Here is a 61,279-nt window from a genome sequence, read left to right as displayed (position 1 = left end):
CCAGGCGACACAAATGCTGTAAGCTGCGGGCGCTGCTTCTGCGGACAAAGGGCTGCACCAGCTTCAGGTGCACAGCAGTCGCCACGGGGACGGGCAGCACGGGGTCGCCAGGGGCATCTTGCTTAGGCATAGGCAGGGCGGGAGTGGGAGGAGGATCCGGGCTGTCACTCCGGGTGTCAGCAGCACAGGAGGCCACATAGTGCTGCACCAGGCTGACCACATCCGGGAAGGCCAGGATTCGAGGTCTCGACAAGCAGTTGGAGTCCAGCCGGAAGCTAGAATCGGCATACTCGATGCGCACATTGGTGGGGCCGCGGGTGGTTTTGACCGACAGAGTGAACAGGTAGCTGGGGTGTGTGCTATCTCGTACTAGGAATGTGCCCTCTGGCATCTTCTGTAGGTGCTGCCGGGCCTCGCTGGCTGTAATGGAACCCCAATACCATCCTAGGCAAGTAGAGAGGAGGACTGGTCAGAGTGGAAATTACCTAAGGGCACCAACCCAGGGTAGATCAGGATGGACTGTCCTTCACGTTTCCGTTTCCCTGGAGATGGGTATGTCTACCATCAGTCTTAGGGGCAGGACTATGCTTCCCAAACCAGAATCAAAGTCCATAGTGCTTAGCAACTCCACAGACTTCCCACAACAGGGTCTGTGTCTCCCCCAAGACTCACCAGACTCCCGAAGATAGGAGAAGGTCTTGGCTATGCACAGCAGGTCCTCCTCAGGGTCTAGCACCTTTGGTTCATTCTCTGCCTGGACAGGGGTCTCCTCGGCCACCTCCTCTGGGAATGCCCCAGTGGGCAAGGGCTGCATGGCTGGCCCAGGCAGCTCCAGGGACTGGGCCCACAGAGGCCGCTGCCCAATTTGCTCCAGAGCCAGCAAAGGACAAGATCTAGAGTGGGCAGATGGGCAACAGATCTTCACTTTTAGAAAAGTCCTTTGCTCGCTTCCCCCAAATAAACAGATTGCTAAGAATAATTTACTTTTATTTTATTTTACGGTGTTCTGCCTGCATGTATGTATGTGTGATGATGTCAGATCCCCTGGAACTCTAGTCATAGACAGTTGTGAGCTACCATGTGGTTGCTGGGAATTGAACCAGAATCTTTTGGAAGAGTAGCCAGTGCTCTTAACTGCTAAGCCATCTCTCTGGCCCCCAGATTTTTTTTTTTTTTAATAGCAGGGTCTCACTATATAGCCCTGGCTATATAGCCCTGGAACTTGTTATATAGACCAGGCTAGCCTTAAACTCACAGAGATCCACCTGCCTCTGTCTCCCAATGCTGGGACTAAAGGTGTGTGCCACCACACCCAGCTCCTACATACAAATCTCTCTCTCTCTCTCTCTCCCAGTGCTGAGAACTGAACACAGAGGTTCACACATGCTAAGTAAGCAGTGTTCTACCACTGAGCTATATACACCCATTCCCCCGTTTTCATGGAACCTCTTCTGAAACATTCTTTTCTACTCTCCTGCATTTACTAGATACAAATTAACCCTCATCTTGTATTACCAAAACCACAGACCATTCCCTATGAGCACTTTCAGCATTCCTACCACAAGAACCGGGAACCCACCAGTGCCAAAGCTATCTCACAGTTGTGCCCTCCTGGCTGAGGTAGCCTGTTAAATACCACTGTAGCTGGTGGAGTTCTCAGGAAGACCTTAAGATTACAGTAGAAAGCCTAAGGTTACAGGGTAGCTTCCTCTCAACAGGGGTATCTGTTACAGGGGAGAGGTGTGGAGCGAGGAGGAGGGGCACTTCAGTCCACACTGGCTAAAACTTGAAGACTTAAATAAGCTCCTATCCATACCGGCTAGAGTCCCATTCTGGGCTCTGCCCCTCCCAGCTGAGGGAAGCCAGTGTCCTCTAAAGGCAGTGATGAATCTCAACTCTCATAATATGGGCTCCTACCAAAGGGCAGGGTCCTCAGCCCACATTCCAGAGTCCACCTGTCAAGCCAGCCTTGCTAGGTTGTATGGTGTTTATGTAGTCCGCTCCTCTCTGGTTGTGGTTTCTCCTTCCAGATGAGGGCCTCCTTGCCCTGAGGGGTTTGCAGTATTAGAGGGCTGGGGTTAGGGGAACTGAGGTGGCTGAAATCTTCCTAGAGAAAGCCCACCCAGCAGGTGAGCCAGGGGCCCTGCTTCTTGGGGAAGAAAGAGTTGGCTCTCTCTAATCTTTTAATAAAATACGTCCCCAGGCCTCCGTTCTGTGTCTAGTTCCCTGTTGAATCTTAGGACCTCAAGATAATGAAACCCTAGGCTCTGCCCACACTCCCTGGGGAAGGCAACAGTGTATCAGGTATTGCTTGTAAACAAGGGGTAGTTAGGAGCTGGTAGCAGTTAGCAAGGAGAGAAGCCAACCCTGCGGTGTTAAGTGGTTTTTAGAAGGTCATGGTCCTGTGGCCACTCATGAGGAGGGGTGACAGGCTCTGGTCCACCAAGGGTTTTTCCACGCCTCCACTGACTGTGCCGTGAGAGCTCTGGAATCCCACTTAGGGTGCTAGAGGCAAAATTTTGAGGTGACCTGCCTGCTGGGGCCCATAGCCTGATTCAGGCACTTTTTGAGAGCATGCGGGCAGCTAGCCAATCACTGCACAGCCTCTGCGGGAGGTGTGACCAGACAGCTTAGTAAGGCCCCTTGTATAGGTTCCGTTGGCTATACCGTGGGCATCTCCAGGGCCAGTATGGTGTCTAGGTGTAGAATGACTACGTTAATCCCCACAGGTTACTGGGGAGGGACTCCTGGGGAGGGGTGCGTCTCCCACTGTGTCATCACCGTGGGGGTGAGGGCTAGTGTGTTCCAAGAACCTGTGTGTGCATGTCTTGGAGTCTAGCCATGAAGTCCCGCCTGAGGACACATGCCAGTGAGATGAACCAAGCCGGGCAGGGTGGGATACATTCCAGTCTGTTAAAAATCATTTCCCCAATACCCCAATCCTGGCCCTGAGGTTCCCTGGGCCTTCAGTGAAGGCAGTCAGAGAGGCTGCGGGAACCCAGAAGAGAGAAGGGGGCCGCCCAAGAAGGAAGGCAGTGTGTGTGGGTCTGGCTGAGGAGTCCCAAAATTCAGAGACTGAAGGAACGTGGTGGTAGCTACCAGGGAAGAGTCTTTCCAGAACCTCCGGGTCCTCCTTCTGGGACCCAGGGCTGCTTTACAGCGAGCGCACTTCAGCCCGGCCCCACGTCCCCCCTCTTCCTCACTTGGTACCCAACCACTCCTGGACCACCCAGCTCTCCCCGGGTTGACTATATTTGCTCTCTTCTCGGCGCTTCCTGAATTCCTGATCAATGATTGAAAGAGGCTGCTGAGACCTAGGGCGAACAGGTGTGCCGAGACCACTCAGCTGTGGCCAAGACTGTTTTTTTTTTTTTTTTTAATCGAAGATCCACTCTCACCATGGTCCCATAGTCCATGCCTCCGGGAAACGTTAGCGAAGGCAGGCTTTAGTCTTTTTATCCCGCCGAGACCTCAATCTGGGCTAAGAGAAGGTGTGGAGTGCTTCGGGACGGAGGAACGAACACCGGAACGGAGAAGGGTCTAGGAGCTGGCTCAAGGACACTGACGGGTACGGAGCTGGAAGGCTAGGTAGGCTCTTGGGCTCAAACAGAGGTCTAGACTTGTGAGCCCCGTCCTTGGGGACCGTTTACAGTTGGCGCCAGCGAGATCTGAGGAATGGGGGCTCCTCCCACCGCGCGCCAGCCCCGTTTCCCTATCCATACTGTGTGTGCGTGGGGGGGGGGGGTCTCCTAGGCACACCTTTCGTACTCCATCACCCTCCACCGGTCGAGCCATCCCAAATCCCGCAGCTAGCTCGAGGCCTGTGATTTCCCGGGCTTCCCGCACGAAGCCCGGGCAGAGAAAGAACTGAGCTTACCCCTGTACGCAAAGGACCATGTCCCAGAGGCAACGGCCGCTCGAAAGTTGGGGCTCGGCGGGGACGGAAGCAGAAGGGAGCCAGTGGGTGCCAAGGGCGCGGAGGTCAGGGTCCCGGGGCGCACGGGCGGCGATCAGGGACTGAGAGGCGGTGGCGCGAGCAGCTTGGAAGGACAAGGGGGACGGGCTGGGCAGGCGGGGCGGGGCCAGGCGCCTCCTAATCTTTTGTCCGCTGAGTCCCAGCCCTTCCCGGAAGCCGCATCTTCCTAGAACCGCAGGCTTTGCGGCGGCAGGGGCGCAGGCGTCTGGGGCTTTGGATTGAAAAAGGAAACACCTTTGACAGATTTCCAAGAACTTTCCAGGAAAACTGGGCGGGAGCGTCTCGAGCGGACCAATCGCATCGCTGGAGGTGAGCCGAGCAGCCGGGCGGACCAATTGAAGTGCACGGACCCTGGACTGACGTAGCCGAGTGGGGCGGGACCTAGAGACTGGTAGAGAGAAAAACTGGGTTAGGGGCAAGTTAAGGAGGAATACGGACGCGACTCCGGCAACTCGAGGCCAGATTCCGTCTGCTTCTTTGGGGATGGGTGCGCTTCTCTCCCTGCTACCTCGAGGGGCCCTCCTGGCTGGCTGCTCCTAGCGGAACGGAGGTTGTGCTAGGGCTCCCTGTTGTTGGCTCTCGCTTACAGCGGGACGCCGTGTGGTGGGTTGGTGAGACCTGAGGTCTGGAGAGAGACTTGGGGAGGGGCGTGGAGTGCCTAAGGGGGCCGAGGAAATAAGCAGGTCCATTGTGGTCACCACGGCCTAAAGGATTCAGGCTACATCTAATCTTTTGTATAAAATGAGCCCATCCCGTCTGTGCCTGATCTGAGTGGACCTCCAGTGGGGGAAATGAGCCTCTTAAGGAGACAGATAGATAGCCAGGTCTGTGAGTTGGTGAGGTCCAACCAAATGCTGTAAGAAACCCGAGTTCAAGCCGAGGGAGACTGTTTGGAGATGGGATCATTGAGGTTAGGGACAGAACAGCGGCGCTGCTCTCCTGTACAACAGAGAACTTGCAGTATTTCATTCTCAGTAACTCACCAGAGACAGAATGCAGGCTGGCTTGGAACCCAGTGTGTAGACCAGGCTGGCCCCAAACTTCTGAGTGCAGGAGTACAATGTGGAATTACAGGCTAAGCCACCATGTCCGGTTTACTGAGGAGCGTACTGAAGGACTATGGAGTCTGTGAGAACTCCCTCCAGACCATCGGTTCAGGCTATGCAGATATAAGATCTGGAAGAGCCGCTTCTTCCACTCGCCCGGTGTGCGGGTCTCTGCCCTCTGCACGTGATGCTCCACCCAGGTTCCTCAGAAAGGGTAGCTATAAGATCATTGGCAAGGCTGACAGGCTTCTGGCAGTATACAGCATCCTGAGTAAGTGGCTGGGGTTTTCCCCAGCACAGGCAAGGCTTTGGCTGCCCCACCCAAGATAGAGAGCTACAGATTAAACCCTGTGAAAAGGAAGATAAGAAATGACTCCAAGGAACCCAGATCTCTGTAGCTGCCTTGGAGGGGAAGTTAGGCTCCGAGTAACCCAATCAGGGCTCCCAGACTACAGAAAGGTAGTGGAAGTTTTGGTGTCTTTAAAAACTCAGCTGTGTTATGTAAACATGTTTTTGTTTTAATCCCAGGTGTGGGATAAGGGGCTGATTCCGATGGTCCACAGCAGCAAACAATTTGCCTCGTGTGTGGCTTCTGGGTGGAGACTCTTTGCCAGCTACAGATAGTTTAATTCTGAGGACTCTGGTGGGGGAATAATGCCAGGGCCCAGAGAGAGACTATGAGGAAGAAGGTTGCTGATGCCCCTCCCCTCTCTCCCCCCCCATCCCTGGTTGCTGTTAATGCAGTTTCAGAAGAAGAAGTTGGAGACATCCTGAAATGAAGCTTAGACTTGCCCCAAGGAATCCAACAATCCTAAGCATCAGGAAGTAGCCAAAGAGAACTACGACCCCTTTCCCCACTGACCTCTCTCTTATCTAGGGCCAAAGGGCTGGTGGAGGGGAGAAAGCCCTATAAGAAACAAAAATCAAAGTAATGCGTACAGGACAAGGAGCCAGTTTCTTGGAATGTGGATAGAATGGAGTTGGGGTACCCAGAGAGCGTGGGCTCCCTGTACGGCTGCTAACTCTTTAGTAGGTACTGTCTGTAACCACACTGGTATGAAAATATGGGGGATTTTAACAGGTGTCATGCAACAGAGCTGTGGTTTTCACTTATTTATGTATGTATGTATGTATGTATTTATGAGACAGGGTTTCTATTTATAGCCCTGACTGTTCTGGAACTCACTCTGTATAGACCAGACTGCCTTGAATTCACAGAGAGACCCACCTGCCTTTGCCTCCTTCGTGCTGGGATTGAAGACATCTGCCACTGCTGTGCAGCCTGATTTTCTTTTTTAAAATTGTGGGTGTCTTCATGTGTTTGTAGGTGCCGTGGCGCTCACATGGAGTCAGAGGCTAACCTGAGGGTGTCACTTCTCTCCACGTACTATGTGGGTTCCAGGGCCCAAATGCTCACTGTGACTCCTGAACACTTACCATGTGCTAGACACAGCAAATTCTAGTTTCATTTTGCAGTCACAGGATCAGACTTTAAGACACAGGATTAGATATTACAGCTAGCAAGTAGTGGATTGCAGCCAAGGCTCTATATCCTTCCACATATTTCCTCTCTAGGTCATGGTAACCTGAAAACTCCTAGGCATCCTTCTCTGTCCTCACTCTAGTCTCTATCAGAGCATCCGGGTATCCCCTTAAGAGCATCTCCTGCAGAGGTCAGGGAATAGGACGTTCTGTGAAAACTATTTTCCCTCCAGTAGTCTTTTGTGAAGTTGACTATGTTATGCCTCTCACCTGCACCCCGGGAACTGGGGTGTGGTCCTGTTCTGCCCAAACTGCCTGCCTACTTGCCGCATTCAAGCTCTGTGCAAGCCGGTGGCTATTTCCTCATTACCGCGCCAGTCTTCCCTGACTGCTGGGCCCACACTGCCACCCAGTGGTCATCCTTTTTCAAGACCTCACTTGTCTGATAGTCTTAAGTGAGTCTTTTTCTAGTGTATTCCAGTTGCTGCAGGACACTTCTGCTCTTCCTTTCCCGGAACAAACACAAGATGTGTCACAAGACTGCACAGCAATATTCCCCCAACATCTGCTTTCTATCCTTTCACAACGAGCAGGTTCCCTTTCATCAAAAGGCAGTCGTGGGGAGCAGGGACAGCCCTTCACCAGGCACTTCACTGGATGGTCTGTTTGGTTGCTGTAAGCTGCTTCACAGGCTCCCATCTCTGTTCCCTTGAACACACAGCTACGATGAAGGGCTAAGTGGTAGAGCTTGCTGCCACGAACCCAACTTGTTCTGGATCTTTCCAACAGTGTGTTTATACAAACACACACATATTTTTCCCACACCAATCATAAACAGCTGGAAAACCTTTGCTTATGATTGGCATGGGGAAATATGTGTGTTTGTAGAACCACAGGCATTATAACTTAACATCTTCTTAGTGAGTGTGTGTGTATGTACAGCCGGGCATGCGTGCCATAGTGTGAGTGTGGAGGTCAGAGGGCAACTTGGCAGAGTCTGTTCTCTCTTTCCATCATTGCATAGATCCTGGGGGTTGAGCCTAGGTCCCTGGGCTTATGTAAGAAATGTGCATCTATCCACTGAGCCATCTCATGAGCCCAAGAAGGGCCTTTTTTTTTTTTTAATGGGACCACTTACTTTTTATACGTCAGTGTGGTTTGAACAATTGCAGCAAGCAAGTTTGACTTCTATAAATACAAATTTTAACAAAATGCAGTGTTTGGTGGCTCACATCTGTAAATATAACACTTGAGAGGTTGAGGCAGGAACGGTCAAGAGTTGAAGGTCATCCTTGTCTACTTAGTGAGTCTGAGGTCAGCCTGGGCTACACACACACACACACACACACACACACACACACACACACACACACCCTGTCTCAAAAATGAAATTAAATGCTTTCTGTACAGCGTTGTTCTTGATTCCCATTCTAACTTAAAGGGAAGCTCACACAATGTCTAAAGCTGTTGATATCCCCCAGGGGGAGGAGGGGAGGAGGATGTCCTTGAATTCCTGGCCGCAGGAACTCACTGAAGAGGCACCAACCCTGACACCCAGATGGACCAGTACATCTACAAAAGGAAAAGTGGTATCTACACCAAAAATCTGAACAGGAGCCAGGAGAAGCTGTTGCCCGTAGCTCCTATCGTTGCCACCCAGAACCCTGTCGATGTCAGCGCCATCTCCTTCAGAAACACTGGCCAGTGACCCCTGCTGAAGTTTGCTGCCGCCACTGGAGCCAGATCCAAGTGCCGGCTGCTTCATGCCTGGGATCGTCACTAATCAGATCCAAGCAGCCTCTAGGGAGCCATGACTTCTAGCAGAGTGTGATCCCAGGTGTACATGCAGGCAGAATACTGTATACATAATAAATAAAGCTTTAAATAAATTCTAGAGTAATTAAAATCTAACCCTATCTGGGTGCAGGGGCACACGTCTGTAATCCCAGCATTCGGGGAGGCAGAGGTAGGCAGATCTCTGTGAGTTCGAGGTCAGCGTGGTCAACAGAGTGAGTCCGGGACAGCCAAGGCTACACAGAGAAACCTGTTCTCGAAAAACAAAACAAAACAAAACAAAAACAAAATATAACCCTGTTTTAAAAGTTATTTTATATCAATTCTCGGCCTTTTGGCTAAGATCAAGTGTAAAAGTTATTTTATTTTTAATTATGTGTTTGTGGTGTTTGGGTGTGGGTGTCTGTACGTGAGTGTGGAAACCCAAGGAGGCCAGAGGTGTAGGATCCCTTGGAGCTGACTTTACGGGTGGTTGTGATGCACCTGATTTGAGTATTGAGAATGAAACTTAGGTCCTCTGGAAGAACAGTATGTGCTCTTAACAGCTCTGCCCCTTAACTGTATCCATCCATCCATCCATCCATCCATCCATCCATCCATCTCTATTTATTTAAGAGAGAAGACATTTTTACAGGACATACACTGATATGCCCACCCGGAACCTCTAGCCTCAGTTGTCTAACTTCCTGTTCTTTGGGAAACCCTGTTCACAGAGAATGCGACCTTGGTGAGCCTTGGGTTCACCAGCTTCAAACTGATTGCCTACAGAAAGCATTGCCCGCCCCAGCCTCCTGGGAGCAAACATTTGCAGACTGCGTGGCTTCCTTAAAGCCCTTAGCTCTGGGGAGTCTGATGATCAGGTTGGACTGCGATCCCACCAGATCCAAGGTATAGATAGCTGGGCATAATTGTGTGCGCGTGCGCGTGCCCGTGTGCATCTGTGTATATGTATGTCTTGCGCATTTGCGTTTGTGAGTATCTCGTCTGTGAGCGCGTGTATAAGAATATACTAGCGCATGTGAGTGAGCAGGCCAGGTGTACACAGCTTGGAAGCAGATGTCTTTGGACCGAGGTCCTGGTGGATGCAGTTCTGAGTCCAGCCTGTAGATGGCAGCAGAGACCGGTTCAGAGGGCGCCACCCGCTCTGTAAAACCTGACACTTAGGGGAAAGCGGGTTTAAAATGTCTCTGACGGGCTAAGACAGGCTATGAAGTGGAGGTCTACACAAGAAATTTCAAAGCTAATAGAGAATCTGTCCCTGGGATGGGATACAGGGACTCTAATGTTAAGTTTATTTATTTATTGTTTTTTTTCGAGACAGGGTTTCTCTTTGTAGCAGCCCTGGCAGGCCTGGAACTCGCTTTGTAGCTTAGGCAAATCTCGAACTCACTGAGCGTGCGCCACTACGCCAGGCAAATTTTATTTTTTTAAAAACATAGCCTCCCGAAGAAGTAGCCTAGGTTAGCCCCACAATCCTCCCGCCTGAGCCTTCCTTGCGCCGGAATTACAGGGATTCACCACCACGACACCGGGGACGCGAAACAGAGGCCCCAAACCCCCCATAGGTGAAAAGCGGATGCAGCTGATCAAATGGGAAATCAAGATTCAAGAACATCCCAGGTGTATTCAACCTGCGGCCGAGGGGCCCGTTTGCACTGTGACCCAAAGCACCTGGAGAGACAGGTACATTGCAAAATCAAAGGGTTGGCCAGGAAGTGCACAGAAAGGAGAGCTAGCCTGGGCTAAAGAGATGAGGCGCGGCGGGCTAAACAGCAACTCGCCGTTTCCCAGGACGGTGAATCCTGCGGCGCTCAGCCACCTGGACAGTTGGGCGTCTACAGAGCCCCCCTGGCGGCGTGCAAAAGAGAACACCGCGCTCAAGAGCGCCCGAGGGAAACACAGGGTCTTGCGCCGTCACTTTTCTAGGTCGCGGAGAAAACTCGAGACCGGGACAGACGGCAGTTGGTGGGGTTTCAATCCGGCGCGGCGGGAAGTCGAGGCGACTCGGGGAGGCCACGCCCCATTCTGCCCCGGCTCAGGGGCGGAGCCTGCCAGGGGCTCTGCCCTGGCCAGCCTAGTCCGGACTTGCCTGGCCCTTTAAGGCTGACCTAGCGGGGCCCCAAGTCCGGATGACGTGCCGGGAACGGGGGTGGGGGGTCACGTGGGGCGCGGGCGGCGAGACTCTGAGCCCAGGGCGCCCCTCGGCTGCTGGCTCCCGGCCGTACTACCCCTTGCCCCTCTCGTCTACGACATGGTTTCGGTCTAGTGCGTTGCCAGGTACGCCTTCCCTGGACCCCTGGGTAGCCGGCTCCCAGGACCCGGTGGCCACTCAGCGCCTGACTCCTTCCCTACTCGACACGTGCCCGGGCGGAGGGCTCACCTCCCCGCTGCCGCACACGTAGGTAACTCCCAGGCAGTTTCCAGCTTGTCTCGGGCCAGCAGCCCAGTCAGTCTCGTTCTGGAGAAACCAAGGCTGGGGTGTGTCCCAAAAGTCCCGGTGGGGAGTGACTCTCTCCCTTTCTCTCAGGTGCCTCTGGACGCGCCAGGCTGGGGCTCCCTCCGAGCGCCCCGTGGGGGCCATGGATGGCGAGACAGCAGGGGAGAAGGGGAGTCTTGTACCCCCACAGGGTGCACTCGGTGGGCCCGCCCTGGGCGGCGCTCCGGCCCCGAGTGTGCGACGGGAGCCCAAGAAGTACGCGGTGACTGATGACTACCAGTTGTCCAAGCAGGTGCTGGGCCTCGGCGTGAACGGCAAGGTGCTGCAGTGCTACCACAGGCGCACTGGGCAGAAGTGTGCCTTGAAGGTTAGTGACCCATCTCTCTGAGGGCTGGGGGCACCTGGAGGGGCCGACAGCAGATACCTGTGGGTGCATCTAGGTCTGGGGTCTCTATTGAGCGTCCGCACTCAGCATCATGTTTTATTTTCATAGTCTTCCTCAGAGCCTAGACTCATGGTCCTCCTAACCTCACACATGGGGAAACAGAAGTTGAACCTACCTACGACCCGGGTGTGGCCCAGAGAGCAAGGGGAGGAGTCCGTGTGGGTAGCGCTGTTGTACCCGGAAGGCAGGAGGGAGTGGCTGTCTGTTCTGCTTTTCTGGCTTGGGCTGTGTTGGGGGCCCAAGTGGTGCTCTCACTGCTTTGCTGTTCCCTATAAGTAACTCCTGTATGGAGATGGGTCTAAGCTTCCTTCTGCTTGAGGGCTGAACCCCCAAGGCTCAGAGTGGGGTTGCTTCCTCTTCACGGTCCCTGCCTGCTTAGGCTTCGCTATGGGCCTCTTAGGGTGGTTCTTTGACTACTGGCCCCTTGTAGAAAGGGACAAGCTTTGCTCCTAGGCTGACCCACCCTGGACAAAGAATGGGCAACCATTTAGTCACGTCATACCCAGGGTTCCCTAGAGGCCTGGCACATGGGTGTAGGTGGCATGGAGGGAGTGGCTTGGAGTAGCTGATCTCACTACCTGAATCTGGTTCAGGCACACAGTTCCTGCCCAAGAAGCCCTACCCCTACCGGTGTCCTAACCCTACCCCTATCTATCCTACTACCCCAGAATCGCTTGGATCTTTGTCGCTGGGAGCCTGACTCAGTTGGCGGTAGTGCCACTGGCCCCTGGATGGTACGGCATGGTGGAGTGAGAGGCTCCGGGAAGTTAGGAAAATCATGTTTATGGGAGCCAGAGTGCGGAGTCCGATAGCTGTGGTTGTCATCTCTACCTTGTGTGTGCCAGCTTTGTGACCTTGGTCGATAGCTTGGACTCTTGTAGTTAAGTCTCTGACTTTGTTCAGGGAGAAAGAACGGGAGTTGATGTGAACTCAAAATGAGGTAAAGCTCACGGAGTTCTTGATAGAGGCCTGGAGTAGGTTAGAGAGGTTCCGGACTTCCGTAAGGCTTATGATCCACAGGAATGTGAGTGAGGACCTGAGCACCATTCTCTGTCTTCCTCTGGTGTATGAGGGCTGAGAGCAGAGGAAGTCCGCTCACAAGAAGGACCATGGAGGGGTTCATGAACATGGGTCAAGGGCAGGGTAAGGACTGACCTTGGGGCTGGGACCTAGGTATAGCTTCTTTATCCACTAATCCAGCAGTAAAAATGAGCTTTGGGGTCCCAGGCAGGGGTTTTCTGAGTGCTTCAGCGAGAAGGTAGCTTTTCTAATGGCAGATTTGTATGAGGAGATGAAAATTGAGCCCTTATCTTCTCCTTTGCCTGCAGTTGTCCTGCCTGAACTAAAAGGTAGCCTGGGAGAGGGAGAGTGGCTGATTGGGACCGGAAAACCTTTTCTCAGGTCTGAGGCTTTGACCCTGACCCTCTGAGGTTCAGATAGTGTGAGCAAGGCAGGGTGGGTGAGAACCCCAGTTTTTCTGTGGCCCAGGGCTGGGCCTACACCTCCCCCACGGATGATATCTGACTGGGGAACTTGTGACTGCCACAGCAGCCGCTCTGGCTCCTCCTATTTTAGGGCCCCAGTGGTCTGTCTCCCTGTCCTGGTCTGGCAACAGTGGCTGTTCTGAAGTAGTTTCACCTCTGTACCCCTTAAGATTATGGGTGAGCATGGCTTGAGGCCTCTAGGATCTACCCCTAAATTGACCTTCAAGGGGGAGATTAATGTGGCCCTCACTCTAATTCTTTCTGATCCCGGCTCCTAGCCTTTGTTGCCCAAGAGGTCAGACAGTACCTAGCAGGAAGCCCAAATGCAGCAGCACCTGTGAAAACAGGAAGATTGTGGTCATTGTCCCCGTAGCTACTGCCATTTAGTGGGTCCATAGAGGAACAGGCCTGTCCCACTTTCCCCCTTTCTCCCGGCCTCTAACCACTGACTCATTCTGGTGTGGTCTTGTGCACAGCAAGGCCTCTCTCTCTAGGCCCGTTTCTGTGACCAGCGGATATTTCCATGGCTCCCCAAGCTCTTGTGCTGTACTGTTGGAAATGGAAGGTGGGGGTGCCTTAGGGAAAGTATGGGGTGCAGCAGTCCTCCTGCTGACATCTTGTGCTCCTTGTCAGGCCTAACCAATTAAAAACAGACATGACCAGAACGCTTAGTACCTGGACAGAAAAACATGGAAGGCCCCGGTAGGGGGGGGGGAGGCTGGGGGGAGTAGACTTGGGAAGAGACGTAGGGTCCATTTTTCTGCTCTTGCTGCTGGATAACAGGGCTGGGTCCCTTACCTTCCTATCACCACAGCCTAATGGAATCCCCTCTGGGCCCCCAGTGACCCCTCTTCTCTAGACTGGAATGGTCAGATGGGCTATCTCCAACAGAGTCTTCCAGATGGGGTCTCTACATCCCCTTCTCAGTGTCATGGTCAGGGAGTGCCTGGGCTGCCTCATCCTGAACAACTCTTCCCGTTGGTGCTGATGGCTGACATAGGCTAGGCTGCTCTGGGGGTGTGTCTGTAGGACCACAGCAACGTCCCGAAGCACAATGCCACAGAGGATCTGTCTCCTTTGATAGACTGGAAATGACACCCTCGAGACTGGGACAGCTTCAGCTTTATACACTTTGAGCCTCTGAGAACGGTGTACGAGGAGGCTTTCGCAGTTTACCCTCTGGTCTTTGCTTCCACGGGTGGCTGACTTTCTCCTGTAGTGGAGTCATTCCCACGTTTGGAGGCTCAGTCCCACTGCGGCTCCTTCCTGGAAGCTGTCCCAAGTCTCTGATTTTTGGAGCAAGGTGATCTCCCTTGCCCCTAAAGCTATATTGTCTTTGAATCAAAGCTCCCCTTTCCCACCTGGGCCCAGGGCTTATCATACAGTAGTGGCTCATAAATCCTTGTTGCCATAACCAAGCTCAGCCCTTCGGAGTTTTGGAAGGAGCTGGACTTTTCCCAGTTTCGCCTACTGTCCCGGTAGAGGCTGCTGGGAAGCCTGAAGAGGAGGAAGTAACCGGCTACATGTCTGCCATTGGGCCACACCTGTGGGCTGACGGGGCTTTCTCCTGAATGAGAGCCAGAGGGAGAAAGAGAGGCAGAGAAAGAGAAGGAGGGGGAGGCCCCAGGTCGCCCCACCCTATTGCCTCATGGGCAGGGATGGCCTGTTGGGGCGGGTGCTGTAGAGCTGGATTTGAGGCTAGGTGGGGCTACCAGGCAGGGCAGGCTCTTTCTCATTGGGCACCCACCACCCCCTCACTCACCATCTCCATACCAGTTAGATCAGTCTCTGTTCCATGTTACTTAACCAACAGGTCAGAAGCACTCAGATGGGCCAGGGCTCTGCACAACAGAGTCCCTGGAAATGAAAGGGTTTCACTGGCCAAAGATTCTCACCAGGAAACTCCTCACTTAGAAGGAAAAAAAAAAAAAAATCTGAGGAGTCTGGTGGAAGTTCCTGAGCTGTCAGGGCAGGTCAAACAGTTTGCTTACGCAGGTTTCAGAAGAGCATCAAACTTACAAAGTGCAAAAGAGGGTGTAGCTTGGGCTTGAGTGTCCTGAGATTGTTATATCAGGGGCTTCTCAATTTTTTCCTGCTTTACTGGAGAAAGTTTTACAGACTCTGGGTCTTTAGATATATAAAATAGGTATATGATTCATACATTTACTGACAGTAAATCATCAAGGTGTTTATTTTAAATTGACTCTTTGTTGTAGCCACAATATTTCATTTATTATTAATATTTCATTTATTAAAGATGAAAGCAAAATCCCATGCTAATTAGATGAATGTGCTTGTTTATTTTTGACAGAAGGCAATCTTGGCTGAATATTGGACACCATAGGACTTACAGTGTTTTTCAGAGTTGATCAATATTGCGATTTATAATCATTAAGGCATTTTTGCATAAATATTACAAGATGGAGTTGGACACGGTAGCACATGCTTTTAATCCTAGCTCTTGGGAGGCCGAGGCCAATGGATCTCTGCGAGTTCCAGGCCAGCCAGGGCTACACTGTGAGATCCTGACTCTAACAAGGAAGAGTCCAACGTATAGATGATGGAGCAGTCCAAGAGCATTTGTTATTTTAGCAGAAGAGCAGGGGTTCCAGTCCCAGCACCCACATGGTGGCTCACAGCTGTTTGTAACTCCAGTTCTAGGGTATCCAGTGCCTTCCTCTGTGGGCATCAGACACACACGGGGCACACACACATACATGCAGGTAAAACACATAAGAAAAGAAAAGAAAAAGGCAGAAGTACGTGTAGGGCCTTTCCAGAAATTGTTGGAAATTCTGTCCTAATCTGAAGCCAAAATCTATTTTAATGATTTATTTTTTAATAAATGTAACTCAACTGCGCAACCAGCAATTTTAAAAGTCAGATAATTTAACAATGTAATTTAAAGCTATGGTAGTATAATACATGCCGTGGAATGAAGCTAGGAAATTATTAAAGGTCTTGTTTTCTATGATTAAACCATTGTGCTTCTTGTAAGAGCAGACAACTGTGTAAACATGGCTTAAAAGAAAAAAAAAAAGCCATGCCATTCATAATGTACAATTGTATTAACTGTCAAGTGAGGGAGGTGGTTTCAGGCCGGCAGCTTCCTTGTTGCATCGGATGATGGCGTGCACATTGCAAAGTGTGTTTGTTGTGCGTTTAGAACAAAGGCTGCAGGGAATGATCGGAACAGGCCAGCATTGCAGCAAGCACCTTGGATGCATTGCATGTTTGGTTTTCAATTTTTTTTTTTTTTATATTCAGAAACCCTTTACTATTTCCAAATATCTGACAACTCCCACATTCAGTGAGGCAACCCCATCAGGGGTCTCAACCCATGTTTCAGACACAATACTTTATAGCATGCTTGGTGGGCTGCCAACCTACCTTCGAGATTTCCTCTGCTGGTCTTCCAGAATTCCCCACCCCCTACCCCCGTCCCAGTCTCCTGCTCTATCCAGGAGCTAATGCCGGCATTCCTTGGTATTGTAAATTAAAAGTTTTTTTTTAAAACATTTATTCATTTGTGTGTAGATGCACACACTTGGGCGTGTGCATACAGTGGCCTGCATGTGGAGGTCAGAAGTCAGTATTTGGGAGCCAGTTCTCTCCTTCTACCACGTGGGGTCAGGACTGAAGCCAGCTCGTCAGCTTGGTGGCCATAGTCTTTGCCCTAAGCCATCTTTAACAGCCCTGGTTGTGTAGATTTTTTTTATTAGGTTTATTTCATTTTAAAACACTGTGTGTATACACTTGTGTCTGTGTGTGGGTATGCGCATACGAGTGCCGGTACATGCAGAGACCAGCAGAGGGTGTCAGAGCTTTCGGGGCTGACGTTACAGAGCTGCCTGGGTGCTGGGAGGTAAACTCAGGTCCTCTGGGAGAGCAGTAAGTGCTCTTAACCACGGAGCCGTCGTCTCTCCAGCCCCTGGTTCTGTAGCTTCTAACCTGCCCATGAACAGCTAGCTGACAGTTTTCTAGAGAAGTCCATCTGGCAGGCCCTGTCTCTAATGTACAACATGCACTGTTGTAATGAATTCTCATTACTCTCTGTTTATGGATGAGGACACTTAGGTTCAGAGAGACCATAGACTTGCCCAAGGTAGATGGCAGGGCTGGGGTAAAGCCTAGGAAATGTGATACTAGTCTTGGCATCCATGTCACCCTTACCTTATGCAAGTCCTTGAAGGCAAGGGAAAGCCTCCGAGACCTGACTTCTATGAGGGCGCTGGCACTGCCCTCTATAATTTTATTGGGAACCTTTGCATAGTCCCACCAGCTTAGCCCTCTGCAAAACTGTCATGTTGACATGTATCTGTCCTGTTCACTCACTGGGTGGGAGTGTGTATCTGTGACTTCTCAGGTGTGATTTGATGATATCAGTGTATAAAAGTTATGGTGGATGTGGGGCTCCTCAGGCTACAGTTTGTCTCAGGCCTCGTGAAATCGATTCCGAGCCCAGTGTAGCACAGACATGAAGTTTGGCTGCTGAGTGTGCAAGAACCATCTGGGCTGGGGTACAGCGGGGGAGGGGCCTTTCTGGAGTTGCCCTGTGTAATCCGGGCCTCTGGGCTGAGTAGGAAGTACAGTGACAGAGAATGGTCTGGTGTGTGTGACAGGGCATCTGGTTTAGCTCCTTAGCACTTGCTGTGGGCTACCACTTCCTCACTCTCAGATCAGGTCCTGGCAGGATGTGGCTGATTTCAGTGGGGCCCATGTCCCAGGCTTGGGAAACAGTGGCAGGACTGAAGAGCTTTGGGGAGGAGGGTAATCGGGAAAGCACCATTGCTGGGAAAGCAGTGGGGATGTCTGGGTCAAATGGGCTGTTGTTCAGGGTCTGGTCTCCATGACAACAGATGTCTCTTTATCTTTCCTGAATTTGGGATTGTAGTTGTCCTCTTTGCGTTATCATGGGAATTGGAAAACCCTGGCTCTGTTGTCTTTCAACAGAGCCACTGTGGTGCCAACCTTGTGGCTGGCAGCAGATGTCCAATTGTGACGGATATTAGGCAATGAGCTGAGCTCTGTGGTTGAACCTGGGTTTGTGTGTATGTCAGGGAACAGGGTTCAAGTCTCGGTGGCCGTGACCATCTTTGCAGGTGTGAGGAGACTGCAAAGGCTAGCACACACTCTCAGAGGGTGGGGTTCTCCCTTGGGTGGCTCAGGTACAACTTTTTGGTGGTACCTTATTGGCCCTTATAAGATTTCTGCCGAGTTCCCTCTGCGTCTGGAGGAATGAGCCCTCATGGAGTGGAAAGGATGGTATGAAGGAAGCTGGGTTGCAGAGCTCCTCCCCACTCTCTTGCCCTTTTGGAACTAAGTGGATTAGATTGTGGGTTTCAATTGTGATAGAAGCCCTGCTGTGTGGGAACCTCAGAGGCTTTTCCTTGAGCAGGAATACAGGGCACCCGCTTTGGGAACCAGAACTCCCCTCCCCCCGAAGCCTTTTCAGCGCAGGACAGGGAGAAGTTCCGAGAATATCGATTTCGCTTTCAGTGCAGGTTTGGGTTAACTCTGCCACTCTCTTTGTCTTTGCCGCTCACTTCACTACGGTTTCTTTGCCTCTTTGTCCCTCCCGTTTCTCCTTTCCCCGCCCATTTCTCCTGCTTGTGGCTCACCCCTCCTCTCTCAGGCCTTGCCACTGCTTGTTTCAAGTGTTTCCGGCTGGGATGGGCTCTCTGCTATGGTCCCCAGGCTGAGGACAGGGCTGGACAGGTGCTGGGGCTTCATTACTGGTCAGCCCTCCTCCCCCATACTCAGGGGAGGGTGGGGTGGGACAAGAGCGCCTGGCTGTACCCGTGCCACTCCCAATGTCGCCTACTTCTGTCAGCTTTGACCAGGTGCTGGCAGGACATTGGAATCAGGCGCACTTGGGCTGAGCTGTAACTTGAGGCTTCCCTGTGGAGAGTGGGAAGTCAGCTTTAGCTGTGGTCACTCCTTACTGGATCTCTTTATGGCCCAATGGTCCAAGAGTGTTGCTTGGACAACAGTGTGACTAGGCACGTCATGACTCCTAAGGTTAGCTGGCCGAAGCCGGCAAAGCTCAGAGCCTCAAAGCTAGCAGAGGAGCCTGGGGGAGATCGGGAGGGCTTACTTTGCAACCTGATTCTGTTTCTGTAGGGTGGGGCAGAATGCCGGCTGCCCCTGCACTATCTGAGACGGTTCCCTAAGACTTTTTAGACTGTATTTAACTCTGTTACTCCAGTAATCTCAGAGGCTATTTCCAGACTCTGAGTGGCCAGGGCCTGATCAGCCACACCCACTGCTCCATTCCCAAGGGGTTCAACCTCTACAGGGGACAAGAAATCTTACAGGTTTCTCCAACACGAACAGCACTCTTCTTGGGATGTGGCAGCGGGCCTGGGAGGTATCCTCTGTGATCCCTGGTAGGGCAGCTATCCAGGGGCTGGAGGAGAGAGAGGAGAACCCCAGTTGCTGCTGAATGCAATCAGCAGAGTCTGAGAATGGTCATTCCCCCGACACCCCATCCCACCCCTGCATGGCTGCACCCACAGAGGTTCAGAAAGCCAGAGTAACTCACCCATGTTCACAGAGCAGGGTTGTGTCCAGGCTGGGCTAGATCTCAGGCTTGGCAGGTGGCCAACCCCTGGTCCTCTGCCATCCTTCCCTGTGTGCCAGAGTCGGTCCGTCTGTAAAATGAAGGGCAGCGTGCTTTGCTTGGCAAAGGGTCTCCCTTCTGACTGGGATACTTCGGGTGGTCAGTGCCAGGGAAATGGGCTGGAGGAAGTCCTACTCTCTCTGTTGGGGTTGCTCTTGCAAGCAGTTGGGCTGCAGGATGGAGACTGGCCAGAGGATGCCCCAGGGTGCCTGTCCCTCAGCCGCTCAGTGAATGGTGTTGCCAGGGAAAGTGTCAGCCGCGTGATGCCACCAGCAGGGTCTGTAGTCAACTAGCGACAGGAAGCTCTGGGGTTATGACTCAGGTTTGGGGACTCCTCTCCATTCTCCTCCATGGCTCAATTAAGCGTTTGAGTCAGGCTGACTCCAATGCCAGGGAGCATCCTCAGAAGGCCCAAGAGAGCAGAAATGAGTCATTGTAGCCCATCCCCTTCACAAGGGTGTCCCTTGGCAGTGCCAGGCCACCATCCTGGTCACCAAGAGGGCAAGGTCTCTCCCCTTCTCCTGATCATGGCCATGGCTCCGTGGCATGGCTCTCAGAGACAGGACAATTCTTCTAGAAGCTGGCTAGGTATTGGGGAGTTAGGAGGAACAAGACTAGAAAGGGCCTGGGGGTGGAGGAGGGGGTTAGATGAACCTGGAAGCTGGGACACATCAGCAGTGCTTCTGGAGGAATCTGGATGGAGAGATGGCTGCTTAAACCCATATAGACCTGTATGGGGAGCTGCAGAGACACGGATGGAGCTAAGGAAGAGGGAATGATGCTGTTCAGCTGATACAGGCTTCAGAACTGCAGGGCTGGAGGATGGGGTCTGAGGCTTCCCTAGGGTCTCTTGCCATGCCTGTGATGGGATCTAGGCCACCTTCCCTGTGCTCACTTCAGTTTTTAAACAATTATCTATCTATCTATCTATCTATCTATCTATCTATCTATCTATCTATCTACCTACTTACTTATTTTTTTATGTGTATAGATGTTTTGTCTGCTCATGTGTCTGTGTATCACATGCATACCTGGTGCCCTCAGAGTCCTGGGAATAGAGTTACAGATAGTTATGAGACACCGGATGTGGGTGTTGGGACTTGAACCCAGGTCCTCTGGAAAAGCAGCCAGTGCTTGCAACCACTGAGCCATCTCTCCAGCCTCCCCACCCCCACTTCCTATACGTCCACCATTTCCGTGACAACCAGAGTCAGAGAGACTATTTTCCATTCTTTTGGGAGTTACAGATGCACCGGCTCCCTTTTCTCTAGAAATTGAGTGCCTCAGCAGGGTCGTCTGTGATAGCCTCGCTTGTCCTGGTCACCGAACCCTATGCCAGCTGTGTGGACATTGCTACAGCACAACTGACCAGTTGAGGCACACATTTATGGCCAGGCTCAGATCTGCTCATGAAGACAGATCGATGAAGGCATGTTACTTCTGAGATGGAAGCAAAGCACTGTAAAGTCTCTGTACTTATGAGGAAAAACACTCTAAACTATTGTGGAAGAAATAGTACTTGGGTAATGTTAATGTTTAACAAGTATGGAGATGGTTTTTTTGGTATCGTTTAAAAAAAGAGTCCATAGTTGGCTATTCTGGACTCACTACATAGGCCAGGTTCCAGACTGGCCTCGAACTCACAGAGATCCACCTGCCTCTGCCTCCCAAGTGCTAGGATTCCAGGTGTATGCCACCACACCTGGCCCTAAAAATATACTTTTCATTGGGTAGAATGGCATCACTTTCCCTCCTCTCTCTCTGTGCATGCATGCACGTGCGCACACACACATGAATACTACTTGAGTCCTTTTTTTTTTCTTTTCTTTTTGTATTTTGGTTTTTCAAGTCAAAGCTTCTCTGTGTAGCCTTGGCTGCCCTGGAGCTCTCACTCTGTAGACCAGGCTGGCCTTGAACTCAGAGACCCACCTGCTTCTTCTTCCCCAAGTGCTGGGATTAAAGGTATGCACCGCCACTGCCCTGTACTGAGTCCATTTTTATTGTTTGTGTATGTATGGTTTCAGGGCTGACACTGCACTGGAGCAAACATTAGTTGTTTGTAGCTCTTTGTCTAAGGGCGGGACCCTGTGAAATTTCTACCTGCCAATTAGATTTTAAGTTTATTTTTTTACTTTTAATTGAATTTTATGTGTATGAGTGTTTTGTCTGCATGTACGCCTGTGCATGACTTGTGTGCCTGGTGTCCACTGAGGCCTGGAAGAGGGCATCATCACCTGGAACTGGATACAGATAGTTGTGAACCACCATATGGGTGCTGGGAATCAGACGCTGGTCCTCTGGAAGAGCAGCCAGTGCTCTTGACTTTTTAGTGGCCTCTCCAGCCCCATTGCAGTTGATTTGACAGGGGAGAGAGATAGATAGACAGACAGAGGAGCCATTTTTCTTCCGAGCAGCTAGACGTAGGCAGCAGACAGACCTTTGAGTGTGCACTTGCAGGTGTTGCTTGCCCCTCTGAAGAGCTGAGGTTATTTTCTGACCTGTTAGATCGCCCCCTGAGTCCACATCTACCTTTCTTTAAGTTCTGGGAAATGGGGAGGAGAGCCTAAGTTTGTCTTAGGGCAAGGCCTGGATGAAGCCAGGAATCTTCAAGCAAACTTGAAAAGCCGTGTCCACCCCTGGAACAGTAGTCCCCAGTGCACTTGCCATCATGCTAATCTGAACTGTGCATGTGCTCTCAGTCTATGCTGGAGATGGCCTGGAGAATGAGTACTGTCATTTTCCCCATTTTAAGACTGGGCCAGCCATTCAGAGGTATGAAATGGCCTACCACTGGGGACAAATTAGCCTTCAGTGTTCGGGTATGTCCCATCTGAAACTCTATGGCCACAGCTGCTCTCTTGCCATGTGTGACCTGACGCACCCCAACTAGCATGCATGTGCCCGCTCTCCTTGCCGGTGAGTTTTACTTTATGCCCACCAGATTTGGCCCCTTTGCCTTTATTTCTAGGTTGTCTGAAACTGGCAGGAAGCAGACAAACTGAGGCCATCAGAATTTAATAAATTGGAGGAGTCTGTTCTGAGACTTGCTGACATCAAAATGTGCCTTGGCTCTGCTGTCAGCTGCGCATCTTGGGGAGGTTGGGGTTTGGCGCAGCAGCTGATTTCTTCCTCCCAGAATCTCATGCATTGTGATCAGAGATGTTCTAGCCTGCCAGGAATCCTGGCCTGGGTCTGGAAGGGGCACAGTTATTTGGGAGCTCCTCCGTGCACCTGGGTTCCCTGGCAGGGGCTAGTCTTCCCCATCTTGCCTGCAGCAGGCAAGGGTACAGCTCCTGAAAGAAGGGAAAAGAGAGGGAGCCAAGGCCAGTTCCCCAGAGCTAACTTTCCCGTCACACAGGGTGGTGACTCATTCGGAGACCCCCCAAATCCTTGAGAACAGAGAGTCAGTGACAGCATTCCCTGCCAAGTTTTGGGCCTGGCACCAAGGTGGGGCCAGTAAATGTTTGTGGGATCTGGGAATAGGCAGGCCTTGCTAGGGAAGAGAGCAGAATCTGGGATGCCAGGGGACTTCTCAGACTTGGGGATGGCCTCATGTGAGTCACATGACCTAAGGAAGCCACAAAATTTCTGAGCCACAGGCTGCTCAGCTGAAAAGGGTAGGTAACAGTGCAGCTGTTGAAAGGTGAGAACTATGGCTATAACATGTCTAGGACAAGGCATGGGAACTGCCAACATCTGTCACTGTTGACACATCTACCAGGCCTGTTCTGGACCCAGAAGTATGGGGTTTAGGTTTAGGAAGGACTGGCTAGCGGCCCCCCCCCCCAGTTTGTTTTTCTCTAGTTAATGTTGTGGGAGTATTGCCCACTCAGCTTCACACCTATGGAAAGAAGGGTAAAACCTCTCTTTTTCTCCATGTACGTGTGTACTTAGAAGCCAACAGCTCTAGGTTCAAGTGTTGACTCATTATCTGGTTGTATGACTTTGGTAAGTCATGTAGCCTCACAGAGACAGTTTCCCCATATCTCCTCTGGATATGCTGGTGAGTAAAGTGTGAGATGTGTTGGCAGCACAAGCACGGGCTATGCACCAGGGAAGAACAGTTGCTTTGAAAGGGGGTGCTCACATTGACCCCAAACTGTCCTTCCCTAGATGTCTAGCTTGGGCCTGGACATTTGGGGGTCATTGGTATCATATGAACTGACCTCTCTGGAACTTTGCATCTGCAGAGGAGAAGGTAAATGACCAGGGTGCCACAGAGGACAGGCTGTGGTCAGGACTTAATGAAGTGCAGCCTGGTCTGGCTTGAGGCCAACTAATCCATAGCTGCAAAATTGGTTCCATTAGCTCTCTTAATGAGCTACAAAAGCTGGGAAAATGAGTGTGCAAGAATAATGGCACATGTCTGAGGCTCTAATTTGAAACTGTGGCTAAGAAGTTAGATTTGACATCACTAGCAGCTCTTTAAATAGCACTGGTACTCTTGGGGGTATGGCCACATGGAGTGTGTGTGGGGAGAATAGGGGAGTCGTGACGCCTTCGGTTTTATAAGGTCCATGCTTAAAGAAGCTCCCTCGTCAAGCCAGGGAAATGGCTCAGCAGGGGAAAATGCTTGCCACCAAGCCTGGTGATCTCAATTTGATCCCTAGCACCCACACGAGGGAAGGAGAGAACCCACTCCAGCAAGGCATCCTCTGACCTCCTCCACGTGCCTGCTATGGCACACACGATCTCACAAGCATCCACACGCACACAAGATAAAAGCAAACAAGTGTTAAAAATATTAAAAAGGGAGCCAGGCATGGTGGTGCCACACCTTTAATCCCAGCCCTTAGGGAGGTGGAGGCAGGCGGATCGCTGTGAATTTGAGGCCAGCCTGATCTACAATGTGAGTCCAGGACAGCCAGGGCTACTCGGAGAAACGCTGTCTCAAAAAACAAAACAAAAACACACGCACAAAAAAGGGAAGAAACTCTTGTCTCTGCACCCTGAACTGACCGGGATGGTGTTTGCACCCAGGCCTGAGGCTGCAGTTCATGTTCTCAGCAGGCAACAGAGTCAGAAGAACACCCTGGCAGGTGGAGGTCAGGTGGAGGTGGAGGCCAAGGGCAAATGTGCTAATAACCCTCCCAGAGTTCAAGGCAGGGTGGTCTCATACTAAGTTAGAACCAGGTGTGATGGCACATACCTGGAGTATCTGCACATGGGAGGCTGAAGCAGGGGGATCCCGAGTTGGAGGCCACCCTGGGTTTCATGGTAAGATCCTCTAAAACAAGCAAAAAGACTGAAAAAATGAACTCCACTATTTCAATGGTGTCTTTTATAAAAATAGAGAGGTAGCCCCTAGTCACTGTAGAATCAGGAGCCAGAGGGACTTTGAAGATGGCTGAGTTGGAAACTCTTGTCAAGGAGGAAGCATGGTTTGTCTTTTTGTTTTTTAAGATAACACATACAGTATTAGATTTTTTTTAAAGGCATTTTCAAACTTTTTTTTTTTTTCTTGAGACAGGGTTTCTCTGTGTAGCCTTGTCTGTCCTGGACTCACTGTGTACAGCAGGCTGGCCTCAAACTCACAGCGATCCGCCTGCCTCTGCCTCCCCGAGTGCTGGGATTACAGGTGAACACCACCGGGCCTGGTTCATAATTTGTTTTTGTTTCTCCTTCTTTTTTTACACTCTCCTCCTCCCCCTTCCACCTCCATTAGCCCTCTGTTGGCTTCCACATCACGTGTTCACGTGTGTTACCCTCAGAGACCTCTTCTCCCCACAAATACCTGTCCCTTACCCTCCCTGATGGCCCCCTTTCTAATTTTAGTGCTTTTGCTTATCCATAGTCTCCTCTGTGAGAATATGGGCTTCCTACAGAGAAAACAGTATGAGTCAAAAGCTGTATTTTCCTGTATCGCTTTGTTCAGTTCTTTCGTCCTAGTGCTTGAAGTGGGGCATGAACGACCCTGGTTTATCAACAGCTGTGAAGGCAGTGTATCAGCTTGGTGTCTGCTCTGGCCAGAAGCCAGGATGAAACCTCTTACGTGGGTGAGAAGTGTTGGAGGGAACATACTAGTCTTTGGCATTTGTCTCCTCTCTGTCCTCTGGTGTAGAACAGAGCTGGAATCCAAGAAAGTAAAGGGTCTGGCTGGCTTGCTACCCCAGCCAGCAGTCAGGCAGGTACAATGTGCTAAATTGTCTTTATGGGGGAATCCATATTAAAGATGTCCATTTGTATCTTCCTGTATCTTTTGCAGAATTACTGTGGAAGGTGTTGCTGGAATGTTTTGACTGTTGCCTATATGCAAGCTGATTTCAAGCATCAAACTAAATGTAGAAAAATTCAAAGCAATTCCACTAAAATCAGGGACAGGGTTGGGTTGATACTAAATCCCTTTTGGAAATTGGTCGCTTGTAAAAGCAGGAACAAGTACCTGGCTTGCTTCTTTGCCAAGATTTCCAGGAAGCTCAGAATTAAAAATCTGTCTTTGTTTATAGTTACAAACTGAAATGGGTTTCTGGTAATTTTGTCTTTTCATTCTAGAGACAATCAAAAGCTTTTGCTTCACTTAGTTTCCATTGTGCTTTGGGATTACATATAATGCTGAAATCTTGTGGTCAGTGGGCAAGGTACAAGATTGGAGTTTGGAGTGGTTCATGGGTAACTGGGAAAATGAGGTCCAGGGCTGGTGTTTGTGGAGTTGTGTGTTAGCAAGACACCTAGAGATTCATCTTCTTGACTGTTACTATCTCACTGATGGGAAAGGCTGAAAGCCAGCCCTCAGCTGGGTGATGGTGGTACATACCTTTAATCTAGCACTCGTCAGAGGCAGGCAGATCTCTGAGTTCAAGCCCAGCCTGATCTACAGAGTGAGTTCCAGGACAGCCAAGGCTACACAGAGAAACCCTGCCTCAAAACACAAAAAACAGGGCTGGAGAGATGGCTCACCCGATAAGAGCGCTGTTTGTTCTTCCAGAGGTCCCGAGTTCAATTCACAGCAACCACATGTGGCTCACAGCCATCTATGTTGGTATCTGATGCCCTCTTCTGCCATGCAGGTGTACATATAGATAGAGCACTCATACATTAAATAAATAAATAAATAAATAAATAAATAAATATATAATAAAAATCTTAATAAATAAATAAATAAAATCTAAATAAATAAATAAATAAGATCTTAAGAAAAAAAAAAAAAGGGTTCCAGCCAAGACCACATAGTGAGACTGTCTCAAAACAAACAAACAAAAGTCAGCCCTCTTCTACATAGGGAAACTCTGTCTTAGAAACAAAACAAAAACAAACAAAAGTCAGCCCTCTTCTACAAGGGGAAACTCTGTCTCAGAAACAAAACAAAACAAAAACAAACAAAGAGAAGTCAGCTTTCTTCCTCTGAAACAAGTGGATGTTCCACCCTGAGCGGAAGCGCTGCCGTGCGTGGGCAGCAGGTGAACCAGCTGGGGCATTTGGAGGTTGTGTTAGCAGGGGTGGTAGAGTAGGCTACCTGTCCAGACTGACAGTCTTGCTGCTTTCCGCGTGAGAAGCGGATGGAGATAGTGTGATCACTTTGATTTGAGAGAGTAAACTGAATCCAGGGACCCCAGGATGTGAGGGTGTGTGTGTGCGTGTGCCAATTAGCGGCCTTTCTTGGGCAACCGGAGACTGGAAACGAACCTTAAGAGCTGTTTCCAAGGCTGTGTTTTTGTTGCTGACCTCTCAGCTTTGCGTGATAACTCTGGGAAGACAGAACAGGTTTCTAGGTTGTGGCCAATGGCAGGATAACAAATGTCCTGCAATGGAGATGGGACCTCAGTGGGAAAAGGATGTCTGAATGGAAGTTTCCAGGCTCTGTCTTGGGCAAGGCTGTCATAGGTTGAGTAGTGGCAGCAAGACCATCATTCTAGCTTGAGGACCTCCTTGTGGCCAATTCTCTGCTAGTCACGTTGGAGAAATTGAAGCTATTGGAAGAAGTGATGGACAGATGGTTGAATCCATTCTGAGAGTCACCAAAACAGAGACTGAATGCATGCATACTCAAATGCCTAATTCCCACCCCACCCCAGACTTTCCATATACCTTGCATATACCCACACTTGTGCTTTGGCAGGCGCGCAGACACCTACATTTCTACGTCCACATTTACTTGGAACTTAGTTTCCTCCATCTTGTGCAAGCTCTGTGGCTTTCCAGCCTGTGGCCACCCCTTCCTCTCACCTCTCAAAACTCAGTTCTACTCCCCCAGCCTCCACAGCGAGCCTGGAGGCCCCAGGGCAATGACTTCATCTCCTCGAGCCTCGTCTCCTTAATCTGCAAATTGAGGCTAATGGTTCCCACCCTGCTTGCCTCACAGGGTGGCACCAAGCATTTCCATGAGATAAAGGACAGCAGAGTGTTTTCTAAATTGCAAATTGTTTTCCAAACAAATGCTGCTGTTGTGTTTTTAGCCCTGGAACTCTAGAATCAGTCCACCCTCACTAAGCCCTTATTTCAGTGGGAATGGGCAGAATTCTGAGGTGGTATGGGGCAGGGGGTACAGTGGGGGTGGGACTAGCTTTTCTGAGGCTGGGTTCCACCTGAGGATGCCAGAAGGGCACCAGCAAGTCACTGGCTTTCTAGGGTCTGGCCATCTGGCTGCCAGTTCTGAGAGCAGGAGAGAGAATTTGGAAAAGGTGAGTGAGGGGAGAAGGCAAAGTGGAGACCACTGCATCGAAAGCTTAGGCCAGAGAAATAGAAATGTCATCTGTTCCAGGGCAAGCCAGCTCAAATTCAATGCTCTGCTGAGCTTCAGCGGGGCCCAGGAGCCCTGAGTCCTCAGGAGCCCTGAGTCCTCAGAAGGAAGCCTCATAGTGTATGTGTGCATGTACACAGAGGTCCCTCTGTGTGGAGCTATTTGTATCTCTTGGGTACTAGATGCTGTTGTGGAGTTGCCCGGGTGTCACTGCTGATCCCTCAGCTTTGATGGGTCCCCGGGGAGCCCAGGAGACACAGTATTCTATTGTGCAGGCAATTCAACTGGCCTGCCTCTTGGGTCCTGGCAATGTCCTATGTCAGTACCTGTGTCCTAAGACATCATCTGGGCCAGGTACTTAGTGGCAGGTCTGCTACTCCCTCTCCCTCTCGCTTGCTTCTCTGTTACTCTCTCCCCTCTCTCTGTTGGGGTACCCCCGCCTCCTACCATGTCTCTCTCTCTCCATCCAATAAATGTCTTTCATACTAGATCTGTCGTATGCGTGGCATATTTTAAAATATATCTCAACATTGGGATATGTTATATATTCAGAAGGGATGTTGCCTCCTCTGAATAGACCTGGTCTCAGGTGTGTGGCTACGGGGCCCCTCCATGGGCGGTGGTGTAGCAGTGGATACAATAGGGACTTTGAAAGTAGGCTCTGTCCAAAGGATCCCTTTGTAACTAAGACTTACAGTTTTACATTGGGGAAACAGAGGCCCAGAGAGACAAGGATGTACTAAGAATAGAGTCTGGGCCTCCTGTGCCTGAGCCTGAGCTCATTCTCATGCTTAGAGACACCTTTTTAGAAATTCTGAGAGAAGGGCTGGAGAGATGATGGCTCAGCGGTTAAGAACACTGACTGTTCTTCCAGAGGTCCTGAGTTCAATCCCCAGCAACCACATGGTAGCTCACAACCATCTGAAATGGAATCTGATTTCTTCTTCTGGTGTGCATGAAAACAGAGTGTTCATATACACAAAATACATAGATAAATCTTTTTTAAAAATTCTGAGACAGGCAGGCCTTTCTGTATGTAGCCCTTGCTGTCCTGGAACTTGCTCTGTAGACCAGACTGGCCTCAAACTCAGAGATCCACCTGCTTTTGTCTCCTGAGTTCTGGGATTAAAGGTGTATGCTGCCACCACCTGGCTTGGGGACGACTTTAAGAAGGATCATGTAGAATCATGAACTTGCATGAATGTAGTCGACTTGCCTTGGGGACTAGAGTAAGTTGTCATGGGTCCCCAGAAGAAGAAGTAAATTCTGGGTAACTGGGGAAAACAGAGGAGGGATGTACAGAAAGGTTGGTCAGGATGTCATGCCCGTCCTTTGTGAACCCTGCCTCTTGTTCCTATCTTGTTCTCACAATGCATTATAAGAGTTTCCTCCTTTCATTCCTCCTTCATGGATGTAGTCAGGCTAATTTACAAGTAATATCAGAGACACACCTGGGCTCTGGCAAGCCCTGTTCCCTAGGACTGGGAACCCAGGTTGACCAAGCAGACAGATCCTGCTCTGTGGGCTCTGTTGGATGATTGAGGCAGTAGGTTGCTGGCCTTGGGAGAGATTGGGAGAGCAGTCATGTGATCAGGAATTAGTTCCTTCCTCTCTTTGTGCTTCAGTCTCTTATCTGAAAGATGATGCTGCTGATGTCCTCCTCTCCTACTGTTTGTATCATGTTCTGAATAAAGCCAGGCACATTGAAAGTATGGAGTCTGTGTGTATTTGTTTAGGACTGATCAAAGGAACAAGCTAATTGTAGGCTGTGAGCACTTCGGCGAGGGAGGTAAAAAGGGTTATGATGTGGGAGCTTTGTGGGGAGCTGGGAATGTTTTCCATCGCAATGAGGGTGTGGTTCCCAGGGTGTGTAGGGTTGTCTAAACTCATTGAACCTGACCTGTGAGACCTGTACGTTTTACTGACCGTAAATTATACCCAACAAATAAACAAACAGAAACTATATAGACAGAAAGAAAAACAAAGGGTGAAAGGAGACTGCTGGAGTCCTTTTTTAGGAAAGATGGTGAGGAGGGCTTCTGGAAGGAGGTGACTTTAAGGGGAGGGGAAGAGATGAGGTGGAGGAGGGGAGAGGAGGAGGCTCTAGCTATGGGGAAAGAAGATGAGGAAACTTAGGTGTTAGAAGAGGTTTGGAAGCTGACAATGTAGAGTGCTTCACCCCCAGCACTTCACAAACCAGGTGTGGTGGCTCATGCCTGTAATCCCAACACTCAAGAGGTAGAGGCAGCAGGATCAGGAGAGCAAGGTCATTCTTGGCTACATAGTGGGTTCAAAACCAGCCTGGATGGATTCAGCGGTACACACCTGAATCCCAGCACTCAGAGAGGCAAACGTAGGCGGATCTCTGTGAGTTCGAGGCCAGCCTGGTCTAAAGAGTTCCTGGACAGCCAGGGCTACGCAGAGAAACTCTGTCTCGAAAAACTAAAACAAACAAAACAAAAACAAACTCAGCCTGAGCTCTATGAGACCTTGTCTCAAAAAAACAGAAAAAGGAAGAAAAAAAAAATTCAAACAGATTTTTGGGGCTATGGAGATGGCTCAGTAAGTAGGTAAATACTTCCTGAGTTGGGAATCCCCAGCCCTCAGGTAGAAGTGTGCGTGGCCGAGCATGTCTGTAACCCCAGTGCTTCGTGGGAGGAGGTGGCAGATCCTAGGGACTCACTGGCCAGCCAGGATAGCTGAAGCAGGGAACACCAGGTTCAGTGAGGGACCCTGTCTAAAAAAAAAAAAAAAAAAAAAATTAGGGCGATAGGGCTGAAAAAATGGCTCAGTACTGAAGAACACCCACATGGAAGCTCACCACTGTCTCTAACTCCAGCTCCCGGGCATCTGACACCTTCTTCTGGTCCCCTTGGGTGCCAGGCCCACATTCAACGCACATACATGTATGCAAGCAAACACTCATACACATATAATAAAAATAAAAAAAGTGGAGAGGAATAGAAAAAGGCACCCGTTGCTGACCTCTGGCCTTCACATGTTCATGGACAGGCAAGTGTACACATACATGTGCTTGTACACACACACACACACACACACACACACAGAGATTTGAAGCTATGCTGAGGGACAAATCAAGGTAGTAAAAGTGACAGACTAGGAGATTTCTTGACAGTTGGGCCTGAGTGGGCCAAGTTCGGGGCCCTGACCCCTGTGGTCTCACCTGCAGAGAGAAGAGAGGAAGCATTTGTTGATTTACTGGCAGCAGCCACTGTCCCATGCCTGGGCCTGTTCTCAGGGCCTTGGTACTAAAGGACTATTTCGTCTACGAGGAAGGTGGGGTAGGGGCATTGCACAGCTCTGTCTCAGAGCTGCTCTTTCTGCTCCTCTGTGGAGGCCCAGCTCCAAGCTTCTGTGACTGCTCTGTGGCCATCCTCTTCTCTCCCTCATCTCCTCTCTTCTTCCAGACCCTGCCATCCTCCCCTCCTTTGTTTGCCCAGGAGCCCAGTGTTTCCTTTGAGGACCAGCCCAGGGAATCCTAGTCTACCTGTGTTGCTTTTGCTCTGCACCTGCTGTAACCTGGCTGGTAAAGTGGAGGGACGGGTGTTTGGGAATAGCAAGTGCAGCCTCCTGGCCTGGACAAACTATTTAGGGCCCCGGGATAGCATGTCAGAGGCCTTGGCCCACAGCAGTTCCAGACAAACCTACCCCGGCCAGAGTAACAGAGAAGGGAACCCAGAACTGACAGAGGGGCACAGGAACCCCTTTGCTCCCTGTATTTCTTGTACTGCCTGTATTCCTAGACTGAAGAATAGGGTTGGAGGAACAGCCATTCCAGAAGGTATCATTTTCCTCTCCCTTACCTGGGGACATTGCCCTATCTTTATCTGAAGAGCTTTGTCTTAATTGGGCCTTGTATAAAAGTAGCCTAGCTCTCCTCATCTTGTACAGGGGAAACTAGAGGCTATTGTGTCCTAGGTTCCTACAAAGATGATTGGATCGCTGGTCCACAGCCCTCCTCAAATAAGAAATAAAATGTCTCTGGTCCTTGAATGATCAAGGCTGCTGGGGATGGCTTATCACTATTGTCCCCGTTCCAGGCCCTCTCCCCCGTGTGCTGACTTCTTTCCCAACTCCTCTAGTCTCTCTCCCCAGGCTTTGTTCATTTCGGATGAGCACCCTTATGGAAGGCAGCCATAGCCCAAGGCTGTTAACCTGAGTGAGATTCCTGACACTTGTCTGCCTCATGCCCACTTCACTGAGATGAGTCTTGTGGGAATGACTGTGTTATTACTACATTTCACAGGGTTGTGGGCTGTGGCTTGGAGCTGTGCACACTTATTTAAGGGCACAGGAAGTTACTGGAGGAGTTCAATCCCAAACCTACATCCAACTCTACCCAGCTCTCATTTTCCTCAAGTAGGGTCCTTCCTGTCCTGTTTATGCCTCTGTGCTATAACCTAGGGTCTGTAGGCGTGGGATGAGGGTGAGGTCACCTTGAGGTGGGTTGCTCCATTTCTCTGGCGCCATCCCTTTCTGTCCACAGAGATCTCAGGGAGGCTACAAAGTTACACCGAAAGCTGGAGGTCATAACCAAGCAACTTATTTATTCAATTTGTGTGTGTGTGTGTGTGTGTGTGTGTGTGTGTGTGTGTGTGTCTAAAGGGCAATTTGCAGAACTTGGTTCTCTCCTCCTACCTTGTGGGTCCAAGGGATCAGATTTAGGTCAGCAGGCTTGGCAACAGGCACCTTAACCCACTGAGCCATCTCACCAGTTCCAAGAAACTCATTTTAGAACCACTTTTCTTGGTAGTGACAGTTTTATTTCTGCACCCACTCCTGGAGAATATGATGTCTTAATTACATTTGCTCCTGCGAGAATGCAGCTTTGTCTTCCTTCACCGGGGGCCAGGTCCAAGAGGGCTAGACTAACGGACACAGGCCTCAACGCCTCTTTAGCTAGCCTGTGTACGGTGCTAGTGTCTTCTCTGTATGCTGGCTTTCCCTCTTGCCTTTCTCTAGCACTCCCACTTTCCCACAGAGACACAGAACGAGGCACACAGGGCCTGGAATATGCAGATACCAATCAGCCCACATAACTGGGGAACCCTGTCATCAACTGTAAAAATGAGGCATAAAAGATGTATGGTCCCTGGCCTAGGCGCCCCATGACTCATGTCATTCACCACAAATCTTGCTCAATCTCCACTTCATTTTTTTTTCCCCTGAGAAGAGAAGTAGGGACTTTTCTGACCTCTGAACTCCAGCCTGTCACCCAGCTCCCACGGCCATCTAGACTTACTGGCCAAGCTCCTTGTGCCCAGGGCTGACCCCTCAAGTCCAGAGCCTCACTGGACCGTAAGGCAGGAAAAACTGGATTTGAATTTTCACTCTGCTCCTCGTAGATAAATGTCCGGTGCTTGGGCAGGCCACAGGTCTCTCTGAGCGAAGGGAGGGGAGTGAGCACGAGCCTGACGCCCCGGGTGCCTACCTCCTACAGCTCCTGTACGACAGCCCCAAGGCCCGGCAGGAGGTGGAGCACCACTGGCAGGCCTCAGGCGGCCCCCACATCGTGCGCATCCTGGACGTGTATGAGAACATGCATCACGGCAAGCGCTGCCTCCTTATCGTCATGGAATGGTAGGCGGGCACCCTGCTTTTGAACCCCTCTGGTGCCCCCTCAGGATCACTGCTGTCCAAGGGCTTTCTCCTTCAGATCGCAGCTCTGGGGACCTCTCCAGCTCTAGAGGGGTAGACAGTCACAGGCCGTGGATCTGTAGAGCTGGTTACCAGGGCATTTCCACAAGGGCAGGAAAAATACCATCACAGCTCTGGGCTCTGTTTCCTTCCTGGACAAGACTTCCACTCCACAAGGAGTTGTCAGAAAAGGCTGCCAAGCCCTGGATGTGTGGGCAGGGAGCTTTGGGGAGGGGCAGATACACACAGCTCCTTGGTTTTCTCCCTTCTGAGGGACCTATAGTCCTATTGGATGCTAGTGATGAGGGCCGGGCCAGGAGCCATCGGCTTCTTCCACCTTGGGCTTCTGCCACTAGCGCTGGGGCTCAATCTCAGCCTTCCTCAGACCTTGTGCCTCCTGTCTGGGTTCTTTCTGTCTGCCTTTCAAGTTAGCTGGGCTGGTTAGCTGTTTAGATTCAGGGGTTCAGTGCTGGCTCTGCCACCCACTAGCTGTGGGACCATGGGCACCTGCTAATCTTTCTGAATCTCTGTAACTCACATGTTAGGTGTGGAGGAAGATCGTAAGGAGGCATTCACCCCAAGCCTGACTCTGTTCCAAGCTCTCCCTGTATATCACACAGTCAAGCTTCATGACCCTTGGGGGCTGGTGTTATTATTCTCCTTTAACAAAAGAGGTAGGCGAGGGAAGGAAACAGACCAGGGTTAGGCAGCAGTGTACGTGAACTCAGGGCATAGTATGTACCAAATACTCAGAAAGCAAAGGGCCATGAAGGTGACAACTGAAATGTCATTATGCATCTGGGGAAGTACCCTCGGATAGGGTTGTGGGGAATCCAAGGCCTCACAGCCAGGCAGAGCCAGCACCACAGGCAGCATAGGAGTTTCCGGGCAAGGATCTGGCCTCACCACAGTCTTTAGTTCTGGAAGTTCAAATCAACCCACCAGAGTTGACAGCCCACCATCTGCCAGGTTCTCCATGGCTCACAGGCTTAGACCCCTGATCCAGGGCAGAGCGAGCTGGTGATTCCCGGTCTCTTCCTTTCTGCTTGTCTTGCAGCATGGAAGGTGGTGAGTTGTTCAGCAGGATTCAGGAGCGCGGTGACCAGGCTTTTACTGAAAGAGGTTTGTGTGGACCCTGGGACCAGTGGGGAGTGAGGGTGGGAAGGCTACACTGGAGTTGCTGTGACATACCAGGCCAGGCCTGCCCCTCAAGATTCACTCAAGAACTAAAAAGAGTGAGATGGAAAGTCTCAACCCCTCAAAGGGTTCTTCCTTTGGATCTATGACCTTCTATATGAACTCTCTATGGTCTCAAGGTGGAGAACTCAGAGAGTCTTGGTTCTGACCCATGGTGGAATTGATTTGAGGCAATGCAGACCTGAGGAAAGAGGCCTTAGAACATCCCTGGAAGAAATTGGAATGTCTGGACAGGAATCTAGGATGGAAGACCTGGGTGTGCCAGAACGTGCTCAAGAGAGATTACAGGCTGAGCCCCACTCAGGTCACATGACTGTTAACTGACCTTGTGTCCTCCCCTCCTCTACCGTGCCTGCAGAGGCTGCAGAGATAATGCGGGACATTGGCACTGCCATCCAGTTCTTGCACAGTCAGAACATCGCCCACCGGGATGTGAAGGTGAGCGGCCAGAATGCAGCCTCGGGGACAGGAAAGGAGTTACTCTCCCAATCGCAGCCCCTGATGGCTCCCAGCACTCACTGAGTCGAGGCTAAATTCCTTGCCTCAGCTTCCCAGCTCAAACTGTCTCTCCTCCCATGGTACAACACACTCATTCTGCTCTTGCCAGATGGACCTCCTTGTTTTCTTCAAACACTGGGTAATCCCAATAGTAATGAGAATAACTGCCTATTTCCAGCCAGTGGGCCCCCGACAAGCATCTCTTTTAATCCTCACCTGGCTCTGTGGGATAGGGAGCATTGCCTATTTCATAGACAAGCAAGCTGAGGCTCTTCAAGCAAAAAAAAAAACTGTCTTGCTTTAGGCTGTGAAGTTGTTGCATTGGGATTTATCCATTTGTTCGCTTGCTCAGCAAGTCAGGTCTCCTGTGAAGTTCGATATAAGATTTAAACAAATTAGGCCACCAAACAACAGCATTTAAATTGAAAGAAGCCATTTGCTGGCTATTTGAGGAAGGAACCCAGGTGGTCCCAGGCTGATTCTGCTTGCCTTCCCAGCGGATGGGCTTGAGACAGGAAGCATAATGCTCCCAGTTTTCTTTCCTGGGAAAACTGCAGTCTCCCAGGCAGCCCTACATCCATCTAACGCACACACTTCCATTTGCACACACATAAGCATTGGTGTGAGAGCCACGGTTAGCACAGAATCTTTTTGTTCCTCTTTGTGCGTCTGGCTTATTTCTTCCTAAGCCCAGACCTAGGAGAGCGGAGAGGCCAGCTGACATGGCAGAGGCATGCCAGCCCGTGCAGTCACCCTTTGATTCAGGATACACAGGCAGCCGATGCAGAGCCACCTTCTAAATCTTTGCTGTATCTTAGCCCCTGAGCAACCTTCTTCCTAAGGGAAGAAAAGCCTTCTTCGAGCAGAGTATGCTAAACTGCTTCTTTGTTTATTCCAGCCCAAGGTCAGGTCGTCTCAAACAGAACCTATGAAACAACTCCCACTGCATCCAAACCGGAGCACTATTCTTCCACCCAAGTTTTGCTTGGGCATTGTCCCTCCTGCTCTTTGGCATGGACCTAGATTCTACCTGTTCACTAAAAGCCAGGGCTTTCAGGGCCGCCTTCTCCCTGGGGCCCTGTGGGCTGTCCCCATCTGCCAATCCCATCTGTGCTCGCAGCTAGGAAGATTTCTTCTGGGTAGCTCCTGGGGTCTGAGTTGGGGGCATGTGCTCTCCACCTACCCCCCTGAGCGAGCAATCTCAAGCGGGCTTGGCCTGCTGGCTTTGTGGGCTTCCTTCTGGCCTGGGTGTGGGACATGTGCTTGGTGATAATGGCTCATGAGCTGTCTGCCTTCTACTCCAGCATCCTTCTGGCATTTCATGGTATTCACACCAACTCAGAAACAGAAGTTTCTGCCTAGGGGCTTTCTGTGGCACCTGGTCATTCATGGACTCAGCGGAGCACCTGCCTTACTTTTCTCTGTGAATGAAGGTGTCACTTCCAATCCTTGCTGGTGGTGACCAAGGTCCAGGTCTTTTCATAAAGCAGAGCCAGCTCACCACGTGTTGGGATGGAGGCACGGGAATCTGAATAAAGGTTACCTTGGGGCTCTGTCCCCTCCTGGTACCTTCCTCTATACCAGTGCTTTCTTTGTCTCCTGGATGCAGCCTGAAAACCTACTCTATACCTCCAAGGAGAAGGATGCTGTGCTTAAGCTTACCGATTTTGGCTTTGCCAAGGAAACCACCCAAAATGCCCTGCAGACACCCTGTTACACTCCCTATTATGTGGGTGAGTCTCATGCACGTGATTTGTCTCCCCCTTGCCGTACACTGCTGCAGCACGGGTTAGCCAGTGGGTTGTGGGAACCAAAGAGTTAAAGCCTATGGGGAGGGAGCGCTCCTGTCTGCATGGAGGCGGGTGACGTGGGGGGCCGGAGGCTGCAAAAATATTCTTCCAAACTTCAGCTTCTGCTTTTGAAAATAGATCCAGGAAAATTCTGGCTGTGGCCTGTGAGCTGAATGACGTCACAGCAGGTCTAAATATATACGTGATAAAAGGCTGCCATCAGCTCAGGATGGAGCCCAACCGTGGTTGTTTTTCTCTAGTTTTCATCTTCATATTCAGAAAGTGGGCAGGCCTTTTCTCCTCCATTAGAGGGATACAGGGTGCTAGTCACCTGCTTTGTGGGAAAGGGTCCCTTGAGTCAGGAGTTAAGTGGGGCTTGGGGGTATCCACGTACTTATGATTCCCGGGAAAGCTCCAGGCAGCCTCCAAGATTGCCAGAGGCCCCTTAACAGGTGCCCCTTCCCCGAGAGCAGGGCAGTTAAGGGGTAGGAAGCTCCAGAAACAGCCTCCTGTTTATCAGAGCGTATCCTTCAGGACTTTAATGCTAAGTCTGGCCTGTTGACCTCATTGCACCGATTGGAAGACTGAGGCTGATGGGAGGGTGTCCAGCTGACAGTGGAATGCAAAACCCTGTGATGTAGCCGGTGCATTCAGGGAACTGAGGGATTTGACACAACTGAGCTGGCAGACCGAGACCCTCTTGTCAATGGCAGGAGTCTCCCCAAACTTGGGGCTCGCCTTCTCCCCTCCTCTCTCTTACCAAGTTGAGACTGGCAGAGGGGCCCAAAGGAGCTAGGGGGCTGTCTGGAAGCAGTTTATTTTTTATTTTTCTCTGGGAGCTGTCTCTGCTCCCCCTACTTCACACACATGCTGCCTTCCCAGAAGGTGCCAGACGCCAGTCGGCTCTGCCCTATCTCCCAGCCTGGGTACCTGTTCCTCACCTTACCCAGGCTTAAAACTCCTTCCTGGGCCCCAAGACCCTCAGGACTGAGAGATCTCCTGTGTCCTCTGCTCTGGTAGCTCCTGAGGTCCTGGGTCCCGAGAAGTATGACAAGTCATGCGACATGTGGTCCCTGGGCGTCATCATGTATATCCTGTGAGTACCGCTCCTTCTCTGACCCACCCAGCCCTGTCTCAACCGTCTGCTTCTACTTTTCTGTGTGTACCTTCAGTACCATTTCAGCTTCTCACCCCTTGTGCCCTTATGGAGGGATTTCTGCATGTCATCCCTAGGCCAGGTTGTCTTTTGTTTCTTGTGTTGTGAGACACAATCTTTGAAACTGCCCGAGGGCTTCCTCATGTTAAGGCTGATGGCATTGCTGGGATATGTTCAGGAGTCCACAGGGCTGGTGCTATTGCTGTGGTGTCTGGCTGCCTGTCTCCCTAGTGACAAGGTGAGAATAGGTCTTCCTGACCCTAGTGTGCCCCGACCCGTGTACCAAATGACCTCTTCTTTTCCCCAGCTTGTGTGGATTCCCACCCTTCTACTCCAACACTGGCCAGGCCATATCTCCAGGGATGAAGAGAAGGATTCGCTTGGGCCAATATGGTTTCCCCAAACCTGAGTGGTCAGAGGTCTCTGAAGATGGTGAGCTTCTCTATTCAACCCGGCCCCTTCAACCTTCATTTTTGAGGGGATATCCCTTGGGTTGTCAAACTGACCTGCGTTCAAATACCAGCTGTGTGAGCCTAGACAAGGTTTCTGAACTTCTCAAGTCTCAGTTTCTGTATGTGTCAAGTGAGCTCAAAATTTGTCTCCTTAGCCAGGTGCACACCTTTAAGCTCAGCATTTGGGAGGCAGAGGCAGACAAATCTCTATAAATTTGAGGCCAGCCTGGTCTACAGAGAGAGTTCCAGGACAGTGAGGACTGTATGAGAGACCTTGTCTCAAAAAAAAAAAAAAAAAAAAAAGAAAAAGAAAAAGCCTGCCACATGGTGGTGTGTGCATTTAATCCCAGCATTCAGGAGGCAGAGGCAGGAAGATCTCTGTGAGTTCAAGGCCATTCTGGTCTACAGAGCTAGTTCTAGGACAGCCAAAGCTACAAAAACAAAACAAACAAATCCTATGTTGAAAAACAACAACAACAAAACAAATGAAAAAAAATTGCCTCCCCAGGACTCTCTCTTCCTTGTAGTTTTGTTCATATTTTCCCTTCTAGATAGCAAAAACAATTCGGCTTTGCATTAGTTATCTGTTGTTGCTTAACAAATTATCCTGAGCACCTAGTGACCTCAAACAAGAAGCTGCTGTTAGCCCACCATTTCTGACCATGAAGAATGGAGGAGAACCTTTGGCCCTTGTGTGATTCACATGGTGGATTGAGGAACTGCAAATCACTGCTCTCTCTTTTCTGGGTCCCCTAGCCAAGCAGCTAATCCGCCTGCTCCTGAAGACAGACCCCACAGAGAGGCTGACCATCATGCAGTTTATGAACCATCCTTGGATCAATGTGAGCATGGTCTTGACCCGGAGTGGAGCTGGCAGGTCTGGGTGCAGAGCTAGACTGGGACCTTGTATACTGATGTATGGTAACACCCCACCTATAGCCTGGCTTTGCCATTGTCCCATTTCCCCACCAGAGAATGGGAGAAGGGTATGTGGTGGAGGTAGCCTATGTTTACCATACAGTCTCCAGGCTCTAATCCATGACCTTGGGGTGCCTTCTAGCAATCAATGGTGGTCCCACAGACCCCACTCCACACAGCCCGAGTGCTACAGGAAGACAAAGACCACTGGGATGATGTCAAGGTGGGTAGATTCTGTCTCAGTCTCTATATACTCCAGGGTGGCCTTTCCTTACAATCTGGAGTTTGGCTCTTCCATTGTGCCTAGATGTTGTCAGTGACTGCCCTGGTGATCTAACCAGGGAATGCCACTGAGCACTGGGCTGCTTCACCTTCCCATTTAGGATGGTGCTCATGGGTTGCTCTTTAGGGAGGGGACTTTAGGCCAGGGATTTGATGAAAGGACATGGGGCCTAAGCATTGGCCATAAACTCTCTTAAGACCAACGGCACTCATGATAGGAACCAGCATTGTTTTAGACATAGTACAGGTCAGGTGTGTCCTTATGAGATAGTATCAAAGAGCACTGAGGTTTCCAGGGCACAGTCTCAAAGCTTCAGGCCTTTGGGGACCCAGGGAAATGTCATTGTCTGCAGGCCTTGTGGTTCTGTCCGAGTAGCCTAGGTGTGGTCTCATGGAGTCATCTGTTTCTTTTGCCTTTGTGAATAAATTCAGTATCCAACACACACACACACACACACACACACACACACACACACACACACATACAATTGTAGGGAGGATTTTGTGCCCAGGAACAAGCACATAGTGTTCTCTGAAGCAGTGCACACACACACATAGTGTGTGTGATATCATTGAGGGTCTTCCCAGGCACCAAAGTGATGGTTTTAAATGTTGGTCTAACACAACCTCCTCTTTCTCCCACACTAATGGTACACAGGAGGAGATGACCAGTGCCCTGGCCACCATGCGGGTAGACTATGACCAGGTGAAGATCAAGGACCTGAAGACCTCTAACAACCGGCTCCTCAACAAACGGAGGAAAAAGCAGGCGGGCAGCTCATCAGCCTCACAAGGATGCAATAACCAGTAACTCAGGAGGCCTTGGAGGAGCCAGAGTGACAGACTGCAATGTCCTGAGGCTCTGGCCAGGGGGGGCCGGAGTCATTCTTATAACAAAACAATAATTCTGTTGTCTTAATACATCACATTCAACTTGAGAATGAAGAGCTTGGCCCAAGAGTCCCAGCCTAAATCTCAGGCTCTAGAAAGCTGCTGGGCCTCAGGGATGGGGAGCCCTCTGCTACAGCTGAAGCATCTTTGTGGCTTGCTTGGCTGAGGTCACAGCTCTGTTCTGTCTTAAGACATAGCCTTACTTCTAGGCCACTGGGAGTTGTGGCGGACCTAAGGCTTTTTTTTTTTTTTTTTTTTTTTCCCTACAAAGCCATATCCTGCTGTGTGGGCAGATGGGTCTGGCCTTGAGAAAGGTATCAGGCCATTGGTTGCTATGGCGACCAGAGGCCATGTTGCTGTCTGTGAATACAAAGGAGGAAGGAGGGACAATCAAGGGTCTACCTTCTTGGGAAGGTTTGTCTCTCACACACTGGCTGCCCCTCCCCAGGCTCGCTTCTCTTTGGTCTGCCAGAGGCTGCAGAGCCCAGCTTGCTTACTTCCCTGGGTGGCCTAGCCATGCCTTACTGTAGCACCCAGCCCATATGACACTCAGAGAGATCCACTCTGTCTGGGGCCAAGCATCCTGTCACTACCCCCTTACCCAAAAGGGAACTTTTCATCTCAATTGAAGGTGTGGGTATGTGTGTTGGGGGCGGGTATCCTTAACCTTTTTCCATTTTGGAAAACTTCACTGTGACAAAAGCCCCCCCATCTTTTACTGCTCACCAGGTCTCAGGTAGGATAGCCCCTGACTGCTGATAGCACGGGCTACCTTTGGATATACTTTGTAAAGGGGAGAGCTTGGCTCCCTGTTATCCAGGACCTCTTTCTGTACTCTGATCAGGCCTGAGTGGTGAAGGGCTGCTGGGCCATGCTTCCAAGGTCTGGTCCTGGCTTTAGCCTGAGCTGGAGCAGAGAGGATCCTTCTTGGCTGACTCCAGATTTAGCCAGCTCTTCCCTGCCCTGCCCTGCCCTGCCCTGCCCAGCCCAGGTTAGCGTCCAGGTGCTGGGTGCTTGATGGGTGAGGTGACAAGTGCCTGGCACCCAGCCTAGTTCCTAGATCCTGGCCTTTCTCTCTGGCTGAGAAACCTTAGGTCTTATCAGTTAGAACAATGCTGCTGGATCTTACATCCAGATATCAATAAACACATTTTTAACATTTTTTCAATGATTCCAGGGTGTCTTTTTGTCTAACTAGGTGGACCAAAGTGGTCAAAGGGCAGCTCCATACCCCTACTGGTGACTTTATCCTGGCTTGGAGAGGGTGCTTCAGGCCTGGTAAACACAGCAGGCTGACTCCAACACTTCTGCCTCATTCATCGTAGAAAGGTCAGAAGGACCGAAGGATGGCAGCTGCCACAGGCCTCCAGCTCTGTGCCGCCCCTGTGCACTGTATGTGTGACACCCACCCCCGGCCCTGTGTGTGCCAGCGTCTGCCCACAGTGGCCACCCCCAGCTGTGTGCCAGCCTGCTGAAGGGCGGGCAAAGTGCCTGCTGCAGCACGGAGCTATTTTCAGAAGCTGCCAGGTTTCATTTGGCAGTGAGAATATCGGGGAGGGGAGGGGTGGTATGCTGGAAGACTGTCTTTTCACTACTCTAGCAAGTGAGCACCCTCACCCCTTGGGAGCCCTTGAGGGCAGCCTCAGGGGGCCTTCGCTGTGGCATTTCTCCTCCCAGCTTCAATCTTGAAACCTCACAGTTTTTCTAAGAGCTCATCTGGCTTGGGCAGGGCTCACTCTCTTCAGCCCCTCTTCCCTCAGGGGTTGGAGTCGGGGAGGGGGGAAGAGAGAGGAGGGGGAAGAGAGGGGAAGGGTGCAGAGGTGTTAGAAGGCAAGCACTCCAGAGAGATTCTGCTGCTTCCCAGCTTGGTGACCTTGGGCAAGTCCCTCAGCTTTCCTGACTTCTAGCTCCTTAATTGGATACTGCAGATGAGGATGCCCATCTCATAGTGTCGGCTAGGGGGTTGGGGTAGATGCCATCTGTGCATTGCTTTTAAGAGCGTGCCTTTGGTGCGTGGTGCGAGCCCAGCCCCCTTTAGCTACCTTTGTACCCAAATCCAATCAGAAGAAGAAAACCTACACTGGCCTGAGGAGGAGGGAAGCTCAGTCCAGGCACACTTTTACATCTGGGACTCTGTAGCCACAAAATTAGAGCTCCCGTGCTTGTGGGGTCTCACTTCCAAGGATTTGCTCTTCAGGATAGCAATGTGTGGGCTTTTGGGGCTTTAAAGGAGGTCCCCATGATGCCTGAGGTTCAGGTCAGCATTCCTAGTGTGCGCTCTAAGGCTGGAGAAATGCTGGCCGTGTTGGAAGGTATAGACGGCACACAGGCATAGGTGGGTTCTTTTCTATGTCTGAGATTTATGTTAGGTACAGAGTAGGGGGCAGTAAAAGCTTCAGGTAGGGTTCTCACCTCAAGGAGTGTACATTTGTGGGAGAGGGGAAGAGGATACTGGGTGGTTAATAGGGACTGAACATCGGCTGTGTACCAGGCACTCCCATTAAGTACTACGCAAATGTATAGCATTGAATCATGGCCTTCATGTGGTCAAGGCAGTTTAAAAATTCATGGGCACTTTAAACCAAAGAGAGAGTTTATGCAACCTAGGGGACAGGAAGGGTACCTGATAGGTACGGGGTTTAAGTGTAGAATGGCTGGGACCAGACACTCAGGGACAGACTACCCTAGGGCTCTTCCAGTTTGTGTTTCTCCTTGGGGCTAGCCTTGACTCTCTGCTGTACCCACTTTCTCCAAAGGTAAGACCACAACTGCAGTAGTTTTAGAAGTCTGTTATCAGATCTAGTGTCCTCCTGGCAGCCCCAAGGGAGACTTATTTAGTCGGTCATACTCGGCCCATTGCTGTTGCAAGGGTTTGCAAGGGAGGGAGCTTGCCCTCTTAGGGAAGAGGTGCTATAGGGCAGAGACATTAAAGAAGAGGGTGGGAGAACCCTCTTATCCTTTTGTCTCTTGTGTCTCCTTGGCCACTTTCACAATCGCAAGAGAAAATCTGATACAGTGATAAGCCCAGCTCAGGGCTTGGCCCCCTGATCTCTGGCATTAGATGTAGTTACCACAAGCCAGGACTGGAAGGTGGTATGCTGGGGCCTCCGTGTGGCAACCTGTGAAATGGGCAATGGAAAATGACAATCAGATGGTACGTGTTAGATGAGCTAAGAAACCAGCTGGCTATATATTCACACGAGTTACCGTGGTAGCTTCTTTAGGAGCTTTTAGAAGATGGGGTGTGTGTGTATTCATGACAGATATACATATATGTATGTGTGCAAGAGAGGTGCTTGTGAATGTATGTGTAACAGAGCTCTGTGTATGTGCTCTGTACACACACACACACACACACACACACACACACACATGCAGGGCCTGGGTGGGGGAGCCATGACTCTGTCCTTAAAACCTGAGGCTGGCTGGCTTCCAGCAGCCTGGCTCATTGCTATTCTATACCAGCCCCTCTCCACCCTCGCCCTCAATTCAGCCCCTCCACCACAGCATCAGAACCGAGCCTCAAAATACAGCTTGCTACAGCCTTGGCAGGGTCTCAATATTTCCTGGCCTCTTGACACTCTCCCCCCTGAAAGGCGTGAGGGTGCAGTGGAAACTGTGTTGCCTGGTTGCCTTAGGTTGAGCCTCTGTAGCTCTCGTGGATTCTCAAAGCTGCCTTCCAACTCAGAAGGGTAAAATCCTTCCTTTTGTCCCACTGAGCAGCCAGCCTGCTTACCCTTTGGAATCACAATCAGCAGACAGAAAAAGCCCACCTCATACCCTATGTGCAGGATAGAGCCTACACCTAACCAGACCTGAACTTTGGTTTGCCCCAGGCTTTGGTCAACGCTGTACTCATTTTTGAGGTTCTCTGTCAGCAAAATAAGATGTTGATTAAGCATGACCAGAATATTCCAGCAGCTTGGCAGACATGTCGCCAACAGTTGCTAGACTGGGAGGCATGTTCTGTGGTCTCAGGCGGCTTTGCTGGGTCTTAGGCTCTATTAAATGGGAGAAACCCCTGACAAGGGTGGGGGAGGACGATGGGTAGATGAACCCCCCAAAGTCTTGGTCACCAATATTGGTTGTTAGGTGGGCCCAGCCATGTGGCATCCCACTAAATCTTCCTCTCTATTTCCTCTACCCCACTCTCCCAATATAGCTGCTAAGTCAAGGGAGCCAGTTTCTTGGGGCTCTGGGAGCTAGTGAACAGCAAGACATGTTTGTTGGGGGTGTGAGGCCACCTACTGGTCACCCAGTTAAGCATTTTGTTGATACCTACTATGTGCCATAACTTGGAAGAGGGTGCGACCACATGGTGATAAAGTTTCTGCTTGCTGACTGCCTGCTGTGTGCTGGGCCTTACCTGGGTCACTTAATTTAGTTCTCCTTTAATCAGGAACATTTAATAGACAGAGAAACTGAGCCCACACTCTTAGCCTCTGTATAATCTCCTCATCTCCATGGCAGAGAAAGGAAATGCTATTCCTGGTCTTGGCTGTAGACCATCACACAAGGCCTCTGAGATGTAGTAACACTGTAAACTCAAAGGGTACACCAGATTTGGATAGAGAAATTAGGGAAAGGGCATCGCAGCTAGCAGATGCAGGGTGAGGCAAGGTTTTCTGTGGGAAGAACGGAGAATGCGTACACTGAGCAGCCGAGAGGCAGCGGTGGCAACGAGTCTCGTTTCTTCATCTGCCTGTAGGAAATTAGGAGTGGGGTCCTCGGTATGATGGTGGACACCTACAGCCTGCTTCTTCCTCTATGTGCCCCCAGGGCACACTCACGCGTGCCACATTTCCCACCCTTACCCTTCATTCTTGCCTCTCCTAGAGACACACCCACCTTTAATGCCAGTCTGTCAAACCATCCATCCACCTCCTCTTGCTGCTGTGGCATTTCCAGTTCCCTCCAGAGCTGGCTGTCAGAGTTGGAACTGGGTCTCGTCTGTGTTGGACTCCCTGAACTCCCAGCATTTGGTGGAGGAGTCCTAGCTCCTTGCCTCACACCTCTGCTGCCAAGAGAGAGCTATTTTATATACTGGGATTTCTCTTGAGATTTAAATTGAGCATGAATTTATGTGCTCTAAAAAAAGTTTATGGACCACTGCACGAGACATTATCGAAATACACCCTCAACGCTGCAAGGCGAGTGCGACAGTCCTCAGTTTACATATGGAAAAACCAAGACTTGGAGTAGTTTAGTGGCTTGCTAAGGTTCAAAGCTGGAGAGGACAGGAGGCGGGGCTCTGGTGTGGCAAAATGACCTCCAGGTTATCCTTTCTCCTACTGTGCCTCCCCTCAGAGAGTCCAGATTCTGCAAAAGTTGCTTCTGCTTCAGGTACTGTGTCAAGTGTCCACAGCGAACCAAGGGCAGTTGACTCCCACATGGGGCAGAGATTTTCTGTGTAGGAATGAGGCGTGCTTCTCAGCTTCTCCACAAAGCAGCCTTTCATCCCAGTGTGTATATGTATCCCAGTCCAGCCTGCCTTTCAGGTGGTAGGACTTATAAGCTATTTGCTCCAACATAGTTACCTATTTTAGGAGCTAGATGAAGGGTCTTGGGCCATTGAAGAAGGCCAGTGTCTTGAGGGGCTGGGCCCATTGCAAGCAGAGCTTTCAGCTCAAGTTTTGTGTGCCAGATATATCTCACACAGCCTCCCTTATGTTTCTGTTCTTCCAATAGCTTCTGAAGCAGAAGTTAACGCCCATATTGCAAGCAGAGTCCTTGGAGCTTGAGCAGCTATGTCATGGCTAGGGATAAGGATCTCCATAGTCTCTTCCTAAAGAAGTCTGCCTCTAACCAAAGAGGGTTGGTGCTCTGCTCTCTTTCCAGATCTGTTCGAGCTGAGATGTCACTGACCTGCCCTTCTCCTCTCCTGATCTTCATTACTCCTGGTTACCAGAAAAAAAGGCTTCTGTGGCTGTGGCTCCTGACCCTGAGCATGGACTAAGGTTTAAAGTCAGGGTGTTTATCCGCAAGTGAGAACACTAGTCTTACAACCTAGGCTCCTTTTTTACTCTGCTTCAAGACTTTGACAATCCCTTTAGTCACCCTGAGCCCATTTCTTATTAGGATATATGGGTAACAATGCCTGTCCCTTAGATCATGAGACTAGAAAAGGTAAAACATGACATTCTGTAGAACTCCCAGCTTGTCACAGGTCCTGAAAAAAATTCAACTCGCACAGGCATCTGTGTGGGGCATGATGGCATTCAGAAGTGTTGAGTCATGGGTAAGAGCCTCTGAAAGGAGGCAGCCTTCCTGGGAGGGGCTGCGTCAGAGCTCCTGTCTGATGGAGCTGCCCACATCTTTTGGGTCTTTTTGTGAAGGTCCCTTGCCAGGCATGGTAGGCTGTGTTACGAGGCTGCCAAGGCTGCTAGAGAGACAAGAAAGGCAGGGAAGGCTATGCTAGACAGGTCCAGCGACCCTCTCCTTACAGGGTGGTAAAGGGAGAGAGAGGCTGTGGGGCATAGGCCTACACGCTATGGTGGTTGGGTAATGGAATGGACTCTATCACCTTCTGATTGTAAATAAAGATCTGAATATCCAATAGCTGGGCAGGAGAGGATAAGGTGGGACTTAGCCCAGAAAGAGGGTCTCAAGAGGAAGACAGATGGAGAAAGAGCAGCCAGGGTGAGACTAAGATGGCAGGTAACAGGTCACATGGCTGGGAAGTAGGCCAGACCAGTGTTAGAATAGCTGAGTCTCTGCCCAGCTATAGTGCCTGAAGCTTTTAATAAATATAAAGGTCTCTGTGTCATTATTCAGAGCTAGGGCAGGCATAGAAAAGACATTGCATTTCACAGGTGCCACCTTCGATTTCCTCACCATTCAAGAAGCCGTTCAAGGATTCTCTGCATCTAGACATGGGTTTAAAAATATAGGCTGTATCTTGCATTGGTAAGGGGGAAGAGAACAACCTCTTTTCCCAAAGTATGCCCCATAGCTTTCATATTTGTTTTCATGGAGTGTCACTAGATCAGGCACTTCCCGAAATTCAAGGTTCTGAAGAATTTCCAAGTTCAGTGCTCCTTGAAGACTGGCCCTTTCCAGGAAATGCTGGAGCTCTGGGACCAGCTGTTACATGTGCTCTTTTTGTTTATTTGTTTATAATGTTTGTTTGTTTAATCTTTTTCAAGATAAGGTTTCTCTGTGTAGCCCTGGCGGTCCTGAAACTCACTCTGTAGACCAGGCTGGCCTCGAACTCAGAGTTACCTGCCTCTGCCTCCTGAGTGCTGGGATTAAAGGAGTGTGCCACCACCACCTGGCAGTTATACACAGTCTTAGGCAAGCCTCTTTTCTTTGGATTCTCTATTTTATTGTCTGCAAATGGCCACAATGATGCTCCCAGGGAGCATCATATTGGGAGAATTCGATATGAAAACACATAAGAAAAAAAAACACAGTCTCAATTTGAATTTAAAGTCTTATAGTGGAGGTATACCAGTATGGGGGAAGTTAGGAGATAGCTCTAAAGGGTGGAGAGGGAAAAAGCTTTTAGATGAAAGTGGCAAGTGATATGACAGAAGACATAGGGTGTTTAAAAGTCTAAGGGTCCTGAGTTCTGCAGAGGGCTCTACTGTAAAGACACTGAAGTGGTCCATGGATTTATGAGAACATGCAGTAGTGAGGCCAGTAGCCACCACTGGAAGACAGAATCCTCTTTTTCAAAGGCCACACCTGAACTTGTAGGCCACCTGGTCGACAGATGAGTTACAGGACAGCCACTCCGACACAGAGAAACTCTGTCTTGATAAAAAAAAACAAAACAAGACAAAATTACATAGGGCTCATGAACTTGAATCACCTTCCGGTCTTTTTTATCAGGAGTGGGATCAAACTTCCATACCTATGCACAAGATGGACTGACTGCCAGGGTAACAAAGCCTTTTAGCAAAAGACAAGCGCCAAGAGTTCCCAGCCCAAACCCTTCAGCTGCCTGTCCCCTCATGCTCTGGAAGCTCTTGCTCATCTCAAGTGTAGACCAAATACATGCTTTGTATTTCCAGGCCTGATTTTTTTTTTTTTTTTTTTTTTTTTGTCCCTCAAGACTACAGGATGTTCATGTCCTGGTTCTCATGGGGGCATTTCACTGTTTGTGTCTGTTTTCTGTTTTATTCAAACAAGGAGCTTCTGAAGTCCATGTTTGAAATAAAGTTTACATAGAATGGCCAGGCATGGTGGTGTACGCCTTTAATCCCAGCACCCAGGAGGCAGAAGCAGAAAGATCTCTGTGAATTTGAGGCCAGCCTGGTCTACAAAGAGAGTTTCAGGACAGCTACTGCAACACGGAGAAACCCTGTCTTGAAAAACAAACAAATAAACAAAAACAAAAAGAATTATATAAAATGGAATCGGAATGAAAACTTAGATAATTTAAACAGTTTACCAACCAGGATATAGAACATCTCTGTCACCTCAGTTTCTTTTCTCACTTCTTTTCCCAAACCCGGCAAACAGGTCTGATTTCTATCATCACAGACAAGATTTGCCTATTCTAGAAGCTCATAAAAGGGAATTTTACAGCATGTACAGGCATAGTCCTTTGTGTTTGACTTCTTTTGGAGATTTATCCAAGTTGCATTAGCAGCCCTTTCCCTTTTATTGCTCCTAGTATTTTTAGTTTTTGGATGCTATTGTAAGTGATATTTAAGAATGTTTTAATTCCCCAGTAGTTTATTGCTGGTTTGTGGAAGTGTTATTGTTTTTCTTACATTGATCGTGTATTCTATGATATTGCTAAATGTATTTATTTGTTCTTCTATTCACTACACATAATTATGCTATCTGTGAATAAAGACAGCTTTATTTCTTCCTTTCCAATCTTATTTTCTCTTCCATTCCTTCTCTCTCTTGTGCAATAGGAATTCATAACTCAGGCTGGCCTTGAACTCACAATCTTCTTGCCTCCACCTCCTGTGTGCTGGTCTTACAGATCAGTACTACCATTCCTGGAACTTCCTTTCCAGTCTGCATGGTTCTGTTTTCCTTGCCTTGTCGAATTGGTGGTAACTTCAGTTCAATACAATATACAGGCTGAGACTTAAGTTCTCAACAAGTCCTTATGTTATGCTATGATTCACACTTAACTCTTCTGGCTGTCTGGGAACAAGGAGATTGAGATTTCCAAGAGGAAGAGGGAGATGGTTTAGCTTCAGAGAATGGAAGATCTGGATGAATTTGGAGCTAGAGTCACAAACCTCCCTGTGGATAAAGATGAGAGATGGTGAGGGTACCAAGGATAACCACTGAAGTCATTTGGAGAGGTGGAAGAGCTTCCCCTCGAGCTGAGGAGACTGGGATGGCAGCTTTGCCACCTCCTTTTCAATATGCTATATGACACTTTTGATCTTTGGAAGGGTAGCTGTAATAATGCAGTTTAAAACACTAGGAGACAGCATGACTTAGATGTGGTTCAAAGCTATAAAAGCAGACAGGAGAGGAGAGAAGCAGAGAAGAGAATTGAGAAGAGGAGAGAGATTAAAAACAGCCTGTGGTGGTTTGGATGAGAGCGGCCTCAGGAGGCTTATGTATTTGCATGCTTGGTTGTTAGTTGGCAGAACTCTTTGGGAAGGATTAGGAGGTTTGGTGTGGCCTTGTGGGAGGTGTGTCACGGAGGCCACTCCCTGAAGATTCAAAAGTCCATGCCATTCCCAGTTAGACTTCTCTCTGCTTCATGCTTGTAGATCAAGATGTAGGATCTCAGCTACTGCTCCAGTGCCATGCCTGCTTGCCGGCTGCCATGCTTCCCACCATAAAGATCATCAACTCTCACCTTCTGAAACTGTGCGCCCCCTAATAAGCTCTTTCTTCTAGAAATTGCCTTCATCAGTGTGTCTTACCACAGTAACAGAAAATAACTAAGACAGAAATAGGGATTAAAGAAAGATACATTAGTTGCTTTTTTCATGACCACTGGCGAGAAGGCAGGGGTAGTGAGAGGCTGTTCTTTCCTGTCCTGGAGGATCAGGAAGCAGGGAAGAGGGAACACGGAGCTGAGCCCGTGCCCTCACAGATACAACAAAAGGTGTGGTTCACTAATGCCCTCACTGCATTTCAAGTGCACCCGCGAATTAACCATCAAAAAAGATGAGCAGGTATCAGGAAAGTAAACAGATAGCAAGCAGCCAGGCAAGAGAAAGGCAAAAGAGAACAGTTGTCCCTTGATATCAAAGGAGGATTGATTCCAAGATCTGCACGTGTACTAAAATCCAGAGATGCGCCAGGCTCTTATATAATATGGCATAGTATTTGCATATAACCTATGCAGACTCTCATAAGTACTTTAAATCATCTCTAGATCAGTTTTAATACTTCGTACAATGTAACTGCTGTGCTAATAGCTCTTATACTGTTTTGTTTAGGGAATAATGATGAGAAAAAAATTTGTGTTCAGTACAGATGTAATTTAAAAAAAAATCTATTTTCCAATGTTGGTTTAAAGCACTGATGTGGAAATCCGCAGATCTGGAGGCCTGACTATATGGTTTATTATAAGACTCTAAAATGCAAGTGTTCCCAGAAAGAAAGAGCTGGTTAATGTGTAAGATGCTGCGGAGTAGGGAAAGTAGGACAAGGACAGAGAAGCAATCATGAGCGCTGGCATTGCAGGCCTCCTCTGTAGAGTCGAGGCGGGCCTTTCTGCGGAGCAATAGAGCTAGAGGCCTATTGGGTGGATGGAGAGTTGTGCGGCACCACGTGGTGCTGATGGTGGAGGTGACGGAGGAAACCTTTCTCCTTCACCTCTTCAAGCTTTGAGGTGCTCTTGGTGATCAAAGACCTCACTGGCCACAAAGCAAAATATAGGCTCAGTGTCCTGCAAGGCAGGGCTTGGGGGCTGGCAGGCAGGGTAGATCAACTGAGCTAGGGAGGATAAAGCAAGTGTAGGAATCCCTTCTTGGTGTTGCAGTGTGGTGCTACGTCTCTACGGCAAGACCCTCACTGTGACCGTTGGTCTGTTTCTTTCTAGCGGAGGTGAGCTCCAAGGAAGGTGAAAGGGCGGGCTCCAGGCTTGTTCAACGCCATGTCCTGCCTGTGTGTGTTATTATCCCGAGAAAGTCACAACGCTTTATACAGTTGGCTTTAGGATGGAAGCTATACACACACGTTGGGAATCCGCAGGAAATGAGGGTTATCTTTTGACGCATTTTACTCTGGTTCGTACCCACGTGCATTTGTTCTTGCATAACCTCTATCATTGTTCACTGAATGTTGTGTAATGCATACTTTCTATCTTGATATATGGCTTTCGTGGTAAAATTGCATGGTGTAACGTCTCTTGGGCAAGCAATTCTATGTATGGTCATTTGGGTCATATCTAATATTTATAAACAGCATTATATTGAATTTCTATAGAAATAGAACTTACTCAATCCATTTCTACAAAACAAATAATTGCATGTTTTTGGCATTTATAGCCATATTGTTGGTGGGAGATCAACTGGACCCGCCCGACTTAGAATACCCAGTCCAACACTCCTAACTGCCTACACATTCGTCATTTAATTAAAAAAAAAAAAAAAAGATGCACCAAAGAGGGGTCTCATCATAGCTTCAATTTGTCTTTCTTTTGGTGGTTAAATAAGATGCTCATTTTCCCCATCTGTTCATTTACTGATTCTATTTCTCTCCATGGGAGCAGCTCCCAAAGAGGGATTCACATTGGTATCTTTCTCAGCAAGGTCTCTGAATGGCTCCCTCATCCTTGCCTGAACTGTCCTTACCTACAGGGCAGAAGGTGCCCTCTAGGACACCATAGTCTCTCTCCTTAGCCACTTCCTGTGGGCCTCACAGAAACTTCAGGAAACACCTCTTAACTAATTTATTAGTCTAGTCCCCACTGACTGCTCAGAATTATTTAGTCTGTCTCCATCTACTGCTGTGTCCCCAAAGGAGATTCTGGGTTTTAGTTTGACTTGCTGTGCTTTCTTCTATGTATCTCTATTTCTTCCTCCCTCTCTATCTCAGTTCGTGAGACCCTCTTCCTAGAGTACTTCTACTTCCTCCTTGCCTGGGTCATGTCAAGACTCAGGCTATGCCTGAGACATAGCCTCTTCAGTCAAGCTTTCTTGGATTTTCTTCCAGTCCACCTTGCCTCCAGCCTGCCTCGAAGTGTCTGAAGCATCTGCAGTAGGTAAGGATCTCAAAAAAAAAAAAAAAAAAAAAAAAAAAAAAAAGCCATCAGTACTGCAGTAAGTAATTTTTCTCTCCTTCCATTCAACTTCTGAATAAGTTGAAAAAGGAAGTCCAACAGAGGTCAAAACGTCTCTTATTAGTATTATTATTTTGGTGATACAGGCTTTGTGGAGGAAGCAGCTTAGTGTGGAGCTAAATAGAGCTACAAACTGACCCCAGAATTATTTTTCTATCCCTCCCCAAGTCTCAAGTGCTCTGAGGGGGTTGCTCATATGCCATAGTCATTAGAGGCAAATAGATGGAAGGGGACACCAGGAATGAGGTATTTGCTGCCCTTTCCACAGAGGATCCCTCAAGAAGAAATGCTAAATCTCATCGGCAAATATGATTTTGTCACTTTGTGAATGTTACTGCCTCAGCTACACATTGACCACTTTAAGGTCCAAAGTATGTAGCACTTCTTATCTACTCTGCGCTTTTAGTCAGGTGAAAAAGAGATTCACTTAGCAAGCACACCCACTCCAGCCAAATCTGAGACTCTGCTCTCTTTTGAGGGCCTCGTTTCTCTATCGATGACGGCCTAGTTATGCAAGCAGAACTCATGGGAACGGGTTAGGAAGCTTCCATGAGGGTGCAGGAAATGAGGACACTGTTGTCCTTGCACTAGAATAGCGGGGACACCCAAATGAGAGGTAGCCTAACTCACAATTGTGTCAAGAGCTTCCTGAGCCTTTACTGGACTTTGTGGTGGATGACCAGTCAACAAAAACATAGGGAAATGACATATTTTTCATTTGTCAGGGATTCATGGACAGAGCCAGGTTGCTGATTCTGCTGGTCCACTGCCTGCTGCTGCTTTGTAGAGGAATCTGAGCCCTCACAGAGTCTGGAGCCCACCTGCTAATGCCTGGATTCCAGAGCTGTGGGTGCACACACATCATTGCACCATGTAGAGTTAGAAAAAGATCTCTCTAAAAATAACCACCGAGGAATATTTAATTTGATAGCAAGACTGTGACTAATCCATGAAACAGAGAGTCTGTGTGACAAGACACAGTACAATAATGGGGAGAAATTCATGTTTGACCTTTAAGCAAGTGCAAAATGAAACATATCTATGCCTCAGCAGTCGAGGACCCTGTGGCTGTAGGGAGAGTGACTATGAGCAGGGGATTTGATCGTCGTGGTGAACGGATGGCATTTACAGATCTCGAGGGTGTTGTATCATGAAGATAGAATGGGGAAATCAATATTTTTGGTGTTAAATAGAGAGAGGAGGCTGGTGCTCATCTAAGTGCTGGCTGATAAAAGGCAGATGTGGACAGCCAGCTGAGCAGCCTGGCTTGGCAGAAAGGCAGGTCCTACAAATCTGTGGAGACCCGGTGTTTCTGGGTCTAACATGGGGAGAGCAGCAAGATTCCAGTGAACTTTTACTCCATGCCATGCTCTTTGTTAAGGATTTTTACAGGCATTATCTTCATAGGCATCTCTTGTACTGAAAGCATTATAATCTTCACTTGCTAGATGGAAATGGGTTCAGAGAGGTTCAATTACTTGCTTAGGGTCACACAGCATGAGAATGTCCAGAGCTGAATGGGAGCCAGGTCTGAGTCCAGAGCCTTAAACTCTATTCTTTATTACAAAGTTACTTGAAATTTGTAGTAAGATTAGGAGTGGTCTGGAGTGACTAGGGCCGGGGATGGGAGATCTGAGTTCAAGGCCATCCAATGATGAGTTCTCATAAAAATTTTCAGAGGATCCTGGCATGGCGGATTGGTAGAGCAGTATTACTTCTCTGATTGTTTTATAATTCATGACTGTGCATAATAAATTCTGATCCATCGCCCTCAATGTTAATTGAAGGGTAGTTTCCATTTCTTCAAGTTTCTCTTCCTCAGTGGCAACAACGTGGATACTGTTTCTGTTGCTCTCTGGGTCAGGACCTTGCATTTTCTAAGCACATATTCAAGGTCTGTTCTCATGACTCTTTCAGGGTTTGTTTTTTTCACTCTCTACAGAATGTTTCTCAAGGAAAAAAAAAAAATCAGCAATGGTCCCTGATCGGATTCAGGCCCAGCTGTTTCCCAGCATGCTTAGCGCTCTTTTTTTCCTTTGCATGCGCAGAGTTGTAGGGAAACGAACAAACTGCTAAGTCTGCACCTGGAGCAGTGGGTCCCTGAACTCTTCTGTGGTTCTGGAGCCTAGGCTGTGTCCTTCTGAACCTGAGAAATGAGGGCTGGAGTCCATACTTGTAGGCTGTGTAGAGAAAAAAGAGGGATTAGCCCAGGGAAGAGAGAGAGGCCTGGAGTGATTCTGGGTGAGGAGGGGCCCTAGTTTGATTTTTATATAGTTAGTCTTTATTTGGTGTTCAGAAAGTTGGGAAATGTGCAGAGAGAAGCTCTGAGCCCGGTACTCAAGTGGACTCTTGCTAAACATACTCAAGATTTCTTCTAAAAGCTTTGTCTGCAGGCTGTATCTTACTCATGTGTCTTAGCATGGCTTTTCAGGGCCTGACAATGTCTAAAGCACAATGTCACAAGAGCCACCAGGGTCTCAAGATCTGTACCTACCTTTTACTGCAGACACCTCTCTTCCCACTCTCTGCTTATCTGCCTACATCCTAAGCACCTTCGGCAGCTTTTCTAGTACACCTACCTCCCCAAAGCTCTTTCTGTCTAGAATGTTTTCTTCTTTATTTGGCTGATTCATCTGCTTCACTAGCCTCCAATTTAAGTATCATTTCCTCCAGGAAGTCTTCCCTGACTTGCAAACTAGGTCAGGCCCCCTGACTGGTGCTCCCTTCCTACATTAGTCTTGAGTCTCTGATTAGAGATTTGCTTATGTGGTAACTGGTTCATTTTCTCTTTCCCATGATTAGATTATAAACCCTTTGATGAAGAAGACCATGAATATCTTCTGTCATGACCCTTGTCCATAATAAGTGAAGGAATGCTGCAAAAAAAAAATCTCATATTCTATGTGGTAAGCATAGGAATAAGGCCTCAGTTCCCTTCTTGGTCACAGTCCCACAGCAATCGAGATACTGGGCAAACAACGGCTTCGTCAAGGAAGCAGGCTTTGTTTTGCACTTCAGTGAGTTGGTGAATGCATTGCAATTGGTTGCTTTTTATGTGTAGAGAAATTACCTCTGTCCTGATTTGCAATATCTGTGCTATTTTGGGCTGTTTTTCTCTTTTGGGCCTATTTGTATTAGAGCAATAATTTCACCATTTGGCTACACAGAGGCTCAATTAATATTACAAATATGGTCCCATAAAATTCACTTCTTGACATTAGAATGTTTTGTTGCTAATTACTCTCCAAGGTTTTTAATTTCAATCCCCCCTTGGTGACTTAGTGTAGAAATTCAAGGGCAAAGTTATTTCCCCCAAGAGGAAAGAGAACTAAGCAATACCAAGCTTCTATCTGTTTGCCCTTCCTTCTGGGGGTATCTCACTTTGTATCCTGTTTTTGCTCATTTCCTTAGTCAAAAAATAATAAGTAAACGAGAGCTTTATTGGAACAAAGATATAAAAGGAAAGCCTTCTTTTACTACTGTATTCATTCAAAGGACATTTACTGAGTGCCTACTATGTGTGACAGACATCCTCTGGGTTAGGCATTGAGGATGAAAAAGAAGGACATCATGTTACTGTCTCCAAGGAGCTCAGTGCTAGGTGCTTCAGGTTCTCAGGCACATTTGGACACATCTTGGGCTGTTCCTCATGGTGGGACTAGATAGCTACAGCCCATCCAGAGACGCCCTATTAATCTTCAGGGGCTGAAGTCAGAAGAACCTTGGTTTTTCCCTCATTTGAAGACACTGGCTAACTGCAACAACAACAAAAAAAATCTGCATTTTAATAATATTTTGAATGGGTTGATTAAATAGGAACAGATGGTTAAAGTTTGTCATTTTAGGAAAAATAATGAAATATTGCACTGCTTAATCTGTTTCTCTTTCACACTCTTCTCTATTCCCTCCCCACTGCATAGATATTCATTGCAAAAACAACTTAAGGCAAAATGCTAATAATGCTTTTTTTTAGCCACTTCAGGTCTCCTTACCTGAAAGGACCCTAATGCGGGCAGCTATCTCTGTGTGTTGGGTTAGCCCTTTGTTCTTGGGCTGCCTCAGAGGCAGCTTCTTACAAGGTGTCAGTTTGGTGGGAGAGTGGCTACCTTAGGTGTTTGCCTTCACAAAGAAAACTAGCTCTGCAGGTGTTCTACCAACCAGAAGAGGCTCCTACCTGGAGGGTGCCAGTAGAGCAGAGGTTAATTGTGTGAGTCTCATTCTTTGCTCCTGGGCTTTGTGCAGGTAGAAGTTCCTCCTGGTCAAGGGAAGGCAGGGTGCTGCTTCTGTTTGCATTCTATTTAGATTTGCCTCTATGCCAAATGCATTTATCTGAAGTTTTCTTACCATTCTGTTTAGACAGAGCATCATTTGAGATCAACTGCTGGGAGAGAAAAGTGAGTGCTGCTTTTTCACGCTTACCAGAAACTCTTGGGAGAATGAGCATCGTGTGCCACATACCCACAGCTTGCCGGCTTCAGTAGCGAAAGCCTCCAGAATGCTCCCGGATAAACATCATCTTTGTGGCCACACATTGTTTTATGAGCTGAGTCATCAGCCTGGCTGGCTCCTTAAATGCTGCTGTCTGAATCTTCAGGCAGAAGGGAACAAGAAGGCTTGAAGTGCAAGCTGACAGAACAGTAGAGAGGGTCAGCCTCATCTGCCAAAGCTGATGAGGGATTTGCCATTACAGAGTTTGCTCATGGTAAAAGGATTATTGATCAACTGAGGAAATATGATACTTTTCTGCATTTCTTATACACTATTTAGGAAATCTGTTTCATTATAGCTACTTTTAATAGCCACTAGTATTAAGGGATTTCCTGATGAAAATTTGATTCTTCCCCAGTCATCAAGTTGCAATTTATCATTTAAGGTAACGGGGCAAAACCAAGAGTGATGGTGACATGACAGGCCAAGCTGTCTGCAGACTTCCTTGTTTCTTAAATTGTTCTACCGTGGTTGCCTCTTTATATAGCTGTTCAGTAAGATGTCTCACAATCAAAGCTGATGTTCTTATAATAAGGACATTTATTCTGATTGGGAGATTTGTGATTTGCTAAAACATCCCGGTTCTCTTTGTCATCCTAAGTTATTATGGCTTCCATAGAAATGCAGGTAGAGTATGTGACATCCCTGTTAGGTGCCAGCCCCCGTTAGCCTCTGTGTGGGCTAAAATAAATGAAATCCACTGAGGAATAAAATGGATGGATGTCAATGTGCCAAGCAGACACATTCCATGTTTTAGAGCAAGGTGGAGGAGTAAATGCTACAGGGGAAAAAGGCCCTGATAGTAGAGAAAAACTTTGATGGAGGGCAGCTGGGGAGTCTTTCTGGAGAAGGCATGAGGATGAGCCACGAGTTTCAAGCAGAAGAGGTTGTGGGTTGTGGGCTATAGTTCACAAAAGCCCCATCAAATCAAGATGGTAGATACACATCCAGTGTTTGGAATTAGGACAGCTCTGGAGGGTTCCGAGAGAGCAATTTTAGGTGATAAGCTTAGAAATCAGATCGCGAGGGGCTGAGAACCAAATACATTACACTGACACAAAAGGACCTGGAACAGACAGTTCTGTTCTGAAGTCACACAGAAGAGAGGCAGAAGAATGGATGGTTGAGGAGTCGTGAGGCTACTGACAAGCTGGTTGTCCTAGGGTAGCAGGGCAGGGTGAAAATGGGAGACAGGCTTCCAAAGGAAGAGCAAGAGCCTGGGTGTTGGCAGGAACACAAGAAAACCGGCTAAAGAGGACACAGAGGTCAGGAAGGATTCTGATTTTTCAGATGCAAGCTGGAAATCAGCTTATGGCTGAGAGGGTTGTGCGTTGAGGGTTGTCAAGTGGACGTAGAGCCTGAGGAAAGGAAGGCTCAGACCAGATGCTATAGGGACAGAAGAGCAGGTGCACGGTCCTGCTGAGGTCTGATTCTCCACAATGTATGCCATGTCCTTTCGCTTTATTTCAAGAAAACAATCTAAATTTAGTGCGAACAGCAAGAGTAAAGGAGTCCAAATGTCCTTTTACTCCTCCTTGCTCCCACCCCCCACTTTCTCCTCTTACAGGTTGGAGTAAACTTTGGGAAAACTGGACCTTAGGCTCTGCAAATGTCCTATGTTCACCAGTCAAGGGAACAGAAGTAGAGGATGAAATAAGAGTTTCATGGCTGTTTAGAAGACTTGTGTTGCTTCGACCCACCAGGTGGTCAGGGCCCTCTGGAGAGAGCTTTGTGGGAATGTGGTTCCATTATGTGGTATGCCCTCCATGACTGACACTGTCCTGGGGGGTGGGGTGGTCTATGTTCCTGGAAGAGCTAGCTAAATAAATAAGGGAATCTCTGTTGTTTTGCTTTGGTTCCTGATCCCTCTTCCACTTTCAAAGTGTATCTGGTTATTGACAAATGCAATTGTTCACAGAGAAGAGATTTTCTGGGCAGGAGTGGCAGCCTTCATTGGTGGAGGAAAGAGTTCATAGATCATGAGGTAGTGATGAGGACAGTCAGGACACTTTGAAGAAGAAACCAACAAGATCTAGCAATTACTAAGATACTTACTTTTGAATTAAAAAAAAAATTTAAAAAGCAAGGTCTCTGTCTGTAGCCCAGGTTGGTCTCGAACATAGGAGTCTTCTGCCTCACTTTTCAGTACTATAATTACAGGTGAGTGTCACCGTGGCAGTGGCACCAGAATGTTCTTATTCTACCCTTGCTTGTCAGTTAGTGGCCATGCACTAAATGTTGAATTGTGTGGGGGCTCAGAGGCCAGAAAGATGACTTTAGCCTAAAGCTTGCCTACAAGCCAATACACTGAGAGTCCTATGGGAGAAAGATTAGAGCTGTTAGATACAAATGGATACCTGAAATCCCAGACAAAACAGGTAAGGGGGAGACTGGATAAATGGCGTTGGCACTAGGGTACTGCTTTTCCAGGGGACCTTTAAGGCTTCCTGGAATAGAGATGCTGAGGTGGGCTTTGAAGAACAGGGCATCCAAGAGTGATAGCGAGGCATGACACCAAGGTTTTGAACTTAGAGTGCTGGTGACAAGACATGATTGGATACGTGCTGGTTTTACACGTAGAGTCCCGAAGTTCCCGGTGTTGGCCGAGCAGTAGGGATCCTAAGGTCATGTTGGTAGCCTTCAGAGCAATGGATTCTTAGGAGGGGAAGGGGGAAGAAAGTTCTATAAGGGAGCCGCAACTCAGGAGGGCTGGAGGCCCCACAGGCTGTGGCATAGATCTGGTGTAGACGACCAGACACAGTTCGGAGAGGAAAGGTTTCTTTGCTAGGAAGGCTGCTGAGCTTGCTCAGGCCCCACACTCTCAGCACAGCAGCCAATTCAACAAAAGGACCCAGGAGGTGTTAAGAGGCCTTGGCCTAGATAAGGCACCCTAGGAGGCCGGGAACGCGTGCCCTTGGTTGCTCTGAGGCGATCCCACTCTGCCAGACCCTCCAATGGCAGTAGAGGACCTTTCAGAGGAGGCGGCTGTCACAATGAGACGAGTTTAAAGACGATGGCTCCCTTTTTGCCGGTTCTCCCCTCTCCGACCGGAGGGCGATCGGCCATCTCCGTGCGCCTGGCGGGAGGCACCGTGCCCTTCCACACGCAGGACCGCGACCCCCCTTGGCGCTGGCCGCAGCCAAGGGCTCCGGGTGGGCGGAGGGACCCGGCCTCCGAGGCCGGGCTAGCCAATAGCCTCTCGCAGATTTCCCTCCGCTGGCCCGCAGCGGCATCTCGTGGATTCGCGCGCGGGCTCGGGCGGCGCGAGCCCGGGTCCTGCGAGCCCCCGCGCGCCAGGGAGCGGCGCATGCGCGGGCGTCCTGCGAGCCCGCTGAGGCGAGGCGAGCCGCGGCGGCGCCGGGGAAGCCAGCGGCGGGGCGGTGAGGGAGCGAGCGGCGGCGGCGCGGCGACGGACAGGGGCCGAGCCCTCGCCCGAGGAGGAGCCGGGGGCTGCTCGGCCGCCCGTGCAGTGTCGCGGGCAGGACCGGGCGTCCCGAGGTGGCGGCGGCATCCCGGACGGCCTGGGAGGGATGCGCCGCCTGCCGCCCCGCGCCGCCTGACCGCCCGCCCCCGCCTCGCCTCGCGGTGCGCCACAGCCGGGCCCGCGGCCGCCCCTGCGGGCCGTCCCCTCCGCGCCCTCGCCCAGCCGCCGCGCCCGGCCCGGCCATGTGGACCCCCACGGAGGAGGAGAAATACGGCGTAGGTAGGTGAGGCCGCGGCCCGGCAGCGGCGCGGGGGCCGGGGGGCGCCTGCCCCAGCCCCGGGCCCC

General features: G+C 49.5%; 2 protein-coding genes across 4 annotated transcripts in view; one reads left to right on the top strand and one right to left on the bottom strand.

Moving 5' to 3' along the window:
- The window catches only part of Cish (cytokine inducible SH2 containing protein), a 5,378-nt gene extending 1,146 nt beyond the window's left edge, over nucleotides 1–4,232 (bottom strand). The window contains exons 1-3 of the mRNA XM_055629469.1: nucleotides 3,878–4,232; nucleotides 673–893; nucleotides 1–444 (exon numbers count right to left, since the gene is read on the bottom strand). The exon at nucleotides 1–444 is cut by the window's left edge and continues 1,146 nt beyond it. Of these exons, the coding sequence (XP_055485444.1) occupies nucleotides 1–444; nucleotides 673–893; nucleotides 3,878–3,897 (685 nt within the window). The 5' untranslated portion in view covers nucleotides 3,898–4,232. The remainder of the gene's footprint in view (nucleotides 445–672; nucleotides 894–3,877) is intronic.
- A 6,182-nt stretch (nucleotides 4,233–10,414) lies between these two features.
- On the top strand, nucleotides 10,415–41,973 carry Mapkapk3 (MAPK activated protein kinase 3). Of its 3 annotated transcripts, none has more exons than XM_055629831.1 (11): nucleotides 10,415–10,696; nucleotides 10,826–11,102; nucleotides 33,425–33,564; nucleotides 34,679–34,743; nucleotides 35,177–35,256; nucleotides 36,926–37,049; nucleotides 38,127–38,202; nucleotides 38,570–38,694; nucleotides 39,471–39,556; nucleotides 39,775–39,855; nucleotides 40,573–41,973. In XM_055629831.1, exons 1-11 carry the CDS (start codon nucleotides 10,428–10,430, stop codon nucleotides 40,723–40,725), a joined length of 1,476 nt encoding a protein of 491 aa, XP_055485806.1. In that variant the 5' UTR covers nucleotides 10,415–10,427; the 3' UTR covers nucleotides 40,726–41,973. The 3 variants fall into 3 exon arrangements, with proteins under 3 accessions (XP_055485806.1, XP_055485808.1, XP_055485809.1); XM_055629833.1 differs by having other exon boundaries at nucleotides 10,504–10,575; XM_055629834.1 differs by having other exon boundaries at nucleotides 10,638–10,700.
- The last annotated feature ends 19,306 nt before the right edge of the window (nucleotides 41,974–61,279 follow it).

The sequence above is a fragment of the Psammomys obesus genome, unplaced genomic scaffold, assembly GCF_907164565.1.
Source record: "Psammomys obesus unplaced genomic scaffold, mPsaObe1.curated_primary_1811, whole genome shotgun sequence".
Taxonomy (NCBI): domain Eukaryota; kingdom Metazoa; phylum Chordata; class Mammalia; order Rodentia; family Muridae; genus Psammomys; species Psammomys obesus.
The sequence above is the reverse complement of the archived record's forward strand: the minus strand, read 5'-3'. Positions and strand labels throughout refer to the sequence as shown.

What these genes read in the sequence shown, in the direction of transcription:
- Mapkapk3 (XM_055629831.1), top strand. Translation starts at nt 10,428, where the DNA reads ATGACGTGCCGGGAACGGGGGTGGGGGGTCACGTGGGGCGCGGGCGGC. An exon ending in ACCTCCCCGCTGCCGCACAC is followed by an intron (nt 10,697 to 10,825) that starts GTAGGTAACTCC and finishes CCTTTCTCTCAG; the next exon opens with GTGCCTCTGGACGCGCCAGG. An exon ending in CTCCTTATCGTCATGGAATG is followed by an intron (nt 33,565 to 34,678) that starts GTAGGCGGGCAC and finishes CTTGTCTTGCAG; the next exon opens with CATGGAAGGTGGTGAGTTGT.